General features: G+C 39.6%; 2 protein-coding genes across 4 annotated transcripts; one reads left to right on the top strand and one right to left on the bottom strand.

Moving 5' to 3' along the window:
• The first annotated feature begins 12,330 nt into the window (after positions 1-12,330).
• Positions 12,331-23,089, top strand: LOC139450770 (thyrotroph embryonic factor-like). The gene is made up of 5 exons (XM_071232600.1): positions 12,331-12,493; positions 13,633-14,037; positions 15,522-15,626; positions 16,551-16,633; positions 17,574-23,089. Exons 1-5 carry the CDS (start codon positions 12,406-12,408, stop codon positions 17,805-17,807), a joined length of 915 nt encoding a protein of 304 aa, XP_071088701.1. The 5' UTR covers positions 12,331-12,405; the 3' UTR covers positions 17,808-23,089.
• Positions 23,090-24,772: 1,683 nt separating this feature from the next.
• On the bottom strand, positions 24,773-52,519 carry LOC139449342 (kinesin-like protein KIF3A). 3 transcript variants are annotated; one of them, XM_071230657.1, is made up of 19 exons: positions 52,367-52,519; positions 51,948-51,985; positions 49,816-49,923; positions 47,875-48,043; positions 46,985-47,129; positions 45,789-45,873; positions 45,441-45,546; positions 44,633-44,772; positions 43,762-43,959; positions 42,678-42,852; positions 41,930-42,025; positions 40,572-40,583; positions 37,444-37,600; positions 36,201-36,381; positions 35,637-35,747; positions 32,906-33,031; positions 32,367-32,489; positions 29,631-29,764; positions 24,773-26,841 (listed from the first exon to the last, which is right to left on the bottom strand). In XM_071230657.1, the coding sequence occupies exons 3-19, from the start codon at positions 49,903-49,905 to the stop codon at positions 26,802-26,804; spliced, it is 2,088 nt and encodes a 695-aa protein (XP_071086758.1). In that variant the 5' UTR covers positions 49,906-49,923; positions 51,948-51,985; positions 52,367-52,519; the 3' UTR covers positions 24,773-26,801. The 3 variants fall into 3 exon arrangements, with proteins under 3 accessions (XP_071086758.1, XP_071086756.1, XP_071086757.1); XM_071230655.1 differs by lacking the exon at positions 51,948-51,985; XM_071230656.1 differs by lacking the exons at positions 40,572-40,583; positions 51,948-51,985.
• Positions 52,520-53,238: the final 719 nt, after the last annotated feature.

The raw sequence follows: 53,238 nt of genomic DNA, 5'->3' as shown, positions 1-53,238 counted from the left end.
TCGGCACGCCGAAGACCCGGGTTCGATTCCCGACATGGATGTTCCATTTCTGGTGTTCCAGGCCGTGATATTGCTGGAATATTGCAAAAAGCGGCGTTAAAACATACTCAGTCACTCACTCACTCGAACCGGGCCGTTTGGAGCCGAATCTGGGATTCGAACCAACGACCGGCGGATCCTGGCAGCCAAGGTAGCCATGTGTACAATGGGTTGTGAGGCCTTGGAATACCGTTCCGACAAGCGCCTTTTTTCTTTGTTTACTTTCAACCGATCTTACGTCATCATAAGTAAACATCGAATCCAACGCCTGCACTGACGGCCTGTTCCATATAACTATGCAAGTCACCGTTGTTATTATTGACTACGAGACCCCTGAAGATCCGGGCTAGAAATGGTCTTTGGCCACCCATGCTAGTCGTAAGAGGCGACTAACGGTATCGGGTGGTCAGGCTTGCTGACTTGGTTGATGCATGTCATCGTATACCAGTTACGTAAATCGAAGCTCATGTTTTTTGACAATCGCTGGATTGTCAAAAAAACACTCATGGTGGTACAAGAGCATATTTTACAGGATATTTTGTCATTTTAATTACACGTGATGAACAGCGGATACATAAATACTGGCATGGTCTAAAAATGTTTTGGTGTTGACCATTCGTGACCAACTCGTGTTATTCCGGGGCAAGCCGAAAAGCGACTTGTGCCCTTCTCGTGGCAATTTTTGTGACTGGGTTTCGTCTGAGCGCAAACGAGCATAGTTAAAAGAATTGTCAACTCGTTGCGTAATGATTCACGTTTATCTCCCCTCATCATTTATATTCAAGAAGCTACTTAGGACACAACGGGACTTACAGTATTTATACAGCTTAATGATTGAACACGTTTTACTGTATCTAGGGTATAAAAAAGAAGACGTCTATAAAATCAAAAAGTATTCCTTAGGGATTCTTTGACCACAGTACTTGAAGTGATACGCGCATTCTGATTGGTTTGTCGTATTTTCGCACATAACATTCATCGATAAGGGGACTAGTCTTCTTGAAGGTTACGGAAAGGGGCGAGTGGTGACCAATGGGTGTTAAAAGTATTTCCGCCATGTCAGGTGACCAGACTTGTCCAATCAGTAAGCTTGTTGCCGCCATATGTCCTTGGGCGATTTTTATAAGCTTGTTGACGCCATAAAATACAATTTAACAGTATTGTACTTGTCCAAGGCTCACGTTGCGTCTCAGTTGTATTGTTTGTGTGTTGTGAGAGTGCGTGAGTGAGTGAGTGAGTGTGTGAGTGAGTGAGAATTTCTCATGCCTCGTTGGGGATTCTCTTATTATAAGCAATGGTATGGATCAATACACGATTTATTCTACGCTGCAAAACTGTTAGTGTTGGACGCCCACTTGTTCATACACGAGAGGTTTTCTCCCCTGCCCACTACCTATTGTTGAGAATACACGGAATGACAAGGTGCAGCACATTCATACAGATAAAGATGTATTTGTTATTTTTTTACCTACACAACAGCTGCGTTATCCAGAGATTTTTCCACAAAAGTGTGATGTCATAAAATTGTAAAATGTTTTGTAACATGTCATGTTTCTTGATTGTCATGTTTTGGGAATAGGATTCAAAATGATGGGTTATTTCTATATATAAGATAGATACACCATAAATCGCAAAGAACAAGAGCGAAGCGTTGTATATTTCACGATAAAACATTGCTCTGTCGTAACGTCATTTCTTCAGATTCGAACATACGTTCGCAACTTGATGACGTCGTAAATTGGACGACGTTAATTTTGAGAGGGAAGTGTCTTGTGAGTTGTTACCCAAAGGCGTAGCTAGGCAACGGCAGTAAACGCAGTCGGTATAGGGAGAAGAGGTAAATATAATCGATATGAGGATTGTGGGAAAACGCGGAAAATACCAAACTATAATCCCCATGTTCATAAAATGGACTTGTCCGATATACGAGGTCGTGATCTATACAGGGAATCATCATTATTAAAATACCGGATTCTTTTTATAAAGCTTGTACATTTATACATATCGTATAATAAAACACTGCGCCCCTCACGATATATTCTCCTTGCAGTGTTTTATTGTACGATAAACAGCTCCCACTAGTCGTATATTTCTTAAGTAAACTTCCGGGCGAAAGAAAGTATACACCCATGTTTGATAGTGGCTAAAATTCGATGATGATGTTTTTGATACGGACATCATAGTTGTGTTTTTTAGTGTTCCTGCGACTGTTTTCAGCCTAGTAACGTATAGATAACGTTTGTGATTTTTTGGATCAAATCCAGTTTTCAAGTGTATACGTTCTTTTGTCGAAATATATAAATTTGTGGCGAAAAAAGCAAATTTATTGATTTTCAAAGATATAATGTCTAAGATAGCCACAAGCAGTTGTGTATTATGCGAAATATTTATTTATGCTTCTTAAAGGCTGCTTAAAAGAAAACCATGTAGATGTATTCTTTAAGTGAGTGAGTTGGGTTTAACGCCGTTTTTAACAGCAGTATTCCAGTTATATCACGGCGTGTCAGCTTAATGTGGGAGGTAATCCCGAAGTGATGCAGGTCTCAAACGTTTACTACGGGTGTGGTGCTGTCAAACCTGGAAACATAATCGGGGTGAACCTGGATTCGAACCCACAATCATAGGTTTCTGGCGTGCCCAAGGGACGCAACTCTTCACAGCGAATCGCGGCGCCTTAGACGACTGGGCCACCCATGTCCCCAGTATTCTTTGAAAGCTCAATAAGCGCCAGTGTAGTTATTTTTTTAATATGACAATACCGCTTACTTGGGATACAAGCATCGTCGCCTTTTACGACAAGCATGGGTTGCTGAACCGAATCCAACACGGGTCATTTTATATGCACATGATCTAATGTCACGATATTACAATGAATGAATGAATGAATGAATGAATGAATGAATGGATGAATGGATGGATGGATGAATGGATGGATGAATGGATGGATAAATGGTTGGATGGATGGATGGGTGAATGAGTGGATGGATGGATGAATGAATGAAGAATAATATCGTATCTTGGAAAATCTAAACATCACTTTGCAAACATTGCATCTTACATGACTTGAACGAGTGTGTTTTTACGCCGTTTTGGACAATATCCTTTGGGGAATCGAACCAGTTTCTTCAGCCAGACGTGTTGGCTAACTCACCGTCCCATATATCAATTTAGAGAGATGTTCCTTGCTTTCAAAGAAAACAATGTAATAAAGTCATGCATATAACTCTCATTTCTTTGCTACAACAGTTGTATAAACTATTTTAATGCATATGTTAATATCGTATTATTAAACATCGCAGTTTTATCTAATTGTATTCTTCCAGTTAGGTATCCATGGAAACCGCGTGACACAGACACACTGGCCTATGGCATACTCATTGCGTTCGATTTGAAAACACTGGGCGACCCAAGTGAACATAAAGTAACCCTGTTCACCAATGTTGACCAACTAATTTACGTCATATCTTGGTTGACCTCGGTTGCCAACACTCACTGAAGCCCTGGGGTGAGGCACTTGTTAGCAGCCTCCAATTGACGTCATCGTTAAAGCTCATTAGTTTCATGTATTGATTCAATGATGAATATAAGCATTTTAATGGGGGAAAAATATACCGTATTCGACGTAATAAGCGCCCAGTGCGCTTTCTTATTAGAATATATTTTTTGTGAAAGGGATGAAAGATCGTAAATTTCGTGGTTTATGCTGACAGCCAGAAATGATACAATAGAAAATTCTGTACGCATTATACACGACAGATATATTTTTCAAGCATTTAATCGGCAGTAATTAAGGGTGCATATAACACACGAGTGTGTATTATACACGAATAAATAAGTTTTGTGTACATGGATCAATCGGAAGGGTTCTAATTGGGATTGTTCACTAGCCAATATAGTAGCAAATATCGCCGTACGCGTGGGCGCTTATTAGAGTGGGGCGCCGATTACGTCGAATACGGTAACCCGGTATTGAATGTGTATGTACGTATCAGGTAAATTTAATATTGTTGCTTTAACAATAATATTGTCGATTGCTGATATAAATACGTTAGCATTAATAATGCAATTTTGATTACTATTTTGTATCGCGTTGGATGTTCTACGCGTTATTTTGAAATTCATTGTATTACATTTATTTAATAGTGAAGGAACAATGACAGCTTTGTCAAACAATGAAAAACTTGTTAACCTCTCATAGTTATGTGTTGTAGCAATGGCTGTTGTGTTTCTCCTTCTCCTGGCAGCCTAGCTTCACATTAATGTCAGTGTGGATTAAGGCTCCATAAAATCATGGCTCCTGTCAGAAATAAAAAAGATACTTGTTACGTTTTACTATTTCCCATCTTTTTTCAGGCCCGACTACAGTGCACGGTTCAAAGCGTTCATACTCCAGTAAACCACCACAACGCGAACATCATTTCTTAAATATACTGCCAAAGTGGCACCATTAGGCTTTCGTAAAATACATGTCGACTCATTACAAAAATGAAAACAGATTTTTGTTGAGATGCTTCAAGGACAATTCTACCAATAGTGTAAATAATTGCCAAATTAAAAAAGTTAAGGATCTACGACAGTGCTAAACTAAATATGAAACGCAGAAATAATACTGATAAGAATATATATGAAAGACATTAGCACATAAACGATATGGGATGCATGAATATTTCTGATGTCATTTGATACCCATTTAATAATAATGCCACTGTTGGAAACGTCAAAATGCAGTAGCGATCAAACACATAACTTAAAGATAACACTACATCAGAACTGACGGAACCTTTAGTCTAGTGGTAGAACGTCCACCAGGGGAGTGGAAGGTCGGGGGTTCGATATCTCAGTGGGATAGCACTATAAAATCGGCGTTAGTCCGGACTAGTACATACACACGCACGCACGCACGCGCGCTGAACCCCAGTTCATCTCATCTAACGCGAGAACAAGGGGAGCACTGCATGTGCATATTATGCACGTGAAACATCAGCAGATAGTCTGTATGCTACCAGATGGAGGTTGTCGGTGACCAAAAAACGACAATATCCCCGACCCCGGACCTTCCGGTCGGATGGAAGCTCGTTCTGACGTGACCGGTAATAGCATAACTTCAGATCTTTGTTTAATGGTAGCGACAACTAAGATCTGATTTTAATGAGATTTGAGAATGCTAAAACCATTGGATGAACATGACACATGAATCTTCAAAAATATCCAGGAAATATTTCATTAAAAAAGAGAGAATAAATTGACAATAAAACGACGATTTTTCTGCATATTTATTATCACTACAATGACGCATCTTTCTGAATGATTTATCATATTTCACAGAGGGCATAAAAGGGAGCTTTAGAAACAGAAAGGGTATAACGTCCTGACATTTTCAAACACCCATAGCCGGAGATGCTAAGCTTGATTGGTACGTTTTAAGCCTGGAAGGACTTGAAATATTGTGTTACATGATAATGCATGATGGCAAAGTGGTATGTACAAAACTTAAAACTTAAAAAAATGAGCCAATTATTTCACTGTGACAATCAGTAAAATATGCAGGGGTTGTTGACCTTTGGTAAATGGACAATCTTGAGGAACGCGCAGTTTTCAGTACGGCGTTCTATGGAATCCAAGAAGAGACATTGTCGCGTTGTCGCACTGTCGCATTCTCACTTTTACAATAACAAGAAAAAAGTGTCAGAATTAACAAAAGCGCGACAATTCGACATTATCAATTGTCCCTTCTAGGATTTCATACATTCCATCTATGCGAGGCTTCGGTTTTATCAATCAAGCCTCCTATAAACACAAACCACAATTAAAGTCGTCTTCAAAATATTGACCTGAAATCTGATTTTATTACGATTGCTCTGAAACATGCCAGGCGCCAGGTACGAGGGTTGATTGATAAGCTGTGAGCGTCACAAAGAAGGATCACAATAACACAAAACACAATTGAAGTCGAGCTTTCGTTCTCGACCATCAAGAGACGAAACGTGTTTGGTAGTAACTAACAGAGAGATTGGATGCAATGAAGCTGTGACTTGAAATCTAACCCCACCGCCACCCCCAATGTTGCATGGCCTCGGGGATCTAGAGGTTTTGTAGACAGTTATATTATACACTCTTCAAAAAAGAAACGCACAAGTAGATTTGTAGTAAATTTATTGTACCTACAAAAAAAATAAAGTCGATTTATTCAATTTAATATCATAGATACAAATATGAAATTTTGGAGTGCGATAGTCACATGTTGTCGTTGTACACAGGCATTGCAAACTGTTCATTGTCATATCCCATAAGGCCACAAGGTTGCGCTGAACTCATGTGACCGTCCTGGGCAGCAATCACGGCTCTGCATCTCCTCGGCACTGACTGGATAAGTGTACGAAACTGTCCTACGGAATTCTGCGTCAATCTGCTTGTACGCGTTGGCCAGTTGTGGGTGTGTCTGCGGCGTGTTCTGGCGTTGACGTACACGTCGATCGAGTTCATCCCATAGGTGTTCGATTGGGTTGAGATCTGGAGATCTCGACGGCCAGGGCAAGTCGTTGATGCAGGTAGTCTACCGTGACACGAGCTGTGTGCGGTGGAGCGTTGTCCTGCTCCCTCTGATTGGAAGAAGGTGAGGTTGGAGAATTTGAATCATGTATCGATTTGCTGTCAATTTTGCCTGAACCACAACCAAGTCAGACCTCCTGGTGTAGGATATGTGCCCCCAAACCTACCGCCCCGAAATTGACGAATTCACGTACACAATGTGGGGCAAAACGCTCATTTCGACGACGATAAACACGTTGTCTTCCATCTCGCCGGTGAAGAAGAAATCGTGATTCATCGCTAAATCACACTCGTTTCCAGTTACTCAAATTCCAAGGCTGTGAGGTATGTCGATGGATCTGTTCCAAAACAGGGACGATAACTGGTCTTCTGGGTCGGATTCCAGCCTCGCGAAGATGGTTCCTTGCAGTCTGGTCCGATATCCTCATCAAACCACGGATCTGTCATGCAGTCTCCGTAGCTGTGGCATTGCGATGACGTAGTTGAAACAGTCGAATGTAGCGATCCTGTGCAGGGGTGGTAACTCTTGGTCGGCCGGTTCTCGGACGGTCTGCAGTGGAATTGACCTGTGTGTATCGGTCCCAAAGGCGGCAAACGGTGCTGTGGTGGACGTTGAAGAGGCGTGCAACAGAAGACTGCGGTTCCCCTCTTTGGATACGTCCTATGGAGATGTTCCGATCGGCAGCGCTGAGTCTCGGCATTTTCGAACTTGAAAAATGTTGACAATTGAATGACAAATTATTGGCTTATGCTTGCCTTTTTATAGCCACTACCACGAGTTACGAATGCCATAACATGCACGTGCATTTTGCTTTACCATTTTCCTCCATGACATTTTTGAACAAGTGTGAAGACAATGCCGTTTAAGACATTGCAAATCGACAATGAATGCGTTTTGACGCACCGTTTGTCGAATGTCAGGCCACGTTTGTCGAATATCAGGCCACCAACATTTTCCAATAACATATATCCAATTTATATACCGTTTTTTTGTGTAGTCAGGTGCAATGAAGTACAAACTACCTGAGCGTTTCTTTTTTTGGTGAGTGTATGCTGTGTAGCTGATTGATCGGTGGTAACCTAAATCTAAAATTTATTTCATTAAATTTGAAAATCTGGCACCATATAAAAACACAAATGAATATTTGTTAATAATCCGCATATCTCGCCATCTGTGCGACTATGTGACATCTATATAACACAACTTTGGTTAGTTATATATATTCATGAGTGAATAAATTGTATAGCACCACAACCAGCCATATTATTTGATTTTAATAAAGATTAAATCGGGACGGTATGAACATATTGAGGACAATGGCTAAATGATGGTTCATCGTACATTAGGTATGTAAATGAGCAGTGGGGTGTCAGATTGTCCTTTATATAATTTTAGGATATCTCTCTCTTGCATACCAAGGCGAGACGTTAATAAGGTTGTCTGCCTGCCTGTCTAGCTTGCTGTAAACAATCACTTGGCAAGATCCGGTTTGTATAGAGCGACGTTGTGTGAGTACAGTCACTCCTTATCTTTACCGTGCAGAATGTAGGGGCCATGGTTCCGGTGCAGCAGTTGAAGAAAGTACCCTCCCGCAATCAAAACCCTTATGTGCGATAGAGGAAACCCTAATCTCTGGATATACCATGTGCCAGCAGGTCTGATCAACACGGGTCTAATAACAGACACAGGCGGATCCAGAGCCGCCCTCTACACCCAGACACCCCCCCCCCCCCCCCACACACACACACCAAAAAATAAATAAATAAATAAATAAAAAAAATAATATAAAATAAAATAAATACAAATATAATAAAACCAAAACAATCAACAACAACAAAAAGACAAAACAAAATAAAAACACAAAGAAACAACAACAACAAACAAACCCATTAAAACCATAAGAAAAAATCTCTCTTTGAAAACCAAAGGTAGTATTGTAGGTGGTAAAATTATCTGAGAGAGGATTTTGAAATTTGGGAACACTCCATTTTAAAAATGCTGGATCCGCCCTTGAGACAGACGGATAGTTTATTTAAGTCTCACCACAATGTATACAAGATTTACATGCATAAGAATTAAGATTATAGCGACCCTTGATGTCGAACTAACACGATAAAGGGTTTGGGCAGTATTAACAGTTATGACCCTGTTGGACATCGAAAAACAGAACTTTCTTACATAGGACAAAACTCTGTTTTCGTCACTAAAACGTTGCTAAACAATCTAAGTTAAAACGTAGGACAGGGCAGATAAGTAAACAAGGACACACATCTTTTCACAACAACAATGTATCTTTGATTCACTCGATCACCAGGCGATTTGTTTTGTGTATCATACCTACCTATTAATGCAAGTACCTATTCTGTCCAATCTCATTAAAATCAGACCTTACTCTGAGGACATCCCATTACGGGTCACATCAGAACGACCTTTCATCCGACCAATCAAAGCGTCGCTTACCAGATCATGAAAGTGACAGTCGAAATGTGTTTTCTGATCATGCAACCTCCAAAACGTTAACACGGGGTATTCCGAACGACAGTTACGGCCCGTACGACTGGTTCCGTCTGTCTCTATGTTCCGTGCGATTATCATTTGAACAGAGGAGGCGTTGCACAGTACGTGGGATGCACTGCCAGACAATCTCAACCATTTAATAGACATTCCGGAATGTTCGTTTGTTTCAGTTTTCAAATTTTTAATCGAGAACTTATTCTTCAAGCGTAGTCTGAAATGGAAGGTTGAAACGAGTGCCGTAAAGCTCGAGAAGGCTGCTTTCTAATTGGCTGATGTCGACTTCTTGTTATTCGTTTCAGTGGTCGGTCAAAGTTCGCAAAAGGTCGTTCTGACGTGACCCGTTATGGGATGTTCTGAGATCTTTGTTTTGCGGCAACGAGAACTAAGGTCTGATTTTAATGAGATTGTAAACTGTCATGAAGTTCACATGTGTAACTCAGAAGGTAAAACAAATTACATATGCATGTGGCACCTTCTGAATCAGTAATGAGAATATTTCACATTTCAGTTTAAAAATATATGTAGTTGACATTTATGTAGAAAACAAACATATTATGAAAACAAAACCAGTTATATCTTTTTACAACAATGACGTCCTGAAACATTTGTTATTTTTTTAGGAAAAAGGGGTATACAGTTGACAGAACCATATTTCATGAATAAACTTTTTTTAAAAAACATGAACCACACTTCTCCATGAGAGTTACCTCCCTAATGCTAACATGTTTACTCCTGTAGCCTGAGTGCTAATACCTCGCAACACGGAAACTGGGCCAAAGTTTCTCGCAGAGCGATATGCTGCAGGCTAGTCTCCCCGCCTTTTCATAATTATGTATGTATTTCGTACGTATGCATGTATTTATACACATGCGAGACAAAGATACACCTAACGCCGTGCAATAATGGAAACTACAAAGATGGGTTGTCTGCTCTTCTAAATGAGGATATATTAAGCGCGGTAGAAATGCGTCACTTCATTTAGAGGGTAAGACTAGAGTATTGCCCAATGATTAAACACAATATCTGAAGTGAAATATTTTTCAGAAAAACAGTTGTTGAATTATCCTAATGGATATAAATAAAAAGGAGCCTAAAGACTCATTTTATGAAACTGCACCAATCTAGACTTGCCAACTACATGTATTGTAGACTTACATGGGCTTTATTGATGTATTTTTATGACAGGCTAATAAGCTTTTTGAAACAAAATAATCTGATATCGTTTTAATTGTATTTTCCATGACCAGTATTTTTCACAAACAAAAATCCGTAAACTAATAACATGAACGTAAACGTTATACCTCTCGCCATCAATATGATACACCAGCTGGATAATCGACGTTGTCAGAAAATCGATTCATACGCGTGATGCCTTCCTGGCATAAACCTACGTATATGTCATGTTTTGTAACATAATATACTTGAATATCATTATTTAACTACAAGTGTGTTTTTCGCAAAGATTAATCGTTACTTTTAGAAGAAGAAAAAAAAAGAATACTGTAAATTTCAGGCATTTGAATGTGATCATAAAACGTTCAAACTGATTGACAGTTAAGTTGTTACTAGGCAACCGAAATGATAATACTGAATTGCCATTCTTAATAATAGTGAGTGGGTTGGGTTTAACGCCGCTTTTAAGAGTATTCCAGTTATATCACAGCGTGTCAGCCTAATGTGGTAGGAAAGCCCGAAGCGATGCCGGTCTCAGATGTTTACCACTTCGGTGAAACCCACGAGCACGGGCATGGTGCTGACAAACCTAAAAACATAATCGGGGCGAACCGGGATTCGACCCCACAATCACAGGTTTCTGGCGTGCCCAAGGGACGCAACATTGCACAGCGAATCTCGGCGCCTTAGACGACTGGGCCACCCGTGCCCCACTCTTAATAGTATGTATTATCACATACCTATAAATGTTATGAGGCATTTTGCATGTGCGAAAGAGCCAACACAGAGACGGTCATATCACAGGGGGTGTACTAACCAAACCCGTATTACACCCCCTGCAGGGCTGATATTGCTTGTCAATGCATTTTCAACGGGCGATCGATATCAGCCCGGATTGTCAGACTATGGAGTTACGTCCCTTAGTGCGTCGTCTGCTCATCTGCTCGTCTTTTCCTGTGACAATGTCTTCCAAAGAAGGTTAACAAGTATTGCATTCACTTGCAAATAGATACATTGTACAATTTGATGTTATAGTAAGTGATAAAAGGGTAGGTTTATGTCAGTTTTTATATATTATCCAGTATCAATCCGCGACCCCCCATTTTGATTTGGGAGGGGGTAGGGGGGAGTGGGAGAGCAATATTAGTCATAACGCTCTATACGAGTTTAGCTACCTCAACCTGAGCGACTTGTTAATATAATTTTATTAAACGGACGCAAACTGAAATTTCCATCGTTTTTCATTTGAGTGTAAAAAATAATTATCAAATAAATACTAAGAAATAATCAATGTAGGATATATGGTGTGAAAGATTCGTAGTTCAGCACTTTCAGTGGGAAATGGTACGTAACTCTTTTCTCGTACACCTGACACACACACACACACACACACACACACGCGCGACTCTGGTACAAGTAAATAATTAGCATAGGATTTTCACATAGAATGCATGATCCTGCGTGCTTATAAACATGGGGCTAAATATTTTATTGATTTGTTATCCTTTGGAAAATAGATGACTGAAAAACAAATTTCACAAAAACAATAACATTGGCCTCCACAGCAGCATCCGGAATATAATTTCAAATACAGGTGTCGGCATCCAGCGTACCAACACTTTCACCTTATTTTGAAATGTAAAATGTCGGATTGATATGGATAAGTAGATATTCCTGATATGTAAGATATACTACCTATGCATCTACATCACACGAATAATAACCACATTGTACATTCCCGTCGGTCTCGTCATGATTATCTGGAAAACGTGATGATTATTGAACCTGTCATCCACATAAAGGAGAGATCTTATCAATAAGTATACGAGAAATGTCTCAACCGCACAATAAAGCTGCCCAAACATATAGCTATCCACTCCACGGGTTATTGACCACCTAAAGCCACACTTGTCCAAGGTCGCTTCTAGGGTCAGAAAAATAACCCACGGCTCACATGGCCAAAACGTGCTTGCAGCCTTGAGCTGTCGTCATGTTTCGCCAATCGTACACCAGGTCACATGATCTCCGTATTTCCATTCTGATTGGTTGAACGCACTGTGGGTACAATACGCATCGTCTGTTGAGGGTTGAGAAGGATTAGCGCTCACAGACAGAAAACTCGAAAAATGGCAAATTACGGAATGTTTAATAGTGGTTTGACTCTTAAGGCACTTCTAGAGAACCCAGAACTTCAAAGCCCACCGGTAGCAAACAGTGAGTATATATTGTCAGTGTGGGTGCTCCAGCGACATGGTTTACATCTAGAAAATCTACCACCATCGCCAGTGTGATATCACAGTGGAGTATAAATGATATATCCGCATAGACCCCTGCGCTTCGTTGCATGTCAGTTTCAGCATTCAAAATGGTTCATGTTTCTACGTTGTACACTACAGTAGTTTGTTCATGATACATATCCGGGAATGATTTAGCGATTTTGTTTGATTGTTGTCATTCACATTTACTCCAACGTGACTTCGCAGTGATATAGGTCAAACATGGACAGGTACATATGTACCTAAAGCCTATGGCGTGCCCGCACACCTGATTGCGGTTAAACTTACTTCTAAGTCGATATAGCTGTAGGCCTACACATTTCTTTGATTCTTATGTTATTTAGGTGTAGAGTGTTGAGGAATTTATGCCAACTCCAAATGACCTATATATTGACCCTGGCGTACATTATGTAGCTATTGACAGAACCCGTGTCCTCATTATTAGATTATTTTGCTCGGGGTCGGTCTAAAATGATATCTGGACACAGTTGCACAGTGAGTTGAGTCTAGGACAAGATTGAATGAGCTTTAGAACCATAAATTGACATCACAGTCTGTATATTGGAAAAAACAACCCAGCAGTGTAGGTGTAAACAAGTGCTTATGTAACTCTTACCAAATCAGTTTTATCGACATATGAACTTATTTTGAAATGACATCTGAACTGAAACTTATATTTGCTCATATCCATCGTTTTCACTAATTTTCACTTCTAGTATTTGGTGTAAAAGTTTTTAAGCAAACATGTAGGGTAAGAATCAATACTTACTATGCGTCAGCTGTGATCGATACTTTTATCGAGAAGTAGAACATCGCAAATCATCAGTGTATGGTCCTACTACTAATTGTTGTTAAGTTGGTCAATTAATTAGCTTTTGTTTCAACACAGGCGACTCAGTTAAATATGGCATTGTAAATTATTGCATCCCTGAAGTGTATCAGAAACCCATTATCCTAAGTTTGAATCCCACATTCGCCCTGATGTTGATACTATTAGGTTTGTCAGCACCAGAACCACTGATACCCGTATTAGTTTCACATGTGTAGTTTTTAAATATTAAATATTTAATGTTCCAGCTGCAGAGAAGGACAAGAAAGTTGGCAAAGATGGCCTGTATGATTCTGGGTCGGCCTTCCTTGGCCCTAGTTTGTGGGAGAAGACCTATGACAATACAGACTTCAATTTGGAATACATGGATCTGGATGAATTCCTGTCAGAAAATGGCATCCCAATCAATCTGGACAATGTCTTGAATGAGGCCGAGCTCAGCAACTCTCAGTCATCCTCAAGCCAGTCCAACAATGGCCAACGAAGCCCAAAAGCATCACCTTTGCCCCCTGCCTCGCCTCCGAGTCAAATTCAGCCATTTCCACTGCCATCTCCACAGTCACCTCCACAGTCGCCGCCTCAGTCACCGCCACAGCCACGGCCTATGTCCCCTGTTGCCACGTATGAGAGCCAACCGGCATCACCAGCATCAGGTATCTGTCGTATGTCGCTGCATTCACACTCCGATGCAGTGCTGGCTTAGCATAACACCACTGCCACAGGCTTATTTGCATATCACGTGACCAGACTTTTCTCTTGTTTGTAAACAATCACGCTTTTCGGAAATCAGAATAGAATGGACTAATGCAAGTTTTGGGGGCGCTTTACATATTTTGCATAATTATATAGATATGGTACTACAACTGCGAGTTGCATGACAATACATATGTACATATCAAAGTGACCGTATCGCTAGCTCTCCGTAGGGCTTCGATGACAGCACATGGTGCCCTACAACCAATGTAAAAATAGGATAACTATGCAAATGGAAATAGTTTTTCATGATTTAGGATATTTTCTCAATGAAAGTTAACCATTCTGATACATATGTTTATCTAGATATATAAACTTGTCAAAAATGAAACAGATGAAAAACATATGCAATGTGCAATATCTGGACTGTGAAAGATGTGATGCATCATCACATGGCGCTGGCCTGTGTCAGAGGTACTATGCTAGCTGCTTGAAACTCTGGGAAGGAGAGTGAACTGCATTGTCAGTGAATGGACCAAGATAAAGTCTAAGACATCCAAGACCCCTTGCGACCAGCATAGCTTGCTGGGTTTACTCTAACCATGCTAACCTGGAATTCCTGCAGTGTTTTGAAATTAAGCATGAAAATCTGGGGGTTCTTGTCATAAATGTAAATGTAATATTAACAATCTAAGATTTATGGTTTATCCAGATTCAAATATAAAACCAGTTTTATGACAGTCGAAAAAGCATTTGCTCGTCACACCGAAGACCCGGGTTTAAGTCTCCGCTTATGTACAATATGTGAAGCCCTTTGCTGGTATCCCCCTGACGTGATATTGCTGGAATATTGCGAAAAGCAGCTTAAAAGCACTCACTGACTTTATCATAGCCATCCTTCCTAGCTATTATTTCTGTGAGTGATGGACTATGCAGACTGACAGTGTTATTTTTGTTGCAATAAATGAACACGGTACTGTGCAACATTTATTTTAAGTACTCTTAACTGGTTTTTCTCCTGTATGGGAAACCTATGATCCTGTTTTTGAATCCCGAGTCGCCCCCTTTATGTTTCTAGGTTTGTCAGTACCATACCCGTGCTTGTGGGTTTCACCAAATTGCTAAATGTCTAAGACATCACATCAGGCTTTCCTTCAAAATCAAACTGACTTGCTTATCATGATATAACTGGAATACTGTTACAAGCAGCGTTAAACCCAACTCTCTCCTTGTAGTATCTGATCCTCTGTAGCCACTAAGATGTGTTATTGCATCCTTTTCAGCTCCAACAGAAAGTAAGCTTGGTGAATCCAAGGCCACTGAGTCGTCGTACACGAGTGGGCCCGAGCCTAAAGTAGACTTTGCCCTTTCACCTACTGATTTGGCTTTGGTGAGCATACCAGGTGTGTATTGTTTTTCTGACCCATGTTTTCCTACTTTGTAGTGACCTCCTCAGCAGCTAACAGTCCTGTAGGAAGTCCAGCAGCCAGTCCTAAATCTGTTGACTTTTCTGTGTCTACAGATGATTTGACTCTCGTTAATATCGAAGGTAAAACAGATTCATTTTATCTTGGTTGCTTTCAGATTGTGAGATATACCTTATTTCCCTGGGTAAGGCATGGACCATAGTCTGTTGGTCTGCGACTTGTGAAAACCGGGAAGGAATTATTGTTTTCTTGCAAGATCTATTTCTAATACATGAACCATTAGTATGGATGGACTTGACTGGCTAAATTATACTCATTTATTCCTGTTACCATGTGTACCGTATTAGCTATGACACTGTAATTCAAGAAACTTAGGGCCTCATACTTGCACCACCATGACAACACAAGACATTCACTGGGTCCTGAGGGTTATTTGTGTTCATCAATTTTTGTTGAAAGTGATTTATTTTCTTCACCTGAGGGGTTGCGATTTGCCCTATGCCTGAGAGTGAGACAGGTAGAGCTACGCTTTATCTGAAAGTTCTGTCAGGGCATTGGGGTAGCCTTGTGGTTAAAGCGTTCGCTCGTCACACTGAAGACCCAGGTTCGTTTCCCCAAATGGGTACAATGTTCGATGCCCATTTCTGGTGTCCCCAGCCGTGATATTGCTGGAATATTGCTAAAAGCGGTGTAAAACCATACTCACTCACTCATCACTCACTCACTGAAACCTAGAGCCGATTACAAAACATGAGAATCCATATCAAGACATCACATGAGAATCAAGACATCACATGATAATCCATTTCATGACATTCGAACCTATTACAAAACATGAGAACTTGGTATGTCACGATAAAACTGTCATTAGTCCAGATAATTGCAAGCGTGCACCATGTGTGCACATTGCTATGTTAAAGTAATAATCTTGCTGCTACGCAACATCCATCCCCATTTGTTGTATATCAGGAACCCGCTCATGAATACCTACCATTACCAAAGACACTGTATCGAGGAATTGAAATGACTTGTCTTGTTTGTTCCAGGTCAAGAGAACTTTGATCCTCGTAAGAGGGTATTTTCAGAAGAGGAGTTGAAACCTCAGCCCATGATAAAGAAATCAAGAAAGGTAGAACAACATTTTTCTTGACAACCATTACCTAGGTATTTATCTTGACCTGCTCAGAGGCAGATATTTGGCCCCATATTTGGCAGCAAATGTCAATAAAAAATTCCCAGTTTGGAACAAAACATTTCCTAATTCATGTAATACATATATCTAATAACTAATGTTATGGCTTTGTAGAAGTAACCTGTATTACAGCAAGACCAATAATTAGAAACAGGCTGTAATGTTGATTGTGTGACCAAGCTGGTTGATTGTGTGACCCAGCTGTTTGATTGTGTGACCAAGTGGGTTGATTGTCTGACCAAGTGGGTTGATTGTGTGACCAAGCTGGTTGATTGTGTGACCCAGCTGTTTGATTGTGTGACCAAGTGGGTTGATTGTCTGACCAAGTGGGTTGATTGTCTGACCAAGTGGGTTTATTGTGTGACACAGCTGGTTGATGGGTGGCCAAGTGGGTTGATTGTGGGACCCTCCTGGTTGATTGTGTGACCTCGCAGGTTGATTGTGTAACCTCACTGGTTGATTGTGGGACCCCACTGGTTGATTGTGGGACCTAGCTGGTTGATTGTGGGACCTAGCTAGTTGATTGTGGGACCCCGCTGGTTGATTGTGTGACCCTGCTGGTTGATTGTGTGACCAACTAGGTTGATTGTGTGATCAAGCAGGTTGATTGTGTGACCAAGTGGGTTGATTGTGTGACCAAGATGGTTGATTGTGACAAAGTCGGTTGACTGTGTGTCATTCTACCCAAACATGGAAGAGGTTGATCTTATATTTACCAATAGTTTGTCTGGACCCGACCCCATTATTTTCAGTCATGATGTAGCTGGACTCTTTCTGACTGTGACATTGGTGACTGTAACCATGGTGACTGTAAACCAAAAAACAATAGCAAACAAACCATGTCCCATATTGTAAAGCCACTGCAATGTACTTCCAGATCTTTGTCCCTGACGACAACAAGGATGACAAGTACTGGTGTCGGAGGAAGAAGAACAACGTCGCAGCAAAACGATCCCGGGACGCCAGGCGCATCAAGGAGAACCAGATAGCCATGAGAGCTGCATTCTTGGAGAAGGAAAACTCAGTTCTTCGCACTGAACTTGAAAAAGTAAAGAAAGAAAACTCACAAATGAAGATCTCATTGGCCAAGTACGAGTCCGGAAAAACATAAAAGAAAACTTTTCCGTTGATCAGTCTCAATAAAGATTGTACAGTGATGATTGGAAGGAGGAGTGACTGGTTGTGGACTTGTCCACTGAATGATGCTGTGAACAGAAGGATATGTAATGAGACTGTTGATCATCAATGTTTACCCTCTCATGGTGAGCTAGTTCTACACTGTTGCAGACGAGTAGCTGTTACACGTTGTGCCTTGTCCTGTTGTTTGTTTCTTGGCCTAACAAGTGCATCATTCCAAGAGTACAGTATGGGTTGAGTCCATGTTGACTGAATAATAGTCGGTACAGTTCAAGATATGTCCTTTGTATTTTTTGTTACTGTATTTTCTTGTATATAGTGCTCACTGTTTTTTAAGATGAGGCAGTGTGTAGTAGGGTGCACTTTATACACACGTACATCAGGTTTTGATTATTTTTCTCAACACAAAGATATGATTGTGAGTTTGCTACGCTGTATCTATTGCTACAAATGCATACGGAAGTATGCAACATGGTCCCGATATTACACTATCTGGTTATTAATTATATTCAAGATATCATTCAATAGTGTTACATTATTTCGGTGAAATCGTGTGGCAGGTGGGCAGATCGTACCAATTCATCATTATTTACAGCAACCATGGTCAGATTGCCACTACCAACGCTTTAAAACAAACCTTAGTGTAAGAAGGCTAGCATATGGTAAATACAAATAAAGGTCTTTGAAATGAACTTTGTCAGTTCGAATGTTATATGTCAACTTTATGCTTTTGCGATCAAAATAGAACGACCACGAGAAGCCCCCGAAGGTGACCCGTGAAACCGTTCCACATGTAAACATTATCATATCTCATTTTGGAAAATCTGGTAAAAGTTAAAAAAACTTGCATACAGTCAACACATTTGAAATTGTAAATCATCATGTCCAGTGTTTTATCACTTGTTTCACATTTTCATGTACAAAGTTTGTTATCTAATATTTGTCATCTGAAGTGATACAATGTAGTGTTTGACTGTGCACAATTTACATATATAGATATGTTGCCTTGAAACCCAAGAATGTGATGTGTGCATTATACTCAATTGTGCACTATACACAAGAAAATAACGTACTTGATTTACGGAGAATTTCCTTGGTCAAATTACAAATGAAAATAACAGACACAAGCCTTCAGCTGACACTATGATATAACTGAAATCCTGTTCTAGGAGGCTGAAGTCCTACTCTGACTGCTTTGACTGCTGTGTAATGTATAATGTGTACCATGATGCCACTTGCTAATATAATATGACACTGTTTATCCATTGTCGTGAGTACATACAGCTGACATGGGTCTGTTTCGGTAAGAAAGAAATGAAACCGTGCATAACTCAAGGATGCGAAATGACCCGAACTCCGTGCACAGACTTTGTGTGAATCCTACCATTGCCTGACACTGAAGCAATGTGTGGAGCTAATGTTGTACACATTGTTGGCCTTTTTTAGATGTAACCTGATAGCTCATTGGTCAGTACTTGCTAGTTTGCCACTAACTTGACCCAGGCCATCACTTGATCTGTTGGTTAAGAATAGCAACTAAACTGAAATCAACTGTATGTATTCGCGGCTGATGGAGGAAGTAGTGTAGACAATCACAAAAGTAGTGGCGATGGTTGACTCGCTCATATGGAGGATTACACAAACTCTTAGGAGGAAAACAGCAGCATCTGTTATATTATGTTATAGTTATTGTTAACTTGAAAATGTTAAAAGTATACCCATATTGTAATCTGTGTTCTAAAATTATTTTTGTAGCTAGAAAAGATGGCCAAGTTTCATGTGTGAACGTGCATGTACTGCCAATACTGAGTGTCCATTGGTTGCTACCATTGTGTTTATCTGTAGAGTTACATTGCATTTTCATGTGTATATTTCAGTCAGACAGTAGGGTTACCATGATCTTATTCTAACTGCAAGAGTATATTTCATGACGGCGTTGCGATTTGTTAGCTTTCAGTTAGTAATTTGAATAAATAATTTGCAGTGATTCTGTGGCATTTGTTTGGCTGATCAAGCAGCTTTTTATGCATTGTTTCCATAAACTGAAAAAGAATTCAGCCCCGTCCACCAACAGACTTCTGTTTGATAGGCTGATATGAAATGGGAGGGGCTTGTGTTGCATTATTGCGCTGAACAATGTCGCTAAGTTTGTATTGTTGTCTACAGTTATTTGTGTGTTAATGATTGGATAAGCAGTCGGTGAAGTTATTACTGTTGACATAGTTATTTGTAAGAATTAACTTCAATATGTTTTTGCATTTATGGACGTATTAACGTAAAAACATATTGAAGTCAATTCTAAATTGAAACATTTCTCTTTCTAGACTGGTTGAAATTTACTTTTGCTGTTCATGAAATATTTGTTTTGACATATTGTTTGTATTGTTACAACTGTTTGCTGTTAAATATATAACCTGATATGTGAGATTTCCCTAGAAAAGTCTGAGAGCATCTATGGCTATCGAATATCATCTCAATAATACTCACAATTGACCTGTTTTATTAACATAAGTAATAAGCAACTATGCGTTATAACTCACCATATTGTATTCCAGGTGGATCAACCTTAGTAAAAGGCTTTTGTTTCGGCTTAATTGTGGTGACTATGAAATTCATTGTATTTGCTGGTTCAGATAAGTTAAGAGACGAGTAAATGGCATGAGTTCTCCATACATATATCAGTTGTGAAAATGATATTTTTGTATTTTTCATCTTTGTCATTGTAAACAAGAGAGCAAAATAAGATTCTCTTTTAAGATGTGCTCAAAGTTAAACTTTTATTTGAATAATAAACAAATATATTATACAGTTGTCGTTCACATTTTTGTTAAATGTTGAAGCCAGTCCTCCATTTTCACATATAGAAACCATGTGAAATATGATGCATGGAAACAAGATAGCAGTCTCACCATGCTTAGGTTTGTTTGTCTGGCATTACAGGAGGCTTTCCCCCTGCAAGGATGTTCATTACCCCAAAGCTTTGTTTTCTTCTCTGTGGTCTTGTCGTATACTACATATGGTATGAGTTCGCTCTTATACACCCTACGTTACACAGGAACTCATTTATTTCCATTTTGCTGATTCTTTCATCATAATATATTTCTCTTAGGCCTTGTATGTATTATTTAGTTGGTTTATGAGACTGACTTACCAACAAAACTTGAAAACAGAAAAAAAATATAAATTGACAAACATTTTTGTTACTTTACAATTAGGTCAATTGGGGGGAAAAAACAAGATTTAGTCACTGCTGTTTTGGGAAGAAATTTTACCCATAGGAGAAGGGGGGCCTTATGAGTGCGAGGATACAAGTGTGCTGTGATGTCACAAAAGAAGTCATAAAAATCGCCTTGTATACAGACTGTACAATAATATCTTTTTTCTCTCTCGTTAGTTCATAATGTAATTGAAACATTATTTCACTTTTTGTTACTAAGAAATGCAAGGCCTTATTGACGTATTGTTCTTTGTGTTGTTTTGTTATTTTGTGAAATAGTTTAACTAAATGCATGCTCAGTATATTTGTTGTCAATTTGCATTTGAAAGGTGACAGCTATCATTAGTTTGATCATATGAGATAAAATATGATTGACATGACTGATGATTTGTTCAAAGCTCTAATACTGCATTTGTTTTTTATCTGTTGCCACAAAGATTTTTATATCATCAGAACCTGTCTAAATTTCAGAAGTCATTGCAAGGGACTGAGTATATGGAGCCATCATTACTGGCAATAGCAAGATACTCAATTGTGACCATGAAGCGATCTCCATCAAATCATTCATTTGTTTGTCTTGTTCAATCAATGACACAGACCACAGTGCATTCCTGTTTTAATTTGTGGTGGTCCTTTTGTCTTTTCTGTATAATTTGGCAGCTTGCTTGTTTGGTTGATATATGCAGTGTGAGATCTTTAGAAATTTGCTTTCATCGTTGATTTCACCAGCATCTTTTTTGTCTGTCCAAGACCAGACACTATTTTTTGGGGTGTGGGGGGTGAAAAAGATTTTTGTAATTGAAAAAAAAATGAATTGTCCAGGATTTTTTAAATATCAGTTAGGATTAGGATCGGTAGTGGTTTTGGTCCTTGTAAATATCAAATCTAAATTTAGACTTGTAACCAATTTGAGGATTATCATTTGATATTTTTCTGTTTTAGTCATATAAACACTCCTTGGATTAGCTAATTGTCACAGTAATGTTTATAGTGGGTGGCATTAAAACAGCATTGTCATTCTGATTATTTTTCTCTTCTCGTATTTTAAGATTACTGGATTGTAGGGCTGGGACGAGTCCAAATTTACTACCCGGGTACCTACCCCCCCTATTACCCAACCCTACCCGTTACCCACTGTAGGTCTCAAGAGATAGGTACAAAATGTCCGATTGGGAATAGTTTTACCATAGCCCTGGCAAAATGTATTTAGATACATGTATTAAACAATCTGGTCATACAAACACTGACGTTGACTTAGTTATATCTTTATTCAACCATATGAAAAGTCAGAAGGAATGAATGCATAGTCAGAAAGAATAGCGTAACCATAGAGTTCTAGATAATATTTGTCATTAAGCAATATATCACGTGACTAACCACGGGTCCGGGTAGTCCTGAAGGTACCTGGGTCCTACTCAGTACCCACCAGACCTGGGTACCCCAGAGTTACAGTCCCAGCCCTAGTGGATTGGGACACCCAACCCTAATGTAACCTATAATGAACTGAGCTAAATTAGCTAGGAAACTAATGATTTGGGTCTTGATGCCAGGTCTGTTGTGCAGAACCAGAATTCCAACCCTACCAGATTCATCTACTACATGTCTGTTATAGTATACTATGTATTTAAGATTTTGTCTCTCATGTTGATTTGTGTCTAAGGTGATATGATGTTGTCAAACACTGTTTAGTCTTAGAGTGTTCATTTGCATAATGTTTCAAGCATATATATTTCGTTTTGAGCAAAATTTAAAGATTATGCAAAAAATAGACACAAGGCTCTGAAGCTCACTGGGAAGGATTCTTGAATATTAATTGAGATATTTTTGAAAGGTCATCACTAAGAGAAAAGTAAAGAATAACTCATAGAAATAAGTAAACGCCAGTTTGTTTCTTTTGCAGAGCTAGAGTTGCACTACTACATGTTTTGATATTGACCTTTCAGTCTATGAAAATGTCCTATTTAAGAGTCACTCATATTTTTGTTGAATTGTGTATATATTGATATGATGTTGTCAAATAAACATACTGTGTAATGTTATGTTTGATTCATATGTATTTTGTTTTTATTGGGGTTGAGTGAGTGAGATGTTTTATGCCGCTTTTTGAAATATTCCAGCATTACCACGGCTTCACATATTGTACCCATGTCAGGATTCGAAGCCGGGCCTTTGGTGTGACGAGTGATTGCTTTAACGACTAGGCTACCCGGCTGCCCAAATACCAAAGCAACAAATGATTTTTAAAAAATAGTCACAAGGCTCTGTAGCTCATCTGAATTCTTCTTGAACAATATTTTGGATAGAAATGAGGGAAAAGTTAAAGACAAATAAATACTAAGGAAAAGAAACAAGAGTCTACAAAACGGACATTAAATCATGATTTCCAAGTTACTATCTATAATCCACACAGAACATATTACATACCACATAATTTAGGAGCATATGGTTATAGTATTTGTCACCTTCGGGGTAGAAAACAGCAATTAGACGGTGAAGAGGACTTGAAATTCTGAAGATTAGTTTTGTGATATTGCAGCCAAAGTACAGGATGTACGGCAATAATTTAATAGAGGTGGCGTTCTTAGAATTATAAACAATGAGTCTATTGTTCCTATGGTTGTGGGTTTGAATCCCGGTTAGCCCCGGTTATATATCAAGGTTTGTCGGCGCCATACCTGTACTCGTGGGTTTCAGTGGTTAACATCCGAGCTTGGGCTTTCCTCCCACATTAAGCTGACACACTGTGATATGACTGGAATATTGTTTAAGGCAGCGTTAAATCAACTCACTCGCTGAGGAGTTGACGTTTACAGAAGATATTGATGGCGCTGATGCCAGACAAGCAGGCCATGACATAAGCTCACCTGACTTTTTCAAAACATCAGAATCACGCATGCATCTTTAAGACACATGCAAAGTTTAGTTCCATTGTCCTTGTGCCTTTAGTGTTGTCAAAACTTAAAAGATAAAGACTGGCAGACAAATGAGAATGCCCTTTGACATGTAAGTGCATTTGACTTTCAGTCAATTGAGCGTTGGTCCAGCATTTGATGCGCCTCTTTCAGTGAATTAGCAGCCAAGACTTCAGCAGGAAATAGATAGATGGAATAGCCAGGATGACTGCATTGCATTACGATAACTATTACTCAAGGCCAGCGGGCCAAGGGAATTCACATTTACACCGAAACTAATCATGGTATTTAACCCCAACTTGCCTTGGACCCGTGAAGATTCCGGGTTAGAATACGTCTTCAGCAACCCATGCTTGCCGTAAAAGGCGACTATGCTTGTCGTAAAAGTCGACTATGCTTGTCGTAAAAGGCGACTAACGGGATCGGGTGGTCAGGCTCGCTGACTTGGTTGATGCATGTCATAGATCCCAATTGCGTGGATCGATGCTCATGATATTAATCACTGGATCGTCTGGTCCAGACAAGATTATTTACAGACCGCTGTCATATAGCTGCAATATTGCTGAGTGTGGCGTTAAACAACAAACCAACCAACCAACTTGCCATAATTATGATCTACGACCTACTGGCTTTCTTTCACCATTAATACAATGGGGAACTCCTGTGTTTTTACTCTCAGCTATACCAAAGAACATTTTGCTGTTTTTCAATTTTGATTTCCCTAATCAGAGATTTCAGTGTACTTCATGTTCAGTCAACATAATGCTGGATAAATAAACAACATCAAATCATGTATGTATGATTCTTGCTCTTTATCTTTTCGATAACTTACAAATAACTTATGAATTATCTACAGTGGATTTCACATATATACAAACGTAAAAAGTGACAATGGGTGAATGACACAGTATGCGCTACATGGTATACTTGTAAAACATGAACAAATACAAATAGAGTCCTTAGTAACAGGATAGGTACATTATCACACATCTTAGCTCCAGCTCAAACAAGAGAAACATCACAAAAATACAGCAAATACACACTGGATCTCAGGAACAAACTGCCAGCTTGCTTTAGGAAGAAATTAAAAATGCTGTGCATATGAGTAGCACATTATATATTAACGAATACAACTACAGCTTTCAACAGATGTTTCCTGAGAACCAAATGTTTCAGTTATCCTGATCTTGCCTGAAAGTTTTTAATTTATGTTGTATTATCAACTTTTCATCGAAAAACAATGTATATTTTCTAACCCTTCTGACATTAGAATCTATTTGAAATTCTTTCATCATGAAATGTGAATCTTAATTTTGATGAAAAAAATGATCAAAAGTGATGTTTCTTCTGTTCAAACATGACATTGCTGTTGTAGAAACACACAAACAAACATGAAAATATGTTCATGTCATCACAAAGTTTGTAAAAATGAAAACAAAAGGATTTCATTATTACTAGAGACAGTTGAATCAAAGGTAAATTATCAATTCCAAATTATATATTCTCACCACACAATTCTATTTCTCTAACTAGTTACACTTTCAAAATGTACAGACAAGGATTATCAGTTTATATAATTGTCCGTTAAAGCATATCTGAGAAAAAAGGTTCCCATGGTTACAGCTGGTGAGATAACTAAATCTATATAACAAAGACATGATACAAGCATATTGGTCATGTCTTTGTGTAACCATGGTAACACTTCACATACTCATCACAGCTTTATATTGCTCACATGTGCAGTTGAGAGTTCCCTGCAGATCATGTGACACTTTCAGAACAGAAAGACTTTTTCAGAATTTTCCAACACTTTATTGTATTAGGCTTTCAAATTAATAATGTGGTATCCTGGAAGAGGTAAGGTCAACAAAAATTAGACTTAATCCCTGATAAAAACAACAGGTATGCATTACAACACAGACCAAGGACGTGTTTCATGATAACCATCAACAGTACTCACACATAGGGGAAAGAGCTTTTTACCTCATAGAATTCGTTTTCTCATTCCTGCGTAGCAGACCTGGCTTGTTTTCAGTCAATTGGTACAAAGCATTCTAAAAACCAGATCCATACACTGGCATACGGATAACCAAAGCCTCAGAGCAGAGGTGCATTGTGCATGTTCTTTTAACTGCATGAAATGCCTGGTGACAAAGGGGAGACAATTTGCAATTTTTGCTTTTTTCACACAACTGCCTCAAGATCAGCAGTAAAAATGGTGAGACTTCTGTATTGAGATCCTTACCCTAAAGAATCCCCAAGTCTATGTAGAATACGACCATTGTAGAATATCCTCTCAAGTCAATATCCTTTGGGTCGTAGCCATTAGAAAAATCATTATGGAGGTCAAATTCTAACAAGAAATTAAACCTTTCCCATTTCACAGTAAATCGCTGCAAATTAAGCATTATTTCATGACATGTATCATGATGCAGAGCCACCTTGTATGGGCTAGCATAATTTAATGGAGTGAGTCACTGGTTTGAGATGCAGACTGTAAACATTCTTGGCATTTATCATGACGACATACATTTGTAAGTTAGAAGAAGTAAATAAATTGTCTCATGGATAAATGCCACAACAGATCAGACAACATGAAGATGATCTGGTGATTTGATGACTGGTGCATGACATAAGCAAGATATCACAGTAAACATAGGCTAGATGTGTTGTCATGGAATTCCAGCGTCTAGCCCTGACAGGAATCCGCTGTACTGCACTCACTCCTCTCCGGCTGGCGGCTCTAGTGTGCCAGCACTGTGGCAACGGCATTCTCCTGGAACTGTTCCCATAGCAACACTGCTTTAAACACTGCCAGGGCGAATGCCCCTGACAATAGTCACTGGAGCAAGGTCTCCAGTTCGTTTTCCTTTCGCTTCCTGCAATGGAATTTTCGTCAGATATGAAACCTATGCCATAACTCACGGGCTGATTTTATATTATATATTTAATAACGAATATAAGATAGATATGATATGATATGACGTCATTTCAGGAGATTGTTGATGATGTAAAATGTTGATGTAAAGTATTGGATGACATTATTTTTAGAAGGAAGTGTCCAGTAAATTGTTCCCCATTGATGTAGCTGGGCTACACAGATAAACACAGTGGCTGAACGATCGCATCCAAAAGTGGGCGAACTATGACAATCAGTATCAGGAGAAAAGGTATAGGTACTTGATGTGATGATTGTGAGAATATGCATAACTTAACCCACCTCTTCGTAAAATGGACTTGTCTGACATTTCTGAGGTCAGATTCTATTCAAGTAGTCATCATTATTTCAATCTGGGTAAATATTATTAAAGCGTGTTCATTTTATCATAAACTTTAAAGAGGCTGCGCCCTCATGGTTTATTCTCACTGCAGGGTTTAATGGTATGATAAACAATGACCACGCGTTGTTTATTTCTTAATTAAAAGGCACATACAGTTATGATACCTCACCATTTTCATTGTTTACAATGACAACATATTTCAATCGTCCTCAGAGTTTGTTGCTGGTCCTGCTTGAACGAGGCAAAACTGCTTACTACCATCAGTTTCATTCAGTTTGAATTCATTGCAGGGTCACAATTATGGCCCTCAAATGCTACTCGTCAATGAGGACTACCATCCGTGGATTTTCACTTGTGCTCAGCACAATATAGTAGTCTTGGACTGGTGGAAAAACAATATTCCATCCATATGAAATATGATTAAGCTGGATCCTTAGGGCCATGTCATTATCTCCCCACTTAAAAGCTGACGACGGTCTAACTTTCTAACATTTTATCTCGTTGATGTTATCAGTTTTATCAGGAGGCAGGTGGTCTTTTGCTTATACATATCAATTAGCCCTATCAACTTGAGGAACATCACTCTGTAAAAGTGTCAACTGCTGGTCTCACTGTTGGTTGATGCTACCATCAAGAAGAGAGTATGATGTAAATGTGAATGACATACAACTTCAAAACCAAAAATATGGCATTCTTGACAGCATATCTAACAGACATGGTAACAAGAAAGTGGGTATGTTCTCTAAACAGAGTGGCAAAACACTGTTGTCGAACAAGTATAACATAACTTCAATCTTTAGGTCTCACTACTGTATATGTATGTTCATTCATTAATGGAACCATTATTAAAACTATCAACATGGAGGACCACATGGAAATTTTAATGAACCTTTTCATTCAATCTCATTAAAATCAGACCTTCGTTCTCGCTACCGCTAAACAAAGATCTGAGGACATCCCATTACGGATCACATCAGACCAACTTTGCACGAACTTTGACCGACCATTAGAATGACCAATCAGAAGGCAGCTTTCTCGTGCTTTACGGCACTAATTTCAAATTGGTGACTACGCTTCGAAACATATTTTGACAAATTCTCAGTTACAAATTTGAAACCTGAACCAAAGAACATTCTGGCATGGCTAATAATTGGTCTAGATTGAATGGATTCAGTCGTTAAACACATAACTATCGTTCGGAATACCCCGTTTTAAAGTTTTCGAGGTTGTATGATTAGAAATCACACTCCGACTGTCACTTTCATGATCTGGTAAGCGACGCCCTCATTGATCGGGTGAAAGGTCGTTCTGACGTGACCTCTAATGGGATGTCTTCAGATCTTTGTTTAGTGGTAGTAAGAACTAAGGTCTGATTTAATGAGATTGTTTTTCATTTGAACTCAAGGTTGGCCTTATAGTTACTTCTCTCATGATACAAAACCTTTGACCTTTCTGTTGCCCTGTTAATACCCTACTTACTTAGCATGAGTGAGTGAGTGAACTGGGTTTGTTTGACACAGCTTTGGACAGTATTTCAGTCATATCATAGCAAGCCATTTTCAGGGGTGAGATTTTTTTTTTTTTTTTAAAAACCCAAACAATGAAAGTTGGTCAGGGTTCTGGGGAATATATGATTTATATGTATATTGTAATGACATGTATCACAAAAGTGACCCTTGATATAATGGAATCCATGGAACTCTGCCGATCTGTGGAAAATTCTCATTCCTGGAAAATCCAAAGCCTCTGTAAAAGTCGAGTTTCCACCCGTGCCAAACCAGACTGCAATCATGGAGTTATATTTTGGCTGGACTAATGAATCTATGCACGGTCCAAACAAAATCGCTTGACGAAATAGACATCCAGTTCGTAAAACTGCTGTGCAGATTTCAGTCAACTGGACATTGGAGGGCAGTGTACCATCAAATCTTTTCCTGTTTTTAATCAATGTGCTCACATGATTTGATGCACTTCGCAAGGTAAGACCATTTTATTACAATAGAGATTTTGATTACCGATCAGACTGGACACTGCCATTTTGTTTGAAGCAAATGCAAGTGAGGTGGAATCTGATTGGTCAATAGGAGGGACATAGAAGGGATATAACTTGTAATAGCCACTGGTGGTGCTACGATGAACGTGGAAATTCCAGCCTAGTTCGGCAAGGGTAGAAACTGGACTTTTACAGTCAGTTAACTCCCTTGCCTCGGGAAGACGAATCCAAAGTGACAATTCGTAGATGCTGCAACTCTGATGAAACCTCTCAGCACAGGTATGGTGCATACACACCTAGGATAATTTCAGGGGGAATCAGGGTTTAATCAAAGCACACAACTCTCCACGGTAAATCGCAGCACCTTCTCCTAGAGATCTTATTCATTACTTACTTCTTTGAACTTTTAGGCCTGTTTGCAGTTTTGGGTCTGCCGGATTTTGATCTTGCTGTCTTTGGCCTCATGGCCTCCGCGGCTCCCTCGGCTGTGTAGGCAAGATACACATGGGACAGGTCCACTTCCTGGAACTGGAGGCACAGAGGAATAGCATTCAGGAATATTTTGCTCAATATTGGAGTGGACCAAATCAGCATACTGTGGGAACTTTCTTAAGATCTGTATTGGAGAGTGACTCACTTAACACATCCCTAACATTTAGAATCTTTTCTCTCACCTGTGTCTTGACGTAAAGGCAACCTTGATCCTTATTCCATAAATCAAAATTTCAAATAATATTGAAGAATCTAAACAGAGAATTGACCAAATTGTGTCCTATACCATGAAAGGATCCTAAAGTACATGAAAAATGTTAATTCTTAGGTAACTAAGGCAATAGGTAACACAATTATGAAACTTTTTAACTCTGTTTTCCTGCTGTGGTCGACTCATGATTGGAGGGTAAATTTATATAATTAGAAACGTAGTCGATGGGGTAGTTTAAGGGGATTTGTCTGGGCGGCTGACGTAGTATCTACCTTTGTAATATTTTGCCTACGAGGAAGGAGTGGCTGGGAAAATGTGACGATGTCACGATTCTTGCATGCATGGCTAGGCAGCAGCCATGTTTGAGAGAGACCTTCAGTTTTCTATTATTTTCTTGTTTGGGAAAATTGCTAGATTAGGGATAGTTATGGGTGGTGGAGAAATACCATAGGATGTGAATAGGTTTTGTTTGGGGATATTTTATTACGGGAGCAGGCTGGATGTAATATAAAAATCAAGAGTTGATTTACAAAAGTTTTACTTTGGCAGGGAAGGGGGAAAAGAATGCAGGGTTTTCTTAAATAAGCACATGAAGGTTTTTTGGCTAACAATAAACTTCAAATTAAACTACATTCCTTCTTTTTGTTCTTTTATCTATAATTAGAACCTTTAACCTGAGCCAGAAGCCTTACAGCACATCTCTTCTCAGGGAGAGGAGGACACGACACAAAGCACCACAGTAAACATCCGACCCTTGCCACATATGTATATTGTTCTGCTGTCACTGGGCACCTGTTACAGACATTAGGCATTAAGCTCCATCTACATGTGGCAGGAACAGATGTCTGGTAGGTTCATATTGTTTATATTTCAATGTAATTATCTAACCAAACACTAAAGCATTTCATTATTTTATGGGACCTTCCTATTGCCCGCAAAGACGCTTAAAATTCATCCCCCACTTTTGTAAGTCAAGGTAAAACCCTGTGTCATTTATTAACTGTGTATCATGTCTATCTAGTGTATGTATAGGTTATGTATGGAGACACTTGTTTATAGCTAGTACGTGTTTACCTAAAAGTATGTAAACACTGACACAGTCCTGCTACATACATTGTTATTGAGTGTGACCACACTAACTTGTAATGTGTTTGGCAAGACTTCCACCTGTATCCTCTCTAAAAAGTTGATATAATTAAATGGATTGAAGGTCAAAGCATAGGATTTTAGGGCTGGAATGAGTTCAAATTTACCTCCTGGGTACCCACTCCGCTATTACGCTACCTGCTGTAGGGCTCAAGAGTTGGGTACAAAATGTCCGATTGTGAATAGTTTGACCATAGCCCTGGTAAAATGTATTTAGATAAGTTTTATCTTTATTCATACACATAAAGGTCAAAAGGAATGGGTGTATAGTCAGAAAGAAATGTGAACATTAATGACTTGTAGTGTAACCATACAGATAATTTTTGCCATTAAGTAATTTATCACTTGACTAAACACGGGTCCGGGTAGTCCTGTGGGTACCCAGGTCCTGCTCAGTACCCACCTGACCCGAGCACCCGAGTTACACATCCCAGCCCTATAGGACATAACTTTTGGAGAGGGGATACGAGTGGAAGTCTTTTCATGTGTTCTTTTACTGAGTTTGCTGTTGATCAATGAATGGATAAGGCAGGCTTAATATAGTAAGGTCCTTCCGTCCCTATCCAAGAGTGCTACTTGTAGCCCTACCCTCCATGGATGTGTAGCCCTACCCTCCCTGGATGTGTAGCCCTACCCTCCCTGGATGTGTAGCCCTACCCTCCCTGGATGTGTAGCCCTACCCTCCCTGGATGTGTAGCCCTATCCTCCCTGGATGTGTAGCCCTACCCTCCCTGGATATGTAGCCCTACCCTCCCTGGATCTGTAGCCCTACCCTCCCTGGATCTGTAGCCCTATCCTCCAGGGATCTGTAGCCCCACCCTCCCTGGATCTGTAGCCCTACCCTCCTTGGATCTGTAGCCCTACCCTCCTTGGATCGGTAGCCCTACCCTCCATGGATCTGTAGCCCTACCCTCCATGGATCTGTAGCCCTACCCTCCCTGGATCAGTAGCCCTACCCTCCATGGATCAGTAGCCCTACCCTCCATGAATCAGTAACCCTACCCTCACTGGATGTGTAGCTGTACCCTCCGTGGATCTGTAGCCCTACCCTCCGTGGATCAGTAACCCTACCCTCACTGGATGTGTAGCCCTACCCTCCCTGGATCTGTAGCCCTACCCTCAGTGGATCTATAGCCCTACCCACCCTGGATCAGTAGCCCTACCCTCTCTGGATCAGTAGCCCTACCCTCCATGGATTAGTAGCCCTACCATCCCTGGATCAGTAGCCCTACCCTGAGTACCTCCATGGATCTGTAGCCCTACCTTCCATGAATAACTGACCTTTTCTTTCTCCTTCTCTGGCTGAGGTGTCTGTTTCCTCATGTTGTTGCCGGTGTAGGCCACACAGCGCAGCTGCCACTCGCCAATGTCGTCATTCCAGTGGACGTGCTGCTCAATCATCTCCTGCAAGAACCAAACCTCACTGTTATGATGGACAAGAATTTACAAGCTATCAAGATTTTGGATATTCTGTCCTGGGTTGATTTATTGTCCCATACGCTAAATGTAATAGTAACAAAAATTATACCCATTTATACTAATTGTGGTCACCTACGCCTTGTGCTGATGACATACCCTGAATCAGAAAAATGTGGATTGTATGGAAACAATGGCTACAATTTAAACGATGGAAACAGAAACCGTGACTTGGTTGACTGTTTGTAATTGGCCCTGGTGGGACATTGCTCACAGCATCAGCCACTTATTGTCTGGTCTTGGATTGATTATTTACAGGGTGTCCTGATATTGCTGGAACGTGGGTGGCTGCGGAGTAAACAACCATGAGTTATAACCTAGTATCTCCAATGATGGCTACTGACCTGGTATTCAGCTGGTATGAAGCTGTCGATGATTGTCATGTGAAGTTTAAGTTCTCGACTCAGTTGGCGGACATTTTCCAGGAGTCCTTCCATCTCCCTCTGGTGTTCCTGCTGCATGTCAGCCAGCTGAAAAAACCCACACACATTACATACTACACACACATATTACACACACACACAAATTACACACTACACCCACATATTACACACACTACATACTACACACACTCATTACACACACTACATACTGCACACACACATTACATACTACACACACACTCATTACATACTACACACACACAAACACACTCATTACACACACTACATACTACACACTCATTACACACTACACACACTACATACTACACACACATATTACACACACTACATACTACACACACTACATATTACACACACTCATTACATACTACACACACACTTTACACACACTACATACTACACACACACATTACACACACTACATACTGCACACACACTACATACTGCACACACACTACATACTACACACACTTATTACACACTCATTACATACTACACACACACACACACATTACATACTACACACACGCACACACAAACACACACATTACATACTGCACACACATATTACAGACATTACATACTACACTCATAAACACACACATTACATACTACACACACACAAAACACACACTACACACACATATTACACACTCATTTCACACTGCACACACACATTACATACTACACACACATATTACACACATACTACATACTACACACACATATTACACACTCATTACATACTACACACACACACACAAACACACACATTACATACTGCACACACATATTACACACATTACATACTACACTCACAAACACACACATTACATACTACACACACACATAACACACACTACATACTACACACACACTACATACTACACACACATTACATACTACACACAAATATTATACAAACTACATACTACACACACACTACATATTACATACATTACATACTACACACACACTACATATTACACACATTACATACTACACACACATATTACACACACACTACATACTACACACATATTACACCCACACTACATACTACACACATTACATACTACACCCACACTACATATCACATACATTACATACTACACACACACATTACACACACACTACATATTACACCCACACATATATACTACACACACATATTACACACATTACATACTACACACACACACTACACGCACACTACATATTACATACTACACACACACACTACATATTACACACATTACATACTACACACACACATATTACACACACCTATTTGCTGGTACAGGAAAGTTGAAAGTTGCTTTCCACAAGACCAAGGCCTAACCCTGCTACTACAACATCTTTACCAACAACACCCCCCGAGTACAGTTCACCATCAAAATAGAAAAGAACAACCAACTACCCTTCCTGGATGTCCTCGTGTCCAGAACCCCAACAAACAGTATCCAAACCAGTGTCTACTGGAAGCCCATCCACACCGACCAGTACATCCACTTCAACTCCAACCATCCCCTTAGAACTAAGACTGGAATCACCCTCACCAAACGAGCCATCAACCTTTCTCCTGATGACCCCAAACCTGAGATCGAACACCTCCGCCTTCACCCAACTCAACAATTATCCACCCAATCTCGTTGACAAAGTCATCTCTGTACTACAACCAAACCCCCAGAGCCTAAAGGGATAGTTTATAAAACTGACTGCAACTGTGGACAATCTTATCCGCTCCATCAACACCAAAATCAAAGAGCACAAAACCTCAACCATGAAATCAGACCGCAAATCAGCCATCTCGGACCACATCAGCAACTGCCCTAATCACTACATCAACTGGGACAACGTCCAAATCCTCACAACAAACTCCATGATTTCACTAAAAGAAAACTAACAGAAGCAGTCCACATTGCTGCCACAAGCCATCAAATCAACAGAGATCAAGGTCATTTCATCCCCTCCTCCTACTAAGAACTCATTAAGCAATAATCACTACACTTATACAAACTTTTCCTGTTTAACTGGCTTCATGTCCCACTGGCTTCCACCTATGTGTTCTCTGTCCATCATGTTCAATTGTTGTGACAGTATTATCCTTCTGTTATTACTTACTCAGGTATCCCACTCACATATGCAATTGTTGTTACTGTTAATCCTCCACCTACTATATATATTCTGTACAATTTTCCTCATTCAGTCTTGCTTGACAACGATATAAGGATCTATATCGAAATGTCACCTTTACAGTATCAAAAAAGTTGTTATCCATAAATTGTGTCTCCTTTCAGTTGTCATCTCATCCGTCAACTTCTAAGTAATGCCTATCACACAATTTACACACACACTACATATTACACACATTACATATTACACACATTACATATTACACACACACTACATATTACACACCCATTACATGTTACATACATATTACCCACACACTACATACTAAAAACCCATTACATAAAACATGCATACACACTACACACTCATTACATATTACACACACATTCCAACTCGGCACACGCTAAAATGTATGTGACCAGGAAAAGTAAAACATCCAAATTGATTTTCACAATAACATAAAAGTTAACACCACAACATTTGCGAAAAAATGTGTTAAGGCCAATGACATTGCAGATGATGAAAGTTGACCTACCTCGGACTTGGCTTGCATCAACATGGTCCAGACTTTCTTCAGCTTGCGAGACTTGCCCTGTGCCTCCTCCTGTAGGTTGGAGTACTTCTCCTCGATATCCAGGCGTTCTTGCTGCAACCCACACAGTCTCATTACCGACACAAAACCCACTTACATACAGTTTGTGAAATAGTCTCAAAATATTGCTGGCCAGGTGGGCTAGCGAGCCTAAAAAGTTAATAGTTTCAAATTTCACTAGCTAAAATATGTAAAAGTTTCCAGAAACAAAAATTTCAATAGCCAGTAGGGCAAGGGACATTTGAGAATCTTTGGCCTGACTGAAAATTTGCAGGCCACAGGCTAGTGGGCAGGTGGCTATTTCACACTCTGCTTTATAGTGTCAAACTAGGCTGACTTTGCACACCACGTTACCCCAGTCAACAGATCACTGGGCACACATAATTATAACCATGGACTCAAAGGACCAAAGCTGAAGAACCTTGAATGAGTCATGTGAGATGGGACTCAAGTGAACCGAAAAGACATCCATAAGATATTGCAGCTGACGGAGAAGCCTGCTCTCACCTCCTTCTCCTCCAGCTGTTTGCGTAGGGTGTCCTCAGCCTCTTTCCTCTCGTCCAGCTCCCGGGCACTCTCCTCGAGGAGACGCTCTTGCTCCTCCGCCTTCTCAAGCAGGTTTTCCCCACCAACAATGATCTTCTTCTCGATGGCTGACAGCTTCTGGGTCAACTGGTCCTGCTCATCTCTGTCAGATAGACAGGACATTCATCAGGAAGTCAAGTTTTATTACAGAATGATCTGCACTTGCTAGCCAATTTGGGAAAAAATCATTGTTTTGCTCACTGGACACCTATTCTAACCAGGAACAAGCATGAAATACTCACATCCCCCGCCAATATGACATGTCGGGTGTGTGCAAGGCATTAGCTCCTGTGAACTATGTTCACTGGGCCTTTTTGTAAATGGCCTAATTGCAGCACTAAAAAAAAATTACTACTGGTGTTGTTTTTCCATCTGCAGTTTATGATAGAATTTGTTACTGAATTTGTAATGAGTAAGGATGAGACATATGGACGAACAACTTCTTTATTACAATTAGGAGTGATGGTTTCGGTGTAGGTTCTAACACCATTATCAAGCTAGTGAAGTACAGAGTATGGTTGACAAGAATATATATTGTTTATTCAGTTGAGTAGGTTTAAGATCAGTTACACTATTGTATTTGTAATGAGTTGTGTTTCTGTATGAAGTTAGTCAGTGAATGCAACAAATGTGTCCATGACACTTTTGGAGGAACATACACTCAAGCAATGCAGAACTTACTGACAAGAAAGGAAATGTATTCAATACTGTGTGATGACATTATGTGCCAAGTTTGGTAAAGAAATATATTACGGTTTTCAAGATCTGCTCCGGAAACGAGGACTACCGCCATTTTCAGTCTAAATCAAAGTCGTTGCCATGGAAACTCGAAAAATAATTTTTTTAAAAATCCCAAACTATCAAAAGGCACCAGTTCACCACTAGACCTATCTATGTGCCAAGTTTGGTGAAGAAATATGGTACGGTTTTCAAGATCAGCTCCGGAAACGAAATGTGATGGACGGACGGCACCCATTCCTATATCCCCCTTCCACTTCGTGATGGGGGATAATAACCAGTGTATTACAATAAGTTTTCAAACATCGGATCGGAACCCCAGACAATGAGGGACAATCTCATGCCAAGTTTTTGACAGCTATCAATGACAGGATCACATATGGTTAGGGGAGATAAAAGTGGGGTTTAACCAAGCTGGTTGACTTACTGGTACTTCCTGAGCTCAGACTCCTTCTTCTCCAGGTCCATCTTGACCTTGTTCCTCTCCTCCTCGGCCATGTCTTTCTTTGACTCCAGCAGCCGGCGGTCCTGGTCGATCCTTGCCTGAATCTCCACCATCTTCTCCTTCGACAGCTTCTTGCCACCTACAGCAGATAAACACAAAGATACTAGGGCTGCAACGATACAGGAAGGTCACGATACGATACGCATCTCGATATTCTGGTCACGATACGATACGTATCTCGATACGCAATGATAAAAAAAACAAGACTTAAAGCATGTCAAGTTTGAACCTTTCATGATTTTGGAACAGTCAAAATTATTTTATAATAACAAGACTACTGAAGTTGTTCAGCTTCAAAGTGGAACTTTCTCTAACTTTCTTTAAAAACAATTCAAAGTTCAAACACCAGAAAATAATTAATGTGCTCCACTAGTGATACAACGTCAAAGAATTTTGATGCAATGGTCGAAGAAACTGTATCTGAATTTTTTGTTTTATCAGGAATAATATTTTCAATATCGTGTTACCTTAGTTGCAGCTTTTACTATATATATATTTAAAATTATAAGAACCACAAGTGTAGCATTTTGGTACTGGTGATTGCTGTTGCAGGATATTTTTACGTCTGGAACAATTTGACCAGTCACCCTAGGGACTTCCCGTGCTACATGTATTTCGATTGCGAAAACGTTATGTTGACATATATTAGCCAAATTGCCACAAATATGACTTTTGACGAGTCAAAGTAGGGCCTTTTTTCATATATGTATCCATTCTCTAGCAACTAAAGTTTGTTTCAATGCGTCAAAAGCGGTAATCTGACCGTGGTTGCTGTATCTCTTCACACACGATTTCACCTAACTTAATGAAAACAATATTAAATGAAATTTTGAGTAAAATTAATAAAATATACTACAAACACAAGTCCAGATATATAATGAACACGTTTTAATAACAAGATAGTATAATAATGGTATTGAATTGCGTACTTCAGTTCGGACTTGCTGACTTGTATTTCCATTGTTATGTGTTTGCGGGGATCAGCTGATAATGTTTAATGAGATGGGGAAAAACATCTGTCGGTGTAAAACCTGAGCTTATTAAAAATGTAAGTACGTTTTTGGGAGCCATGCGTTACCGCGCGCTATAACCAAGTTTGCGGTTTATTGAAAGGCACAATAGCGAGGAAACGATGTACTTGAGATTTGCGTTCCGTATCGTGGCGTATCGATAAATGGGCCCACGTTTATCGTATATCGTATCGTGGGTCAAGTATCGCGATGCATCGGAATATCGGTGTATCGTTTCACCCTTAAAAGATACACATCCTCTGTATTGCGAATCAAGGCCACATGACCCAGACCACAAATATGTGACACAACACTGACATATGATACGTGGTGTAGAAAATCTACAGTTAAATTCAAAGTATTTTAACAATAGTAGACTATATCATGTACATCAAATGGAGATTCCTTTTAAAGAATGTATGTACACTGTGTTTTTTAATCAAAGCTTGAAAGGAAAATTATATACAATTGGATACATCTTTCTCTACACTCTTTATAAGATGGGAACGTTATCAATAAATGATTATCATCTTCCAAAGAAAAATGGGCCTACAGATGGCAGTTATAATTAAAAAAAGAAAAAAAATTAATATGAGTGCCTCTTTTTAATGCAGTGAGTATTGCCTGACTTGTTCCAAGAAACTTCATTGGATTTAAGTCATCACGTTTTTTTGTTGTTTAAAGATGCACTGAACAATATTCCAGCTATCTGACTCCAGCCAGTTAATAATTCATTCTGGACAGTGATTGATATTGTGACAAACGATCCATGCTCTCGAGGAATGAGGACACGCCATCAACTAGGTCACCGAGTCTGACCACACATTCCATTTGGTCGCCTCTTATGACCAGCATATGTTGCCGAGAACCTATTCTAACCTGGAATCCCCACAGGAGGGACCAGCAAAGGTTACTGAGGACCTGTTCTAACCCTGAATCCCCACGGGGTGGACCAGCATAGGCTGCTGAGGACCTGTTGCTGCTTTTACTAGCCCGGACTGGTGCTAGTTGTGCAGATTTACGTTGACGCCCCACTAAGACACAGTACACTGTCTCTGAGTCAAACAGTTTTACTACTTCTATCTACTATCTATCCACTAGACCATGGAGGCAGTCACATGCCATGTGATGGTGCGGAAGTCACTTCTCTATTAGTATTGATGTGGAACACCTTGGGAATCTACACATGCATTTCCTCGACTGAACAATAAAAAACATAAACCTCTCCCACACAACACAATGCAAGACAGGACTATCTGACATCTAATAGGCGTAATCCAAATTATGAGTACCAAGTCCCACATTGTGACCAAAAGGGCTATGTAACCGCACACCAGAACTACTAGGCAACAAATATCCATCAAAACCACATGATACTAAATCCTACAGATTAACATGATTTTGAACATTACGTAAAACAAAGTTCCATGTTGTTTGTCAGCAATATTCCAGCTATATATGATGGAGGCCTATAAATGCGTCAAGATCAATGATTGAAATAAAATGCACTGATCCACACCGTTGAGTAGAGCTGGGACGATACACCAACTGTGCGATCCGATACGTTTCACGATACCTTACTCACAATCTGATATGTATCACGATACTTGCATGTGCTCTTGTCAGTGGTGCGTAAGCAATCTTTTTCATAGAGAGGAAGGCCAAATACCTGGCACACTGATGATTTACAGTTGGCAGCGTGAAGTATGGCACAACATATGAAAATATTTATGTTTTCACTATTAACTTGCACTAGTGATTAGTGTTGAGTGGAACAGTTCTTAAATCAAACATTTAAGGTCAGAATTGATATGTTTTATTTAGTGTGAGACTGTGATCGATACTTGTATCGCAGGGTGAAAAATCGCGATCCACTGATGCATCATGCCACCACTAGCATTGAGGTATGACGATAAAAGAACACCCATCTCTCTCTCTGCCTCTCACATGCACATTATTTATAAGTTCTCTAAAGTTAAAAAGTCACTTCACCATCTATGCCTCATGCCATCTAACCTGGTGACATTCCTTGGTACTCACCTATATCTCCCCCTGAGCAGCATGGACAGGTAGATAATGGCGTGTTACCATGGTTACAGATGACATGTATCGCAAATAATGCTAATTATAAGGGTTGTTGTTGTTGGTTTGTTGTTTAACGCCGCACTCAGCAATATTCCAGCTATATGACTGCAGTCTGTAAATAATCGAGTCTCGACCAGACAATCCAGTGATTAACACCAGGAGCGTCGATCACCGCAATTGGGATCTATGACATGCATCAACCAAGTCAGCGAGCCTGACCATCCGATCTTGTTAGTCCCCTTTTACAACAAGCATAGTCACCTTTTACAGCAAGCATGGGTTGCTGAAGACCTATTCTACCCTGGATCTTCGAGGGTCCTAAATATAAGGGACCTGTCACTCATTGTAACCATAACTCAGAGGTGGCAATTCTAATTGAAGCTGAATTCAAAAGTGTAATTTCATGTGAAGAAGAGTAATGTTTATAGTAACATGATGTGGAATTTCACTTTAACATTTTCATTAGGCCTAGACATAAATGAAACACGTGGTCAAAGCTCTAAGCAATCATAAAAATCACTATGTGACCCTTATTAATTGTATTTCAGAAAGAAGATGTGGTGTTTTGTTTTCCCGAGTAATATCAGTGTTCATGCAATTAGTTCCTTGTCTGCACCCACAAAGATGGATCGATAAAATGACTTGAGTGTGTTTGAACGTAACAACCAATCAGAGAACTTGTATCCATGAGTAATGGATCAGGTTTAACATTATGTTCAAGATTATTGCATTTATGTAGTGACATGCATGCACATGTTTGTGTGTATTTGGCTGCTTGTACTAGTCTGGATGAATTCCCGTTTTATAGTGCCAGCCCACTGAGATACCATGCCACAGTTTACCATTTATACCCCGCTCAGACACAGTATGCTCTGAGCCAAGCAGCCCCTGTCGACTGCCAGGCAGGGTAACAACCAGTACCTTCTTTAACGTCGCTTGGTAGCGCCATTCAGACAAGATTTCACTGTTTATAGGAAGATGTATACAAAGTTACTTCATGGGGGTGGTGGTTTCAGCAAACAAAACCAAAATACTGAACCTTTAGATCAGGTGAGCTAACATTTCTTTCACTTCGCTCTCTCAACACCTTAATGAGAGAAGTTCACTTATAAGATTCTACAAATATTGTCTGAGTATTAAGTGGGACATTACCTTGAACAGTCCACAAGCAAAGGATACTGGCCTGCCTAAGGGACACAACTCAGCACAGTGAATAACTGCGCCTTCAACAACAGGGCGACTTGTGCTCCCCTGCGCTGACAAGAAGGCTCACAATATGAATTTGATGGAAAAATGAGGAGATGATCACATACCTCTCTTCTTCCGCCTTCGCCTTGTTCCTCCCTCGCCAGGCTCCCCGTCATCGTCCTCCGAGTCCTCCTCATCTTCCCCCTCCTCATCTGTCACTCCTGCAGGGCAACAAATTACACTCTGTGAGAGCTAGCTGGTGATATGCCATCGTTGTGACAAAAGTTGCAGGCTGGGTGGTATGTCAAACAAACCTTGGCAGCCTGCAGTGTCACTAGTTCTAGACAAACCAGTGGTCGATGAAGTGAGCATCAAACCATGTGGTCAAGATTGTGTTGATAGAAAACAATCAAACCAAGTAGGAACATGAAAAACATTATCTCATTAAAATCCAATCTTAGAGCTCCCTACTGCTACACAAATATCTGTGTATATCCCATTACAGGTCATTGCCAGACAATCTCAGTCATTTGATAAACATTTTAGAATTATTTTTATTCAGGTTCGAATTTTGAATTGAGAAATTTTTCAAATATTTATCAGAGTGTAGTCTAAAATAGAATTCACTATTTTTAAACTTGAGCCGTTAAGCTTACGAAAGCTGCTTTCTGATTGGCTAATGTTTACTTCCTCTAGGCCATCTTATTGGTCCCTCAAAATTCGCGAAAGATTGTTCTGATGTGACCTGTAATGGGATGTCCTCAGATCTTTGGTGTTGCAGTAGCCTGCAATAAGATGACACAAAACTAGTTGAAACAATTCAAGGTTCATATGAGGTTCAATTCAATCCTCAAAGAAAGCACAACTGCCTACCATCCTCCAGCTGCTTGCGCAGTTCTTCAATCTCCTTCTGAAACTGTCTCAGCAGAGCATCCTTGGGATCTTCATTGATCTTGGCTCTGTTCTTGATGTTCTTGGCCCTGTTGGCATATCTTAGAGAGCTGATACTCTCATCATAGTTGTAGTCAGCTGGGCCTATGTTGGCAACCTGCAAGAGAAAATCACAGTGAAATACCCATGAGTAAGATAAGGAGTTCTATCAAGTGATTACATTTTATGAACACTATTGTATGCACTAATGACCACTTTCTGCAATGTTATGGGGTCATGGGATGACTGTACACTCATATGGTAGATCAATGACAGTTGAACAGGTTTAAATGTATCCCAGATAGCTGCATATTGTGGACCTATCTGGCTTATTTATATGGGGGCCCAGGGGACTCTGTGGCCGTCCAAGGTTTAAAAGTAGCATCAAATTAAGAAACAGCAGTATTCATTCCTAAACATGCATACAGATTTCCTGCATCAAGTCATCATCAGAAGGCATTATATCTATCAAAGAAACATGAAGTCCAAGTATGCCTTTCAAGCACCAGGGTGCTGTTGTACAGAGCAATATTAGCGCTAAGGTGATCGTAACTCCCATACCTCTACATAAACTTACGGCAGCCGTAGCACTAAGGTTGCTTTATACAACTCCACCCAGGAACTTACTAAAACTTGCACTCCAAACCCAGAGTACTAACTGTTTATCTGAACATAGTTGAATACAAAACAAATTTAGGATATGCTTCAGGAGAGTGATCTTTGTCCTACAACAATCTCAGGTGTAAGATCTCAACAAATCGATGAAGCAGAGAAGCTACCCATTACCTCACATAACACCACAGAGTTTTTGAGTTTTTGAGTGAGTATGGTTTTATGCCACTTTTAGCAATATTCCAGCAATATCACGGCGGGGGACACCAGAAATGAGCTTCACACATTGTACCCATGTGGGGAATCAAATCTGGGTCTTCGGTGTGATGAGTGAACGCTTTAATCACTAGGCTACCCCACCGACCCCTGGAGTTCTTGACCATGGAAATCACTGTCAACAAGTCCCAGGACATACCATGACAGTCTTTGAGTTCCCTCCTAGAGAATCCTGGAGTAGTCGTGTCAGTTTGGAGTTCCTGTAGGGGATGTGACTACTCTTTCCATCTACAAGTGCAGAAATAACATTTCCCAGTGTGGAAAGAGACAAGTTAATCTTCGTAGCTTCCTTCAGGCGCTGACCAGTGGCCCCTGTTTTGGACTGTCTCTCAGAGCCCTGAAATATATTACAAACTTCCTACAACAGGACCTAAATGTGTCATGAAATGAGGGGAGATAATGCGATAAAACAATTACATGTATTATCTCCCTTCCAAGTAGCCATGGCTACTTCTATTTTATGGCCATATACTTAGAGCATGTTATAAGCATGGAGGTTACTGCTTGACAAATATTATTCAGCTATATGATGGCAGTCTGTAAATAATCCAGTCTGGACCAGACAATCCAGTGATTGACATGAGCATCGATCCACGCAATTGGAATGCAATGACATGCATCAACCAAGTCAGCGAACCTGACCACCCGATCCTGTTAGTCGCCTCTTACGACAAGCATAGTCGCCTATACAGCAAGGATGGGTTGCTGAAGATCTCTTCTACCTGGATCTTGGTGGGTAATAACAAGTGTGACAAACAAAAGCTTTTGAACAAACAAGAATAAGTTGGCAGCGCAGGTCACATAGTCAGGCTGCACGAGGTCAATGCATTGGTGATAGTGGTGACCATTGTTACAGCTGGGATGTGTACATATGAAGTGTTTTTTGAAGCCGGAAACGGGTTCAAGGATCGTTTCCACTCTAGGATCGGCTGAGAACAGAAAAATGCAAAGTGTGGGATACGATAAATTTGAAAAACAAGTGTTTATTCCAACAGAAATCTGCAACTCACTGCTAAATCAACCAGGTGAAGTTTCCCAACACGGACATGTTGTTGACCATCAGCTCCCTTCTCACTGCACTCGATGGTGACCGTGAAGATAGCATGAGACCTGGAGCTGTGCTGGTTCATGTTGGTGCTGCCCACTACCCCTGGAAACAAACAACACACAATCAGAAGCCTATCCTAACTGAATGTAACAGCATACTTTCATGTGAGAAAGAATAATGTTGACAGTACCATGATGCTGGGTTTTACTTCGACATTTTCAGTAGTCCTAGCCGTAGGTGAAACACATGGTCATAGCTCCAAGCATTAATAAACTACTTTGTGACACTATTTTTTCAGAAAGTCAATGTGGTGTTTCAAGTTCTCCGGGTAATACTTGTGTACAATTAATTACTTATTTTGAATATGTAATCAGTGCTGCAAAACAAGCATGGCTGAGCATTGTTATCAATTGTGTTTAAATTTTGACACGTTCTCTAAGTCCATATGAATCATGAGTCCCGTACTCTCTTTAGACTGTTGTCCCTGCACAATACTTTCCAAGATCATCGGTTCAGGTATTGGCCGACCTTCTTTTTCATACCTTGGATTTGCAAAGCAAATATGGCCAATACCCAGTAACATATGGTAGAAATATTGAGTGAGTGAGTTGCTTTTCGCAATATTCCAGCAATATCATGGCAGGGGACAGAAATGGGCTTCACACATTGTACCCATGTGGGGAATTGAACCCAGGCCTTCAGCGTGATGAACGAACACTTTAACCACTAGGCTACCCCACTGCCCCACAATAGAAGTAGCTGACACTCACTGTTCTTGTTGCCGAGGGTCATGATTCGGTCCATGTCGTCTGCATTGCTCACTACGAAAGCTGAAAGATCTTTCACGTACACGCCAACATCAGGACGTTCCTTGACCTGGGGTGAACAGTGGTAGCGTATCAAATACAATTAGATGAGTTTCAATCATTTCAATTGATGTAAGATTTTACAAAAAAGTTGTAAAATGTAAAAGTCTAAGATGAGCTTACTTGGCCAGTGGCTGAACTGAACTAAACATTAATCCCTTACAATTAACATGCATAATGTAATACTTTAATTAGTACATGAAAATAGATGAGTAATGAGGTGAGTTTCCTTGTGTTGTCAACTCTACCCACCTCCAGCCTGTGTTCCTGGTCTTTCCCCAACAAGTCCCGCACTTCCTCGTTGTAGATCTCCAAGTAGGACACTCTCACTAAAAATCTGAATTTAACAAAACGAAAACAGAAAATCATGAACAGTAAAACACTTAATTTCTGATAAACAATGTAAAAAACATGGAAGCACTTGTGATACATGCTAAAGTGAGTGAGTATCTGTTTGTTCTTTAATGTCACACTCAGCAATATTCCAGCTGTATGATTGCCAACAGACAATCCAGTGACTTTTATTGTGAATCGTCAGTCGTACAATACAGACACATGAGACCAAAGCTCATCCTTCTAATTCTGTTTGTTTGTTGGGGAGCCAAGCGGCTCTTAACATGAATATTTTAGGAATCAACAGATATCTTAAACAGATATTGTCACCAATTATGTTTACTTTAGGTAGCCAAATGGCAGGCAGTAGCTAAATTTAGCTTGTCAATCAAAGATTTATGTTGCATTGGGCCTCCAACATGGTTGCTACTTAGAGGGCTGAAGCTATAATAATAAAACTATAATTGTATCGCTTAGTTTCTATTTCGACTACATCAACTTCCAAAATATGATAGGAGTGTCTTGATTGGAGAGATGCAACACTATAAAGAGACTTCATTCAAGTAGATAAAGAATACTCTTGCTCATAGGAGCTGAATAATTACCCTCTCTTTACCAGTGTCTATGTAATAACATTATTGACATGAATTAAGGAAGAAATCTTAGGCAGCTTAGAGTACACAAAACAATCTCTTATTATTGTGTCAGCATACACAAATACCAGGATACAAACGTTTTAATTTGGATTTCAAACATATTCATTTGGATTCTACTGCGGCATGCGGCGAACTTTATGATGATATGGGCAGTGCCTGAGAACCAAGACTTTTATTTTTTTTAGTCTTTGTAAAAATAATAATTTCGGAATCGAGGTGGAAAAGAAATGAAGTCATATTGTTTTAGAAAGCAGACATGTTTTTGGCTTAAGAGCCAAACTTACATCATTTACACTGGGCAGTCAATCTTAGCACATGGTCCACCTGATCTGACTTCTATGACGGCATTGTCAGACCTTCATGCAGAGAGTTGTACCATTTGGCGTTTCAGAATAAATCATTTGATCTGATGTATCTCATTGACAGATATGTATGTCTTAATCTTTACTCTTTCTTTACCTTATGTCTCCCTCAGCTTTTGCTATGGCACCAAAAATATGTGCAAAAGAGTTAGGAATGATTCCGCGGAGTTCTGGCACAGATCTCACACCCTCCATGGTGAATGTTTTACCAGTACCCGTTTGTCCATAGGCGAAAATGGTCCCTGAAAGATGAACAATCTCTGAATATTGTTATGAGGTTACTATATTATTAGTGGTATGCAAGAAGGGCTACAAGAGTTATGCCCCTTTGTAAACAGACAGTTTGTTCCATCTCACACAGTGTAAAATGTATGATCATGTATCCTTAGTTACGGTATAATTTAGTCACCTCTCATGACCAGCATAGGTTGCTGAGGACCTATTCTAACCTGGAAACCCAACAGGGTCGTATATGTAATTGTCCCATACATGTTTATCCATGAGGAAAAATCATATATTTTTTAAATATCTATATGTTCGTGTGATGTATTTGGCAAAATTGATGAAAACACGGAGATTTACGTCAATTTCTAAAATGCAGCCACATTCACCTTTGCCCTAAGCAATATGCCACAAAAATCATAATATGGGACTCTTTGTTTTATGTAATCATGATAATGATGTAGTTTGGACAATTTGAATTTTAGCTTAAGATTCACTTATTATGATTAAACAAATCAGGAGGGCAAAAGACATACCAAAAAAATTATTTACCGACATTATGTTGCAACAACACTCTCATACACAAAAGTTCAAGTTGCGCAGTGATTACAAAATCATACCAGCAGACATCCTAAGTCAAACATGCCAGGCTAACATTTGAGACATATTGAAGAAAGACCGATTCAAAAATAAAAATCAGACTTGACCTGCAAAAGATATATAAAAAACATCACGAAATTAGTATGAGCTCCTGTGAGGACCTACCATTGTACCCTGCAAGGCAGCAGTCCACTATAGGCCTGGCCACCTCATTGTACACATCCAGCTGCTTACAGTCGGGTCCAAACACAATGTCGAAAGTGAAGATCTTGGGCGGTTCTCCCGGGGAGGCGTTGGGGTGGTTGACCGTGATAGTCCCCCTTACGGACTCCACCTGATCACACAAAACACAGGGGGTTGACAGAGAATTAGCTCACCTTATATATTTCGAAGAGTTTCATAATTTAAACACATGGTTAATATCTCGTTAACCATGTTTTTTTCCAGCACCATGGGCAGATATTATAAACATGATAAATGATTAATGCTTAAAACTAAGGGCTGTTCTGGAGTCCTTGAGGTTGGCAGTATTTGAAACTAGGAACTCCAAATATTTTCCTTTGAACATTCGGGTTATTTCAAGAACCCTTTGCCTTTTGTGGTTATATCCAACACTGATTGCACACTATTTCTTTTGTGTTCCATGTGTCATAACATGATAGGGATTTATCTATACCTGCTCAGAGGCCACTATTTAGCCCCAACTCAGGAAATGTCAGTTAACATGGTAAAAATTCCCATATAGGAATTAACATTTAGGTTGTAATATTAGTCAAAACTAACGTTAATTTCACAATTTCCCTCACCGGATGTTAACACATAGTTAATATCTTGTTAACCATATTACTGTCCGAATCATGGCAGATATTATATTAACATGCTAAATGATTACTAGTGTTTAAAATTAAGGGATGTTTTGGGGTCCTTGAGGTTTGCTCCTATAGTACTTGAATTAAGTGAAAGAGTGAGTGTGGTTTTATGCCGCTGCAAGCAATATTCCAGCATTATCATGGCGGGGGACACCAGAAACAGGCTTCACACATTGTACCCATGTGGGGAATCAACCCGGGCCTTCGACATGACGGGTGATCATTTTAACCAATAGACTACCCCACAATGCTGTTGATGTAGCATTGAACATGGGGAAGGAATCGTTGTCACACACATGATATTGAGTATTACTGATATGTTTGTTTGTTGTTTAACGTCGCACTGCAATAATCTAGCTATATGACAGTGGTCTCTTGGAAGTGTGTTTGGACCTGACAAATAAAATGCTTGACATTTGGGCAACGATTCAAGCCATCAGCGACACTCTATCAACCAAGTCACCAAGTCTGATCTCCACATAGGACCAGCATAGTTTGCTGGTGATGAATTCTAACCCAGCATCCCCATGGGGTACTATTGATATCAAGTTAAATTGGGTTTACACCGCTTTTAACAGTATTCCAGTTATATCACGGCGTGTCAGTTTAATGTGGGAGAAAGCCCGAAGTGATGCAGGTCTCAGACGTTTACCACTTCAATGAAACCCACGAGTACGGGTATGGTGCTGACAAACCTAGAAACATAATCGGGGCGAACCGGGATTCGAACCCACAATCATAGATTTCTGGCGTGCCCAAGGGACGCAACCTTGGCTTGTATACTGAAATACAGCCTAGCCAAAATTGGAATACACAAATGTAGCCTATCTTAGCCAATTATAGCAAGGAGCCAGGATGAGTTTATTTCAGAATTTACCAGCTGCATAGTTTAGCACTTCTGGACAGTGGTCCAGCATTGTCGAATGGACAGATCCCTTGTGCTAAATCAGCCAATATATATATCTGTGTATTCTGATTTAAGTTTGGGTATCTTTCAGCAAGCAGAAAGGTACTGGGGTGCACATTTGTAGTCCTCAATAAACTATAATCCTTTTAGGCGTACTTATAACAATGTCATAAATTGTTTCAAATCAGTATGTCAACCTGAGACATGTATTGAAACCTGGTGTATCATGACACAGCAGTGAATTGTCCCACCCATAAACAGCACTAAACTTGCTTCACTGACAATAAAGAAAGACCTTCAACTACTTCTAGGAGGTTCAACCATTCTCACCTTAACCATTGTTTTGCATCCTGTAGAGATTTCCTTCTCATTGAGAGGACGACACCTGACCGCAACCCGCACATTATCCGTTTCCTTCATGCTTTTTGTTTTGTTTTCCTGAAACAAACGGTTTTTATAATATAATGTTTTTCACCATTTTCACATGATGATGCATCATGTTAATGACAAGTAAATCTGATCATCATCAGCTGATCATAGCTACCATGAACATATAATAACAAAATTAACACAAAATGTTAAGAGAAAGTAGATAGAAATATACTTTTTTACACAAATATAATAATAGTAATCATTGAAATCAGTTGGTAAATGCACAAAGACTTATCAAAATATAATTGTTCAAAATCATGTTGATACTCACACACTTTGCAAAACAGAAGAATGGTGAGAAACTTTATGGTAAAAACATTTTACTCAAAATATATATGCAAATACCTAAATCAATGAAAGTAATTCATAAATATGTGAGAAGTTCTGACATGAAATATAATGGAATGTATTGGCTACCGAACTATGTAACAACCAGTTTAATAATAACATGGTTAATGTGTCATTGCTAAAAATATTGACATTGACTGATTGAGTCAGTGTTGTTTTCAAATGTTTTCTTGTAACTAGGTGACAGGGCAACTACTACCAATACCATGACTACCTTGGCTCTGAAGCAATACCCTCATGACATGCTACTATCTGGACTTCTTCTCTATATACTACTCAACACTTGAAAGGGATTCTGAGTGTCCAGATGGGGTCTATATCTGACTTGTTTGGAGATACTATCGTACGAATAGGATGTGATTTGGGCTGGACCTGGCACATGTTACGCTTCACTTCAAGAAATAATAAACAAAAGACAACATTTATATATGTTAAAAGTAAATATTTCCATACATGTACATTGTTGTCTCCCGATTTCCATAAGCGTGTCAACAAGCACAGTATCCTTACCATGTTACAGGAGTTGAGCAGTATATATATATATTGACCTAGAACTGAATTCATGTGAACGTGGTGTATTGTGTTAGTTAGTGAAGTATATATCTCTACCGCAGGGATAGAAATTAATCAAGAAAATCAAGAAAATTTAAAAAAATGGTCCTGGCTAGGGGTTTAGAGCTAATTTATATCCCTGCAGTACCTGCCACTGTGTGCATGGTTCCAACAGCAACTCTTGCTTGCAATAGCCACTTCAGTGAACAGGCATCTCATAAGCAAGCGACACTGGGGTATGTGTTGCTGTGCATTTGGTCTATGGTTAGTAATAGTAACTGCAATTTTGTTAATACGTTCAATATGTTGTCTCATGATGAACATGAATGTGAATGACTTAGCATTGCTGAGTGAAAAGCTCGTTAGCGAGTTATCTTTATTGAGTGTTTCAGCAATATTCCAGCCATATCAAGGTGAGGGATACAAAAGCTGAAAAGTTGATTGTAGAGCAATCTGTGCAGTGCGTGATAGTGGTGCTTCAGGTGTAGAACATGTAGATATCAACATCCGACCCCACATCAAACTTAACCTAAACAGAGCTCATTCTAGACGTTCAGTTGTGGGTTCACAGGGTTATAACTAAACTGAAATGTTTGACTAGCCCAGGTAAAGATGAAATGCCCATGTAATATTAAAACAATAGGGAAATTTGGACATATTCTACTTGCCCACAGGAATTTGTACTAGTCCCAGGCTAGCAGGCTACTGGTTCATGGTCTCATAAAATATTGTTCATTCTGACAATCTGACAGGTCATGACACTCACCAACCCAGCGTTCCTTGCGGTCAAACTAGTACCTCTGACACAGGAAAACGAGATGTGAAGATTTGTCATATATTTTCTCACTATGTCCTGCTATGTCCTCACTGTGGCCAAGCGTGAGGTCACCAATACTAATTGATATTGATATGAAAACTAGTTAACTACCCAAACAATAAGATTTACGTAATATTCAAAAAGGGATAAAACTAAACAGTAGGAATGGTGCATTGACATAGCCTAGAATGAACTCTGCAGGTAAGAATACAAAAGGATTCCCCGTTTCCAAAGCCAAAGGTTAAAATCGGCAAATCAAAGCGTGCTGTGACTAAGATCGCAGATGCAAGTGAAATCAAAGAGCTGAATATACCTCTAGATTATACTCCAGACGGGTTAGTTACAGATAACCTGAGAAAGTATACATATTTGCATATATAAGGAAATGAAGAATACAAAATATTAATAAAAGTATAGTTCGTGACTGACGGCTAGAATCTCTATGTGACTTAAATTCAACAAGTAAAAAACATGTTGCCTTCATTATAATATTTAAATTAAAACAAAATACATTAGGATCATATTACGTCATGATATACAATTTGGTCAACACTTGCAAACGATTGACATGTAGAATGAATTCTTCGGAAATGTCCAAACTTGATGACGGACTTAACATCTTTTCACAGAATAAATAAATGGCAAAACAGATATGTCAAACAGGCCTAGCTAGGCCTAAAATTTACAATTTTACGCTAAGTGACTCCGGTCATTCGAGGCAATTACACTCACCGGCATCTTGCTTGTTCTTTGAAAATCTCAGCACGCAAAATGATTTATCCCGAGCTTGATTGGCAATTTAGATGGTGAGTATAATCAAATCATGACACACACTCGGTGATATCTGTCTCCCTGCTAACCATGCGAAATCAAAACATTTCGGTATGTGACAGGGTCGCAGCGACGGTGAGGAATTATTCTGATTGGTTGTTCGTACTGTGACGCCCAGTCTCGCAAAACGTCATCTTTCAGAGCAGAGTAAATCCGAACTGATACTACAGGCTGGCAAAAAATCTATCAGACAGAAGCTTCGTATGCTCCGTATTTCAATAAAATGAGCTTTGTGCTGCATTTGTAATATTTGAGTAGGTGAAATCAAAGAAACTAGCACAGTAGTCTATGGTACATTTTATATGCCGAGTTTATAGCACATAAGCCTAAATATAGGGACATTTACACTATTAATGAAAGTGCAAATGTACCATATTATAATTAGTTGACATGATTAAAGTCTAAAGCCATTGTTTTTTTTCAGGCTAGCGTTGTTAGAAGAGAAGCTGATATATTGGTAATATACAGACTGAAAGATCATCACTTGAAATTGTCAGCTGTTTCTTTTTCTAGCTGATGTCCCATTCACACATGTGAAACAGAAATATATTTCCTGTCAGTACGGGCTCGATACAGAATTTATCTGTTCTTAGCATTATGTTTATTTTGCATATTTTGATGCACTGGTTGAAAAGACGATTTACAAAATCATACATGCACTTGCTTGCTTGTTAATTTACGAGACATTCAGTAAAATTCCAGCTCAAGACACATGATCGATGGTGGCCTGTAAATAATCAAATCTGGGCCAGACAAACCGGTGATTGATATAA

Source organism: Haliotis cracherodii, unplaced genomic scaffold (genome assembly GCF_022045235.1).
Source record: "Haliotis cracherodii isolate W230 unplaced genomic scaffold, xgHalCrac1.p SCAF_8, whole genome shotgun sequence".
Taxonomy (NCBI): domain Eukaryota; kingdom Metazoa; phylum Mollusca; class Gastropoda; order Lepetellida; family Haliotidae; genus Haliotis; species Haliotis cracherodii.
Note: the sequence above shows the minus strand (reverse complement) of the source record. Positions and strands in the feature narration are given on the sequence as shown.

Coding starts and splice junctions, on each gene's coding strand:
- LOC139450770 (XM_071232600.1), top strand. CDS start 12,406: ATGGCAAATTACGGAATGTTTAATAGTGGTTTGACTCTTAAGGCACTT. Junction 14,038..15,521: donor ACCGGCATCACCAGCATCAG/GTATCTGTCGTA, acceptor CCTACTTTGTAG/TGACCTCCTCAGCAGCTAAC. Junction 16,634..17,573: donor TGATAAAGAAATCAAGAAAG/GTAGAACAACAT, acceptor ATGTACTTCCAG/ATCTTTGTCCCTGACGACAA.
- LOC139449342 (XM_071230655.1), bottom strand. Junction 45,874..46,984: donor AAAGCTGAGGGAGACATAAG/GTAAAGAAAGAG, acceptor TGTTAAATTCAG/ATTTTTAGTGAGAGTGTCCT. Junction 43,960..44,632: donor TTCACCTGGTTGATTTAGCA/GTGAGTTGCAGA, acceptor AATATATTTCAG/GGCTCTGAGAGACAGTCCAA.